Below are 72,089 nucleotides of genomic sequence, written 5' to 3' on the forward strand. Positions count from 1 at the left end.
TCAAATAATTCAAAAGTAGGTAGTACCAACATCAAAACGCACAAGGGATACATTGAAATCTATTTGACAAATACAGGATACCGAGCATATGTACATGTCACTTTTACAGTACACATATATCAATCAACGTGAACAATTGAAGGAGCCTTGGACGCGAAAATAGATACTCACATACATAGGCTATGTGCAGTAATAGTTACATGTATTGAAACAACATTTCTTCTCCGTCAATTGTATCCGGTTAAATATCCATTTCTGATTTTATGTATCAAAGGGGGGGGGATTTAAATTCATGAGTAAATTCAGTGTTAATACATTATTTTATTTTATTAGAAACAAATATTAAGTGATTATTTTTCTGCCATCGCCTGCTGAACAAGAATGATGATATCGTTTGTCAAACACCAGTAGCAGTAAGGCATGCAGTCCCTTTACCACCAGTGTCTAGTCACACCAGCCTCGAACATCTAGTATCAGATGTCTTCTGGACATGCCACATGTAGTAATGTGTCTCCTTGCTTTAGGACATGATCATAGCTGTTGGTTCTGTTTTTCTGGTTGTGCACCAGCCCTCTCACAGATGACTTCTGAGTAGAACTGGTGGGGCTGCATTGCCTTCTTATCAGGGACAGACACTTTACCAACACACGGATTCATCGCCGCAGACAATCGTCTGACCTTCCTGTTAGGCTCTAGTAGTTTTATGATTTGTCTGCATCCTACTTTATGAGCGTGATCCAAAGAGATATTCCCTGCATTGTCAACTAGCGACAAGTCTGCCTCCCTTCCTCGAAGATATTCGAACGTAGAAACTTTGCCATACAATACTGACGTCATGACAGGTGTCAAGCCAGCCTTGTCTTTAGCATTGATGTCAAACGAGTCTATGATGTATTTCACCATATGAAGCTGACCATGCTGAGTAGCAAGATGTAGAAGAGTGTGTCCATCCTTGTCCACCAGAGTTTGGTCAGCTCCACGGGACACTAAGAACCGGAACACAGCAATATGTCCTCCACACACTGCCCTCATTAGTGGTGTCTGGTCATTCCTGCCTCTGATGTTGATGTCAAAGCTCTTTTTCTTGAAGAAAGATTCCTTTATGTGTGTTGCTGTATCATGGTCTTTAGTGGCGACATCATTCTTTAACGGTAGATATTCCACTATGGAACTAATTCCACCCTGACATGCTAAATGGAACACAGAATCGCCATGGTTATCCTTCATGGAAACATCTGCTCCCTGGGACAAAAGCAGGTGAAACACGCTCCTTCTTCCATAAGCAACTGCATTCATAAGTGGTGTCCAGCCATCTTTTCCATGTACGTTAATGACGAACTTAGGCAGGAGGTTCTTTACGATGGAACGATTCCCACCCTGACATGCAAGGTGAAGTGCATTGTTCCCGTACTCATCAGTCAGGGTGAGATCCGCTTTTCTAGACACAAGTAAGTTGAACACATTCTCCTGTCCTGCCCTCGCTGCATGCATTGCTGGTGTCCGGTCGTTCCTTCCCCGAAGATCGACATCAAATATTGTCAACAGATATTCTACAATAGCTGTGTTCCCTCCCTGGCATGCCATATGTAGAACATTGTCTTTGTATTCATCAGTCGAAGTGAGATCAGCTTTCTGACTCACAAGCAAAAAAAACACATCCTTCCTACCAGACCTTGCTGCATTCATAACTGCTTTCCGGCCATGTCTTCCGGGAGCATTGATGTCAAACTGTGGCATGATATATTTCACAATAGATTGGTTTCCACCCTGACACGCAATGTGCAAGACCGTGTCATTATAATCATCAGTCAGTGTGGTATCAGCCTTCTTTGACAACAGTAGTTTAAACAGAGTTGGTTTTGCAAGCAGAGCTGCAATCATTATAGCTGTTATCCCGTGGTTTCCCAGACAATTGATGTCTGTCCCTGACAGTAGATGTTTCACAATGGAAATATTTCCACCCTCACATGCTAAATGGAATACATGATTGTTGTAGTCATCCCTCAGTGTGAGATCAGCCCCCTGTGACACAAGCAGTTGGAAAACACTCTCGACTCCACTGACAGCTGCACACATCACTGGCGTCCATCCGTTGTTTCCCCGACTGTTGATGTCAAACTGTGGCAGTAGTAACATCACAATGGAGACATTTCCCCCATGACATGCAAGATGAAGGATATTGTTGTTGGTGTCATCTGTTAGTTTCAGGTCAACATTAAGCGTATCCAGGAAGAGTCGAAATAGATCCGCCTTTCCATTTACAGCTGCAGTCATGACTGGCGTCCATCCATGTTTTCCCTGAATGTTAATGTCAAACTTAGGCATTATTTGCACTACAAGGGACATATCATCAACATGGCAAGCCACATGAATGAGGCTGTTGTTGTCATCATCTGTCAATGTGATATCAGCATTGTGTGAAACAAGAAGGTCGAGAGTTTCCTTTGTCTCAGACAATAATGCACACATCACTGGCGTCTGTCCATTGTTGCCACGTGTATTTACATCTGTGTTGGGGAGCAGACTTTCTACAATTGATGTATGTCCATACCGACATGCAAGATGAAGAGGTGTGTTGTTTTTGCTATCTCTTAATGTTAAATCTACTTTTGTTTGGATAAGATAGTCTAAAACATCCTTCTTGCCAGAGAGCACTGCACACATAACTGAGGTCCAGTCATGTCTTCCTCGAGCATTAAGATACAAATCAGACCGAAGTTTCTTGAGTACCATGCTTATGTGTTTTACAGTGGGCAAAGATCCATGCTGACAGGCCAAATGCAGTAAATTGTAGTTGTTGCTATCACATAACGTAATGTCAGCTTTTCTATTCACAAGGATGTCAAAACAACCCATCTGCCCTGAGACAACTGCATACATTAATGGTGTCCAACCATACAGGTCATGCCTATCAATATAACAGTAGGGAACAAGTCGTTCCAAGATATTCTTGTTCCCAGTGATACAGGCATATTGTAGAATGTTGTGCTTAGCATGATCAGACAGGGCAGCTGGTTCTTTGATCATTTCACATAGGCTGTCAGCTATTTCGTTTTCCTTTAACGTGAGATACATTATGTATTTACTGAATGCACCACTAACAATAGCATCAGCCATCCTCTTAGCAATTATTCCACTGTAGGCCCCTGAGGAAGGAATGCTGAGCTGGTGTTCATTAAGAGGAGTGCCCATGGCTTGCTGGTCCTGTACATGCTCAAAGAGGAACGTAATACTGCAATGTTTAAGAGTAAACTCTGGGTCAATACTGAATAAAACAGAAGCACAGACATCATAAATCACAGAATGTGAAAATGTTTTTGTGTTTCCTTCCGTACAGACTGTGCCACAGAAAGTTCTGCTAGCTTTCACAACATCCTTTCTTGCTGCCGTCTTCACAATACTTGAAACAGCCTTGAAGTGAGCCTCTAGGCCGGGGTCAGATGCAGCCTCCAGCTGGCTGATGTTCAGCTGTCCTTCGCACAGCAGCAGCAGGATAAGAGCAGCTGACTTGTCGTCCAATAGGCTGATAATCGTATGAAGTTCATGTTTAATATAAAAATGAGGGTCCTCGAAAAAACGTTCACTGGATGTTTGAAAACCAGTATATCTGGAGAAAAGTTTACATGCTAGAGGAAATCCGACAGTTGTTTCCATGAATGCAATAATTTTGTTCACATCAACATCTGTTCTACATTTGTACTGACGTTTGTGTTTCAACCATATTGCTTTCCTCTCCTCGTGTGTATAGCAAAGTGGTGTAGTCTTTGTCAGGATGATCTCTGAAACGGGTTTGAATAACCGCTGGTCTTCTAGCATTGACAGTGCATGCTCAAGGTTGTTAGTTTCAGAAGTAAATATACAATAGATGTTTGAATAAACCATAACTCTCTGGTCCGCTCTTGATTCCTGCCTCAGACTCTCATATCTTCTCTCAGACTTGGACTTACACTGTTCTAGGAGCACAAGCAGGTCATACAGAAAGTGTGTAAGACGAGGCACATCCGTGTATGATCTGAATGTCTTAAACATGTCGTCAAATATGACACACACATCTCTGTCTTTATCTAGAAAATCAGACAACTGCACTTTATCTACATCTTCAACCAGTACCAGCTCATACCCCTGCCTCCTGTATTCACCTCCCAGCATCAGGGCCATGGATGTTTTACCAGATCCTGGAGCACCGCTTATTGTCACATGGCCAACAATCTGCAATCTTTCTTTCACATCTTCAAAGGCCTCAGTTTTAACAAAGACCTTTTGAATATCCTGTATCTTCTGTTCGTGCGTTTCTGTAAAGGTAGATACACACGTTTAAATAATAAGAAACAAAGTGAGAAATTCAGCATTACCAGTTATACATATGCAATATACAGATATATACACATGCACACGTTCATTATTGTCTCACTAGATATTGTGACCGTGAGTTAGCCGAGTGTTGTAAACTCAATTCCGACATGGATACAATCTGTGAAGCCAATTTATGCTACCCCCTGCCGTGATACTGCTGGCGTATTGCTAAAAGTGGTGTAAATCATATTCACACTCACTCACCCCCTACATGTATGCACATTACTATTTGGTTACTATTATTATGAGCATGCAATATGAGCGTATGTTGTACAGTTACATCACCAGAGCACTGCCTCAGGTGTTACGTAATACATTCAATTTGTTTTCAATAACTCACGTTCAAAATTACTTGTTTGAAGGCACTTATATTTTTTCAAGGTTACTGATTCATCAAATTCCTCATGATGCAGTAGTGATACATAGACGTATCAATGCACGAAGAAATACTTGAATAATCAGTTTCGATAAAGGTGTTATGTTCTTACCAGACAGCAGGTTTACATCGTCCACAAAACTGCCGGAGACATCATCGTCTCTCTTTACTGCTGGTGAGATAATTGCAATAAGTGGATTATATACATGTTTTTTGGTTGTTGTTTTTTAACATTTGTACTGTATATACAAATTAGCATTATTCACTGCGATATACGATGATGTAGACGAATTTTGAAAACAGCAATTGCAGCATTTTAAGATATCCATCGTCGTTGTTCCATGTATTGGGTTACAGATTATGGAACATGATATCTATTCAATTACTTGTACCTAAGACTCTTGGTCAAAAGTACCAAGTCCGATAAAAAGTCACCTTTCAAAACGCTGGCAAACCTTGCTCCTCCTTGCTTTGCCACGAAGGGTTCTAAACATAACATAAACATGACTGTTGGATCAAACATCTGCAATCTACGCTTGAATGGCAATTTTTCGTTTGCATAATATGTTGTACATTGTTCCAAAAGGAAATCATTTTGACGACATTTGTAAGACAGACGGTATTGAAGCTTGCGTCAGAATGTTCAACAATCATGAAGACAAATTCTCAGTATTTACTTGTCAGTTCCTTATCAAGATTTTTGTTCTACCCAAAAGCTAATGAAGTCATACTTTTATTTTTTAAGGCAATAAATGCATATGATCAGGATTATTTTTGACTTTGAGTAATTATAAATCTCCTATATAAACACAAATAATAATACACTCTCGCTTTTAGTAGAATTATATAACTGTGTATGCTCACCATATTCACCAATCCTGTAAGTAGAGTATACAAAAAATCAAAACATTTATAAATCAACTGATCAGCATTAAGATATTTAGGAAGGAGACGATCATCATTGCATATTTGCACTTATAGTATATGTTGTTGCCATGTCTTTTGATGATTGACCGTACAAATGCGTATTTAGTGACGATGATGATGATGATGATGATGATGAAGATGATGATGATGATGATGATGATGATGATGATGATGAAGATGATGATGATGATGATGACGATAATGCTACTGCTGATGATGACGATAATGCTACTGCTGATGATGATGGAGATGATGATAAAGAAGAAGACACACTGCCTCACGTTCTATTTCTGTATGATCTGTTAGTTGCAGTGGTTGTTCTCCAGCATGGAATTATAGCTGTATTCCGCCAGGTTTCTCCCCTTTTTCCGTTTTCGTCTATAAAGAATGCTGAAGATACACCGACAACTAGTGTTGGTTACCAAAGGATATGTAAACTGTAAAATGCAACTCAAAACAGAAGCTCACCTCACACTGATTAATACTTACTACATACACTAGAATATGATAACATTTACGATACACTGTTAGTATCACCAAACTATTGTAATATTTTTGTCGAATGACCTGTATCGAGAGGATCAGAATGTTCATTTGGACGTCAACTTACTCAACACGTGATGTTTTAAAAAAAACAAAAAAACAGTACAGACTTTTGTGCATTAGTTACTAATCTGGAACTTAAACTTCTTTTGCCGGGCAAACACTTACAGTATTAACACTACCACAGCAAGGACAACCAGGGTGAGGAAAACAGGGACAAGTATCGCAGCCAGGTCCGGTGTTGTCTCTGGCCTGGATTCACTCGGTGCTATTGACGATGTGCCTGTGACCCAGGCTTAGGTGAGAAACATAAACAAACAGCAAAAAAACTTACAATATTATCATCATTCTTCACGTATCCCTTAGTTTGTGATTATGTAAAGATTATGTAAAGACATTTAGGCAAGGAGTAGGCATTCCCTTGGGCACCAACTGTGCTACCCTTCTTCCGGATCTGTTTGTTATGCATATGAATCAGAATTTCTTCTCAGAATGGCAAGGTTGAAACAATGTAATTTAACTTAAGCTTGTGTCAGCAAGTATATCTAATACCTGATATAATTCAAAACATCAAATACCCAATTCCCTTCCACCGATTAAGCCACTTGAACTAGTAATTGAGGCGAGCGATGAGACCACCCCATCGCTTTTATATTTAGATCTATGGATATCAAGTCAGACAATACTCATCATGAGATTGTATGACAAGAGGGATGAGTTCAACATTCCAATAGTCAACTTTGGTCTTTACATTTCACAACATTTGAGGAGCAATCGAGTATGTTCCTTCTGACAAGATTACAAAGACTCTCATACGACCCTTGCTCAGAAGTTGTTTGAGCAAGGTCACAGCATGCAGTGACTCAAACAAATTACATAAAGCTGAGAAAACGTTTTGTGGTAGCTATGTGGAGGACATTTCCAAATTTGTCGCAAGAGTGACATAAAGTCATCCACCTTATCTTTCCGTTTTTTTTGTTTCAAGTAAACAATTGATTTGCTGCATATGCATGTGTTTGTGATAGTTGCCAACCGTGGAGCTGGATATACCCACCTTTCGAAAACACCTGTATCATACCTACTTGACTGTGATTCATTAGTACATGCTCATAATATAGTCGGAATCGTACAATATACTCACTTTCTTGTGATAAAGGAAAGGGTTTTGTAGCGATTATTTATTGTACTCACGTGTTCTGTATTCCCTGGGAGGTGTCACCGCCGTCACTGTGCAGACATAAATGAAGTTTGCATTATACACAGAAACACCACTACCGCAGGTATATGTAGTTGCCATGTTGTTTCATTCCATTAAATTCTCATCGTTTGAGGAAGTAGGAGGAATTCATAACAGTTATGGTACATAATATATATGACTTTAATTTTTTTTTAGATATGAAACAATGCTACAGAGGCAATTTGATAAAACATTGCATAACTGTATTTCTCTGGGCACCATCATCTTATAATCGGTTGTTTCGATTGCATACCTTATTTGATCTGTTTCCTTTCTGGCAATGTCCTCAGAAGAAGTGTGATTAGATAATGGTTTCAAATTCGAGTTACTTTATGATTGTCCATATGACATTCTTAGGATACCATCCAACAAATCAGTTAGTGTGTGTATATTCTATTTGATGCATAAATGTATACCAACTGCCTGATTATGTAATAACCAAAAATAGGTATTTTCCAAAATTATAATATTTATGCTAGTTTGCAAGTTGTTTAACACGGCACTAAGCAGTATTCCAGATATATGACGACTGTTTGTAAATACTCCAGTATTTGACATCATGATGAGCATCGCTCTAGTCAAGGATAACGGTACATGCATCAATTAAGTCAACGAGTCTGACCACCCGACAATCCTGGGTTGCTGAAGATCTATTCTGACCAGATTATTCACGGTGAAGATTATGACTACAACATGGCCAATGCTGCATTAGGTGTGTTGTGTTTATATGTGGCATTAATATTCCAGTACAGCAACAGTATGTTGTTAATACATATCACCATGCACTATTACAGGTTTAAACATTCAATTTGTTGTCACACCTGGAGTAATGTTGCAATAGTCTCCTGTGTAGTTTCCACTACATCCAAACGTGCAGATGCCATTTTGGCGATTACAGATCTTTCTCAAGCAGTTCTTGCTACAAGCTTGATCACAGAGATCCTCAAACCACCCCGGCACACACCCCTCCGAGCACCTCCCTGTTTCCTTGTTGCAGTGGGCGAGCTTTTTTACTGGATGAGGGATGCAGTTCGAAGGGCAATCTTTGTCGCACTTGTCTCCATATTTCCCCCATCCACAGCTGTCTTCGCCGTATGCCTCAAATACTAAATGTTGAAATAGAAGAACATTTAAATGTTTCCATTCACTGAGGTGAAATCGTAAGCTACAGTTCATTAAGATAAGGTTGACTAAGCTTCAATTTAAGTTAATCAATATAATGGTAAAACAAAAGTATAGCTTGCCAATTATCATGTCCAGCAGTGTTTCGTTAGTATTGTCTGTACGCTAAATCTACATTTAGCTCTACTTTACCTCACAAGGATAAGTGAAAACCCATTGAATCAGTTTCTTCTGATACTGCCATGGTAAATGGTGCATCTACCCCTCTCTGGTGCTCTTGCCATTCATGTATATTAGGGAACGTAATCTCGTTGCAAGAGGGCATCGTCTGTTGACTCCCATATTCTACCCGTATATTGATCATGTTTCCATAAAAGGATTCCCTGATGTTATAGTTCGTTTCAATTCCCCAAACGAGCAACGGTGCCCTGTTATACATCTCAGTCATACGTGCGACGGAACTTTAAGATGACAGCTAGCTATGCAAGTACATATGCCTGAATGAGTTACAAAGACAATTCACAGGACTGGTATAATGCCTTATGAAACTTGAAAGAAATCGTGATTCATTGCAAAACCACACTCGTCTCCAGTTTCTCGAATTCCAAGGCTGTAAGGTACGGCACCAATGCAAGCGTCGCTGTCGATTGATCTGTTGCAAAACAGGAACGATAACTGGTCTTCTGGGTCGGAGTCAAGCTTCGCGAAAATGGGTCCTGACAGTCTGGTCCGATGTCCTCCTGAAACCAGGGATGCGTCCTGCAGTCTCCGTAGCTGTGGCATTGCGATGACGTAGGTGGACCAGTCGAATGTAGCGATCATGTGCAGGGCTTGTAACTCTTGGTTAGCCGGTTGACGGACGGTCTGCAGTGGAATTAGACAGTGTGTATCGGCCCGCAAGCAGCAAATGGTGCTGTGGTGGATGTTGAAGTGGCGTGCAACAGAAGACTGCTATTCCCCTCTTCGGATACGTCCTATGGCGTTGATCCGATCGGCACCACTGAGTCTCGGCATTTTCGAACTTGAAAAATGTTGACTATTGAATGACAAATTATTGGCTTATGTGCTTGTCTTTTCATGGTCACCAGCACGAGTTACGAATACGATAAGTTCCACGTGCATTTTGCGTTACAATTTTCCTCCATGACAATTTGGACTTAAAATAATGCTGTTTAAGACATTGCAAGTCGACAATGGCTGCGTTTTGACGCACAGTTTGTCGAATATCAGGCCATCAACGTTTTCCAATAACATATAGCCAATTTATATACTGGATTTACTGTGTAATCAGGTTCAATGAACCACATACGACATGTGCGTTTCTTCTTTTGAAGAGTGTATGTGTGTACGATGCAGCATAAACAGTTAATTTTAAGAGCCAAACAATAGTCATATATTCCTTCAATCACCACATTGGGGGCGGTCGGGTGGCCTAGTGGTTAACGCCGAAGACCCGGATTCGATTCCCGACATGGGTACAATATGTGAAGCCCATTTCTGGTGTCCCCCGCCGTGATATTGCTGGAATATTGCTAAAAGCGGCGTAAAACCATACTCACTCACTCAATCACCACATTGTATTGGCTAACTAATAGTGAATCTCAGATCCCACTATTGAGAAGCGTAGCTATTATACATAAAATGCTTGGATTTGTACCTTTTTTTACAAAAACATATTCCTTAAATCATGATGAGCGGTTTACACTTGATTGCATGTCATCATACATCGATTGCGTTCATCGTTGTTCATAATATCAATCACTGATTTTTCTTGTCCACGGTTGATCAGTTGTAGTGCGGTTGGTGTACAGAGAATATGGATGAGGCGGTAAAACAACAGACAACTCTAAGCCACACAAACTCCCAAACCCACCCATCACCGATATCATACTGTACACGCTTCTGTATTGATCTGAACACTGACTTCGGGTTGAGGGTTAGATAAACATGTACTGGTATGCCACGCCACATGCAAACTGACGGTGTAATGGGAGACAACTATGTATGTCCTACAAGATCGACAGATCTTGTAAGATTGACTGACACACACAAATGGGTGGTTTCATCAAGGAAAGAGAAACACGTATCTCAATAAGTGAATGTCGTCCCATTATAGAACGTCATTGTTATGTAACAGTAAAACCACGTGACTGTGGCGATAGGAGGAAGCCAAGTTTCTAAATACACACACTCTGACTCCTACGTAATGTGCATATAGATACTTTAAAATAACAAGGACCTGTGTTCTTGCCTCGAATCAAATCAGTCACGTGTCTGAGTGGTTCTGTCAAGTGAGTCAAGTAACCTGCACTAGTTCAATTGTATCGCTGATTGCCAGCTTCATGGTGACGCCAGTTGTACACGTTCACCTCGGTGAAACACACGGTTACAGGTATGGTGCCTACATTACAAGGATGATGACAGAAGTAAATATTCGTGCCCATCAAACGTAGATATACTGCACTATACCCTCCCAATTCTACACCTGCACCTTCACAACAAAACACCTGCCATCACTCATGCTTAGACATCCATCTCCCTGCACTTTCTCATCACTACAGCCAAGAACCCCGCCTCGAAACCGCACTTCTCTCTACAACTTCAAACAGACCCCCTCCCCCCGACCCAACCCCCCCCCCCAACCCCCCCCCCCCCCCCCCCCCCCCCCCCCCCCAAAAAAAAGCAACAGATAAAAGCAACAAAATAGAAAACAAACAAAAACCAAAAAGACAAAAACAGAAAAACACAAATTACACACATGCACTTATCCACACCACACACGCTGGAGCACGCGCACACACCACCCAAACACATACAATATTTTCATCAACACACACGCACCTTTCCATATCCACACCAACACATCCCATCTCCACACACACACACACCCTGACCTCAACACACATATTTCCTGCTTCTTGTAGGAGTAAGATTGCTGCATACGTTGTGAGTGTCACAGTTGCAACGAGTCACCTCAACATATGGGTACCTCGTTTCCCCGAGAATTACCGAGTGGGCAGCTCTTTGTATTTGCATTTTCACAGAGTGAAAGTAGGACCCGGAAGTGAATTAAATACTAGTAGTTTGTACGTGTTATTGTGTGTGTAAGACACCGCATCATAATTTAGCTCTGCATGTTTCTGTTGTGGTACCACATATCACTTCTCCACTAATCTACCTTTATGGAAGCAGTCATAGACTTAGGCTGTTGATATCTTGAGTGGATGAAGTCAAGTTAATATAATGTCAGTCGTCATGAATTGTATTTGTTGAATAACAGAGATGTCTTCATGTGAGGCTGAACATTTTGTCAATGAATAGTTTGTAAACAATGAATGTAAGGTAAAACAAACTTGACAAATATTTCCTTGTTCAGCCTATGTGGTGTGTTGGTGACTTCGTGCATGCCGTCTACCCGCAGTCAGTCACTGGCAACACACGGCGTGTACACAAGGAGGTCAAACAAACAGGTCGTTTTACCACAGCTGGGACGTGAATATGACTATGTATGTAATAATAATGACACAGTATACAAATGGGGGCGTTTTTTCATACGTATATGACGAAACTATAAAACACGCATTTAATGATTAAAAAAAATATTTTGGGGTGTCATATTTTTCACTATGTATGTGTTCTTCATACCTAACGAAAACGATAACTAATTTATCAAGACGAAACGATGCAAATATTGACTGGTTATTACCTGTGTATGTTTGCTTTAGTGGGCGACTTTGGTTTAACATAGCAGTATTTCAGTCACTGCACGCAAGGTAAGCCCAGCGCAAACGTTAACACAAACAGTTTTACGTAGTTGTCCTATATATATATGTATATACTATGCACATCAGAGCAGGAAAATAATAGGGAAACAGTATATGATATTCATCAAGGGGAAGGAATGTAAGTTGTTTCAGATAATGTGCGTATTCGTACTACTCGTATTGTTTCATATCGCATGAGGGCGGTCGGTTAGCCCAGTGGTTAAAGCACTCGCTAGACACGCCGAAGACCCGGGTTCGATTCCTGACATGGGTACAATGTGTGAAACCCATTTCTGGTGTCCCCCGCCGTGATATTGCTGGAATATTGTTAAAAGCGGCGCAAAAAACATACTCACTCACTCACTCACTCATATCACATGAAATGCAGTGAGTAATGCTTGTATTACATTATTTATTTGTGTTGATATTGTAATTATGCAGTGATATTAATTTATTTGTTTACTAGTTGAATCACAAGCTCTTGTTACTATAACAGTCGAAAGTAAGTTGAAAGTGATCGTCTAAATTTTGTCAGCTACGTTGGATCACGGCATTACAGACAGACAGACAGACAGACAGACATTACAAACAGTTCAACTGATGTCCTTGTAATACATACAAGCTGAGACACAAAAAGGCCTGGCGAAAAAGAAAAATAATGCAACCAAGTCCAGTTTCTTCATCACCCCCACACGACGCCGGTTGTTGGTAGAGGATCACCATCACTGCACGTACTCTACGTCACTATATCTGTCATTCGTGTGACAAAATGAATCAGATATATCTGTCTGTTTCCCTGGCTGGTACATGATGCAGATATTCATCTTCCCAAGGTTCTTCTTATCTGCAACATAATTGTTTGAAATAATTTCCCACTTTATTTCCACATATGAAAAAACGGTTATTTATCTGTAATAAAACAAACCTATATCTCACTCGACTGAATTAAACACTTACTACTAAAACTACTTTCAATCTCTCTACGTAACACGATGTTTTGACACTACCCCACCTGATATATCTACAACAGGCCAGAAATATGTGAAGATTCGAGACATCTTACACAGTCCATTCAACACAAGGTATCAAGGTTCATCGTCCATTTACATTCTGAAAAAGTCTTCAGAATTAGATCAACACATACCATGATTGGTTAACTTTCAAGAGAATAATGTCATACATTGTGACCGTTTCACTGCATAGTTTACAATAGTTCACAATGGTCGTACTGCTCCACGTGTAGACATCGAACCACTTTTGGTAAGTAGATGTAACATCACTTTGATATGTAAAGATATGTGAACTAGTCTCAACATATCTCAGAGCATTATTAACAAGAAACATCACACTGAAATACTTCCAGCAGTATCAGCGCGTGTGTTTATATGCGGAAGCGAAGTCCGGTTATTGTTTTAGATAAACATGCCATTTCGCAAGAAATACAAATACCCCATGTTTCATCTCTTACTCTGATTATTTAAAACATACAATCTCAACTCCCTTTTTAAACTAATACAGATTCCGATCAATCTCGTATTTATTAATTCATGGTGGTGTTATAATTATTCATTTATGCAATAATGTGCTAAACTGTAAACAATTAGAACAAGCATTGTGTGACTGTTATAGTCACTGTATTTCTCATCTTAACCCTATCGTCCTTCAAGATCGTTGGCGGTCATAAAATCTACTGTCATACTTCACTACCGGTTGTAATGTGTTTCCAATTCCTTCATTATTACCATCCAGCTACATGCACAACTTAAAAAAAAATATATTTTCCAATTTGGGAATTTTTGAAGTTACATGTATTTCCGATTATTCCTCACTCTTTCAACAATATAGATCACACACTAGTGTGGAGAAAATATTTTTTTCTGGTCTTCCACAGAACTTCAAGTTTCATAGTTATACTGGCATTATATAGGAAAATTGTGCAAGCATTCCTCACCGTGTGGTGTAATTCATGCATTTGAGTGACAAATGCGAGTGAACGTAACAACGCAAACTTAGACTATACTACTCATGTGCATTCAGATCACATATGTGCGTGCGATGCAATATAAACAGTTAATAATATCAGCCAAACAATAGTCACCTGACTCTTTCAATCAATCACCACATTGTATTGGTTAACTCTTCTTGAATCACAGATCCCACGCGTTTAGAAGCGTAGCTATTACACATATGTTGCTTGGCTTTGTACGTTTTCGATATAAACGTATTCCTTAAATCGTAATGAGTGGTTTAACACTTGATTGCGGTTATTGTTGCTCATGATATCAATCATTGATTTGCCCATTTCACGGTTGATTAGTTGTAGTGTGGGTCGTATACCCAGATTATGGGCGAGGCGGTAAAACAACCGACAACCCTAAGCCACACAAACTCCCAAACCCACCCATCACCGATATCCTGCACTCGCCTCTATATTTATCTGGACACTGACTTCAGGCTGAGGACTACACCCATGTGACTGGTATGCAACATGCTAACTGACTGTAATGGGAGACAACTATGTGTGTCCTACTTGACAGATCTTGTAAGATTGACTGACACACACCGATGGGTGGTATCACCAAGGGAATAGAAACATGTATGCAAATATGTTAATGTCGTCCCATTATAGAACGTCGTCGTTAGGATTGCCAGCTTCATGGTGATGCAAGTTGTACACGTTTACCTCGGTGAAACACACGGTTACAGGTATGGTGCCTACATTACAAGGATGATGACAAACGTAGATATTCGTACCCATCAATGTTCTTGGATGTCTACTGGGTCGCCTATACCAAGCTAATACCACCAATAACAACTGCCTGCTGTCAGTTCTGGAGTCAATCATGTCAAGATAAACACTTGTGTATAACACTGCACTGATGCCTGGTCACTCACTGTTCATGTATATAAATGGCAAGTAACATTTGAAGACAATTATCTACCTCTCAACATTTCCCCGGCTTAATGCATGCATCTTCCCGTCTCTACACCTGAACCTTCCCATGCTTACACCTGCGCTTTCCCATGTCTACACCTGCACCTTCCCATCTCTGCACCCACACCTTTCCATCTCTACACCTGCACCTTCACTATTCTACACATGCACCTTCCCATCTCTACAACTGCACTTTCCCTATTCTACACCTGCTCCTTCCCAGTCTATAACTGCACCTTCCCTATTCTACACCTGCACCTTCCCTTTTCTATAACTGCACTTTCCCTATTCTGCACATGCACCTACCCATCTCTACACCTGCACCTTCCCGACTCTACATCTGCATCTCCCCATGTCTACACTTGCACCTTCCCATCTCTACACCTGCACCTTCCCATCTCTATAACTGCACTTTCCCTATTCTACACCTGCTCCTTCCCAGTCTATAACTGCACCTTCCCTATTCTACACCTGCACCTTCCCTTTTCTATAACTGCACTTTCCCTATTCTGCACATGCACCCACCAATCTCTACACCTGCACCTTCCCGACTCTACATCTGCATCTCCCCATGTCTACACTTGCACCTTCCCATCTCTACACCTGCACCTTCCCATCTCTATAACTGCACTTTCCCTATTCTACACCTGCTCCTTCCCATATATATAACTGCACCTTCACTATTCTACACCTGCACCTTCCCATCTCTACAACTGCACCTTCCCATTTCTACACCTGCACCTCCCCATATATACACCTGCACCTTCCCATATCTACACCTGCACCTTCCCAAATATTCACCTGCACCTTTCTATTTATACACCTGCACCTTTTCTATTCTGCACCTGCACCTAACAATATCTACACCTGCACCTTCCCATGTCTACACCTGCACCTTCCCATCTATCCACCTGCACCTTAATGTTTCTACAACCTGCACCTTCCCTATTCTACACCTGCACCTTCCAATCTCTACAATTGCACCTTCCCTATTATGCACCTGCTCCTTCTTATTTCTACACCTGCACCTTTCTGTCTCTACATCTGCTCCTTCCCATATCTACACCTGCACCTACCTATCTCTACACCTGCACCTTCCCAACTCTACATCTGCACCTTCCCGTGTCTATAACTGCATCTTCCGTATTCTACAACTGCACCTTCCCTATTATGAACCTGCTCCTTCCCATTTCTACACCTGCACCCTCCCTTTTCTACATCTCCTCCTTCCCATCTCTACACCTGCACCTTCCCAACTCTACATCTGCTCCTTTCCTCTCTACAACTGCACCTTCCCTATTCTACACCTGCACCTTTCCTATTCTGCACCCGCACCTCCCCATATCTACACCTGCACTTTCCCATGTCTACACCTGCACCTTCCCATCTATCCGACTGCACCTCAATGTTTCTTCACATGCACCTTCCCTATTCTGCACCTGCTCCTTCCCATCTCTACACCTGCACCTTCCCAACTCTACATCTGCTCCTTTACTCTCTACAACTGCACCGTCCCTATTCTACACCTGCACCTTCCCATGTCTATAACTGCACCTTCCCTATTCTACACCTGCACCTTTCCGTCTCTACAACTGCACATTCCCTATCATGAACCTGCTCCTTCCCATTTCTATACCTGCACCTTCCCTATTCTACACCTGCACCTTCCCATCTCTACAACTGCACTTTCCCTATTCTACACCAACACCTCCCCATCTGCACACCCGTACATTCCCGTCAACACACACGAACCTTTCCATATCCACCCCAACACCTCCCCCATCTCCACACCCGTACATTCCCATCAACTAACACGCACCTTTCAATATCCACACCTGTACAATCCCGTCAACACACACGCACCTTTCCATATCCACACCACCACCTCCCCTTCTCCACACCCGTACATTCCCGTCAACACACACACACACCTTTCCATGTCCACACCAACACCTCCCCCATCTCCACACCCGTACATTCCCGTCAACACACACGAACCTTTCAATGTCCACACCTGTACAATCCCGTCAACACACACGCACCTTTCCATATCCACACCACCACCTCCCCTTCTCCACACCCGTACATTCCCGTCAACACACACGCACCTTTCCATATCCACACCTGTACAATCCCGTCAACACACACGCACCTTCCCATATCCACACCTGTACAACCCCGTCAACACACACGCACCTTTCCATATCCACACCACCACCTCCCCCCATCTCCACACCCGTACATTCCCGTCAACACACACGAACTTTTCCATATCCACACCCGTACATTCCCGTCAACACACACACACCTTTCCAAGTCCACACCCGTACATGTTCATCAACACACATGCACCTTTCTTCAATATCCACACCGTACATTCTCATCAACACATACGCACTTTTCCATATCCACACCATGGCCAACACCTTCCCAATATCCAGGCTCGCACCTCCTAACCTCAACACACATGCTTCCTGCTTCGTGTAGGATTGAAATTACTGTATATGTTAAACGTGTCTCACAATTGCGACAAGTCACCTCAACAAATGCTAATCTCGTTTCCCCGAGAATACAGAATGTGGGAGACCCAGGCAGGTGTTGGAGCTCTTAGTATTTGCATTTTCACAGAGTGAAAGTAGGACCATTGAAGTATGACCAACTGTAGTTTGTATTTGTCATGGTGTGTGTGAGACGTCTCAGCACAGCTGACCTGTACATGTTTCGGTTGTGTTGCGAGTACTAGAGTATCACCTGTATCAGAGCTGTTGTAGATTTGAACCTTGACAGCATTATTTAAGTCGAAAAGTGGATACAATCAGAAGTCGTCAGACTACAGTACAACGGAAGATAGTTTTCATGGCTAAGATAGAATCACAGTTAACAGAGACTTCGAACAGTGTTAACACAAGAGCAGGGTACCCTGGTGTGACTTTGTGTCAATCGAGTTAAGCCTAAACAAATTAAATGTTTCTGGGGCACATTTGTTTTAAAGTGAGGATGGCGGCAGGGCATTTTGCTGTGCTTTATTGAAAAATAAAAGTGATTAAGGGCGAACACCACGAATACTAACATGAATTGTATTTGATGAATAGTAGCTGAGAGTGATTCATATGACGCGGGGCATTTTGTCAATGAATAGTTTGTAAACAATGAATTTAAAGTGACACTCAGATACATGATAATGTAAAAGTTGTTCAGACGATTTCGTACATAGCGCGATACGTTTGTTAAAATAACTACGGGGGCGGTCGGGTAGCCTAGTGGTTAAAGCGTTCGCTCGTCACGCCGAAGACCCGGGTTCGAGTCCCGACATGGGTACAATGTGTGAAGCCCATTGCTGGTGTCCCCCGCCGTGATATTGCTGGAATATTGCTAGAAGCGGCGTAAAAGCATACTCATCCACTCACTCACTAAAATAACTACGATCAGTATCGTAGCCTAATAAATTGATATGTCATGTGGCGAGTGAACGATATCCCATCACACATTATAGTTAAACAATCAACGAATAATGCATTTCACAGACCTATGTTATTGGGTCAGATTCCCCGAGTCACTCATATATGAGGAGACAAAGCTATGTAGTCGAGCAACAAACAAGAAACAGACCACTATAACAATATCCGACCAAAAACAGTATTGTTGTAAATACGTGTATATTGTTTATTTATCCTAATCCGTACAAAGATACCTGTGTGACGACATATTGAATTTGTTTGTAATAGTATTACGTATCCACATCTCTCACGGTCACCAATGTCACCTGGACCTTTACACAGTGGACACATCAAACACAAATTAGCCACGTCATGTTGTTCAATGATACAGCAATAAGTGAGGTGAGACTGTTGTGGAAATGTGGAAACCTAGTGGTTAAAGCTCGTCTTGACTTAATCCCGGGATCGAATCCTAACACGGGAAGGATGTAAAGACTATATATGATGTCACATTGGTATTGATGAAAGCGACGGAACACGCTGTTCACTCCCGCACTAATTCTAGTTTCTACCAGCTTTAAATAAGAGAGAACAGTTTATGATAGCCGTTCTGTATTCAGATATTGACGCTTTCTGTTTCAGCTGGGTTTCTTTTCAGATGGACAAGTTTCATATTCCTTCATTTGAAGCCTGACAACTAATATATACCAATGAAGTCGTTTCACTTTTGCGTCTGTCTGATACTTGCATATCATTTGAATATATTTCCATGAAATCGAGACAAGACCTGTTCTTAAAACACATTCGAAAAGGGCATACCTTTCACAATCTCTTTTTAAACTGAGCGTATGTTTGTTTTAATATTGTTTACCTAATATGGCAATAATGTAATTATCCAGACCAGACAATCCAAACATCACTTGTCAATACTAATTTTCAGTAAGATGTTTACTAGATAACGTATAGTGTACTGTTAAGGTTTTCTCTTTAATCATGTCTGTGTGTTTGTTTGTGTGTTTAACACCACACTCAGCAATATTCCAGCTATATGACGGCGGTCTCTAAATAATTTAGTCTGGACCAGACAATCCAGTGACTGACATCATGAGCATCGACACACGCAATTGGTATACGATGGCATGTATTAACGAAGTCAGCGAGCCTGACCACCCCATCCCGTTAGTTGCCTCTTACGACAAGCACAATTGTCTTTTACGACAAGCATGGGTTGCTGAAGACCTATTCCAACCCGAATCTTCACGGGTTTCTTTAATCATGACATCATTCTCCTTCTAGTAGCATATACTAATGTTTAGAATGAAACTTCACAGTGAAGATCCGGGTTAGAATTGGTCAACATTATAATCTAGTTTCTATGCGCGACAGATCAGAAAATATTCATTTACACACTAGAACTATACATTAACAGCGACAAACCCTTTCCATAGCCACAATAAACCCCTGCTAAAAGCAGCGTCAAATGTACGAATCCGACTGTGTCTTGAGCATTGTCAACTCTTGTCAGCAAATAATATTTGGGAACAACATATGGTGAGCGATCATTCAAGCCAAATAAAGCCATAAAAAAATGTATTACTCACTCACTCACTCACTCACTCACTCACTCACTCACCATTTAAGAGGTGAATACTTGTAGGGGTAAACTATTTGTTAGGATCTGCTTGTTCTGAAAAACGTGTCAATAGGTATCGCCGTCCGGAAGGTAAGTGAAAATACAATTTAGAATAGGCACACAACATACATACACAAATATCGGTGTTATCACGAGGGAATATGCAAGGACTTTAGAATTATGTGCAGTCTTTATTCAGTGTCTTTATAAATGAAATAGTAGTATTATATTTTCTAGGTAAATCTTCTTTGAACAATGATGCTGATGACAACACACTGTTACTTCCACAGTGAGCCATACAAAGTTTATGTCCTACACAAACACAGTAACTCCACATGATTTGAGGGCAATGCAATGAAGGCTAACCCAGAGGCGTTTCAGACAATAAGCCTGGGGAAAAGGTCGTTCTGCTGTTAAAACCTTTACTTTTGGTAACACAGAAATAACTTGTGATGACAATAACCACACTGCTGAAATATGTGGAAAGGCGGAGAGATTATACTAAAAGCCCTGACATGTCTAGAGGAAACTAAACCAAGCCTGGCTTCCTTGATTACGAAAACAGCAGAAGAGGAAAGGCTATTTTGAATAAAAACATAACAGTTATTCAAAAGAAATCTTTCCTAGACTAAATGTTAGTCTAATATATTGTATCTTCAGTCACATGGTGTGAACAAAATTAATCAAAGCAAGTTTTTTTAGTACTTTGAAACATGTTGATTCTAAAATTACTGCTTCCTTATCACTCTGAGCGTATTACAAATATTGAAACAGCTACTTTAAAGTTTTGATGAATGACATCAGTTTCACTTGTTTAGTCACAAAAACATGGTATGTATATCCCCTGATCATGGAGTTGGGAAGAAGAAACTTGGTGACTCACAAATTAAATCATATGCTATCAGGTTCCTGTTACAAGATCAAAATATTGATCTGATGTTTGCAAGAGCAATTTTGACATTATTATAAGAGTGATAATACATTTAGTCACCAAGTGCGAAGAGAGTGGGTATTTATTTATTTATTTATGTTTTTATTTATGCATAAAAAAGAACTAGAAGATAGGTAGAATAGGTCTAATCAAAGAGACCCGTGAAGATTCAGGGGTAGAATAGGTCTTCGGCAACCCATGCTTGCCGTAAAAGGCGACTGTGCTTGTCCTAAGAGGCGACTAACGGAATTGGGTGGTCAGACTCGCTGACTTCCTTAAGGCATGCCATCGTATCCCAATTGCGTGGGTCGATGCTCATGATGTCATTCACTGGATGTCTGGTCCAGACTAGATTATTTACAGACCGCCGTCATGTAGCTGGAATATTGCTGAGTGTGGTGTTAAACACACAAACAAACACACAAACATGATTAAAGAGAAAACCTTAACAGTACACTATTTGTTATCTAGTAAACATCTTACTGAAAATTAGTATTGACAAGTGTTGTTTGGATTGTCTGGTCCAGACTCGCTTATTTACAAACCGCCGTCATGTAGCTAGAATATTGCTGAGCGCGGCGTTAAATAATAACAAAAAAACACACACAAAAAACGTATGCAATATCAAGTCGGAACATGTACATGTAGGATTCATGTAACAACAGATTTAGCTGATAACGTATTTAATCTTTCTGTTGTGATATAACCTAGCATGACACATATATATTCTCTTTACTTCCTGGTGGTATACAGTCGGGGTAAACCGTTGTTTGAAGTGTAACCAAAAAAACTTGAATAAAATATGTCATGAGTCGATTTGAAAATATCAACTTTATAAAGAGGCCCAATTTCAAATGTGTACGTTTTATCTAATTTGTTGAAGAGAGATGTGACGGACGATTAGACCAGACGAAGATGAATGGTCAAGACTCCATATTATGTATATCTTGGACCCATACGTAACATATATTATTTAAGTCACATCGTCTTGTGGGATATGAAAGCGAATGTGACCAGTCTTTGATGAGCGTGTGCCACATTTCGATGCCGGAGATCCCGCTGAATTCCTATCAAGTGAAAGTGAAAAATATAAAGTTCCTGTTTTGTTCTCATTCATGTCTGCGTACATTAGTATTTTGTAAGTGAACACTGTCTTACTTAAAGAGAAAGTGGAAGCATTAAGTATTTATTAATATTTATTGAAGCAATCGTATCTTACAAAGCACATCCGCTATTTGTTCCCGTACTTGTGTAAACAAATGGCTACATCACAACGAGCAAATGATTGATAAATGAAAAGGGCTTACTTGGAGAATATACAGAGCTATGTACAGTGCCGTGATAGTGTGTACTGTAGTGTAGCAATGGTGTTTACTTTAGTGTAGTGATGGTGTATACCAGTGTATTGATAGTGTATAGCTAGTGGAGTGTAGGGAGAGTGTATAGTACAGGGGTAGTGTATAATATAGTGTGGGGAGAGTGTACTCTGTGTGTAGGGGTTGTGTACACTATACGTAGAGAACATGTATACGGTGGTGCAGAGATATGGTATAAAATAGAATAGGAATAGTCAACACAACACAAAGTATGTAGAAATGGTGTATACGATAGTGCAGGGATAGTGTATAATATAGAATAGGGATAGTCAACACAACACATAGTATGTAGAAATACTGTCTACTATAGTGCAGGGATAGTGTATAATATAGAATAGGGATAGTCAACACAACACAAAGTATGTAGAAATGGTGTATACGATAGTGCAGTGCTAGTGTATAATATAGAATAGGGATAGTCAACACAACACAAAGTACGTAGAAATGGTGTATACGATAGTTCAGGGATAGTGTATAAAATATAATAGGGATAGTCAACACAACACAAAGTATATAGAAAGAGTGTATATTATATTGCAGGGGGAGTTTCTCTTTCAGTGTCATCATCCTTAATGTCAATTTCTGTAACAAAAGGGAGCATGCCTTCTATGCTGCCCAATAAAGTATCAGATCCTGGTAAACAAAATCTGTGGCTGGTAGATTCAGGATTTACAGCAGGCATGTCTACATCCACCATCCGCATTATTCCGTTCACGCAGAAGCTCTCATACTCCTCCGTCAGTGATCTGCCTTGGGTCTTCAGCTGGGCCCAGGTGTCCTGGATCCTGGGGTATATTTGCATTATGCCCAGACCTGTTTTGCCCATCATTAACTGAGTCATAGAGACCCTCTTCTTCAATGACATCGTAGGAGTGGTAAGCTACATTCTGCACTGACACGCTGGTGTCCTGGGCAGGTGTAATGTAGTGCTGGAACCTGCATACAAGGCGTATATGTACATTGTAGGACTTATCAAGGGTGATATAATACTTCATGGGAGAGGGATGAAGGGTTTCAGCTCAGTATCGTGAGTGAGGGATGAAGGTTTGACTTTCTAACAAGACTGTTAGATGAAGTTTTGGCATTTATAACTGATGTCAGTGACGACGTGTTTACCCTCTTTAAAAAGTGATTGTTGGAGGGTTTAATGTATCCAGCCTCACCTTACATTCTGCATCTGTGTTGACACAAGTACTTCAAACAATTGCCAAAACAATACACCACATTTTCATGTCAATATTTAACAGTGCATAATGCGAAGGGGAATCTTACCTCAAATTCCAATAAGTTGCAACCAATAAGAAAATTTATTTTAGAAACTGGATTTGTATGAGGCAGACAAAAGTAATGATTTATGAATAAAGAACACTGTGGGTTTTTTTAGGAACCCGCCCAATTGATATTTTGTGTTGTGGTGGGTTGAGGGGTGGTGGTGGCTGGGATTGTATCTAAAATGTCCATGAAAAAAATCTAAATATACGTTACTTGGAATTAGTTAAAGTACAGCTGAATGCAAAATCACAAATCAAACTCGTGTGGCTCGAATGATAACTTGCAGAACTGACTTGAAGTCGTGGAATAATTAGACTCAAACTAAACAAGCCAATTACTGTGATGTAACTTGGTCGTCTTAAATGCTCTTCCTATCTCCGACACCTCGACGTTAAAACAAACTTCTAACCTCGTATTTGTTCAAGTCTGCTGCGGATGATAAGAGCAATGGCGATAAAGGCAGCGGCCAGGATTGAACATCCACTAATGATCGAAATAGAATTCGAGCTGATTTCTGAAACGACCAGACAGGAACAATTACTGAGCTATATGTTCTCCTCAGATTTATTTTACAAGATTACTGAAAAATGAGACTGATGATATAAGACAATGCAAGTCCATTAATGTGGCATGATTATGGCGTCGCTGAAGGTCAGCAAATATTAGATATATCACTCTAAATGGTGTATGTTATGTCGTTTACCTTTTGATGTCGAAGCAACGATGATAACATATTCCACCCCTTCAGCATATAAAACACTGAAAACATATTCCCCGAAGTCGCCATCGGTGATATTGTTAATAATAAATGTATACTCAAATAGGTTTTGAGTCAAATATGTGTCTGTCAACTTGTACTTTTCGTTTCATGTGATGTTTTTGGAGTTGACATATCCTTCAAACCTCGACATTGTAACTAAACGCACTGGGTAGGCACACAGAGTGAAGGAAATTTTCCCAAAAGGATGTTTTCCGTTATGTTGATTTTTAATTTCCAAAGACGATGTCGCATGGTGTCTTGCTTTGGCTGTAAAATATATAATGAAAGCAAATCAATTGGTTCTCACCCACTATGCCATTCTTATTTTTTTACCATATTCCTAAGAAATTTAATTATTTAAAATAATATTTTTAAAACCACTTCCAAACAGGTGGTGAGATCGTTGCTTGTTTATGACATATTTTCTTCATTCGTTAGTTCCATTAGATTTAGACTACACAGATACTAAGCGTAATATATCAATGAGATTGCAGGCTTGTCAAAAATTACATTGTGGTATAAATGTTAAGGCTTATCATTCTGAAAGGTATTTCATCCTACCCCAAAACCAGTTCCCAGACTAATGCGGTTACCTTGAACAACAACCATCTGTTGTTTATGTCCCGATAAACCGATGTTGTTGGCAACTCTACAGAAATACTCCCTGTATTGGGAACAGTTGCTGAAACGTATAACACGTTCGTAAACAGATTTACTCTTTTTAATCATGTCCACAGCGGGTGCGTTGTGTCCTTCATGGATGATCGATACGTTTGGTAACAAGTATCCCTGAACCTTACACCGGAACGTGACATTTTCTTTGTCACCAACAGTGATGCGTCTTCTCCCATTCACTGTTATATCCATAACCTCAGATTTAACTGGAATAGAAAGAAAATAATGAAGATTATATTTTAGTACAAACTGGCATTATTTGTTGTGTTCTTATCCCTTGGAGAATCAGGTTTAAAGTTTCATCTGTGTGCTCATGTACCCCGAAACCACACGCGTGGCGTACATGACCATACAGAGGGTACATCAAACCGTCTTCCTCGAGGTATAAGTGTACAACAGATACATTTTAATACCATCTTTATCACTTAACACAATTAATTTAGCTTTTATTTCTTCATTAGAATGGATGCACAGCGTTTTCTTGTCACCATTTTGCCAGATGAACCCAAGAAGGCAATTATATTAGGCTCTGTCCAGCACTTAGATCGAAAGTCAACGTCTGTATACATTGCTCTACGCTGTGTTACTGTTTGGATCTTAAATCGCATAAATTAGTGAGTGAGTGATGGTTTTGTGCCGCTTTTAGCAATATCCGAGCACTGATTAGAGAGATCGGCAAAACGTATGTTGTCATGATGACAGGTACGTATTTTTCTCTCGATAGGCAAAACGTATGTTGTCATGATGACAGGTACGTATTTTCTCTCGATATTTTACACAGATATGGTGGGGTACATGGCAATGTTTCAAAACGTCATTGATCAATATAAACTCAAGTATTTCACACACAAATGGTACGATATATGAGGAAGTGAAGTATAATTCAAAGCTTTACATTTGAAAAAAGCTGTTTAATATTATGCTTTGTACAATAAAGGTATAGTAACTTTGATAAATAACTTATTATATGTTCCTACTTCTACTTATGTATTTTGATATGGGCTTATTTGTACTTTGTATTCGAGGCAGATTCCCGGTTCGCCCGATTATGTTTCTTGGTTTGTCAGCAGCCTGAGCACATCAGAGACCTGCCTCACTTCAGGCTTTTCTCCCGTAGTGAGTTGACCACCATTATATAACTGGAATACTTTTCAAGTGGCATTAAGCCCAACTAACTCACTCTCTATTCATCACTGCCTTGCGCAAACACAGCCGATTGCTGGTCCTGCAGTGGACATGGTCGTGTGATTTCATTGTGATGACCTAAGATTATGACGGACTACTTTCCTGACTGTTATTCTTTGATAAGTTACTCGGGATGCACCTACGTCGGGAAGGACACTTTATTGTTTTAGAGTTTTACTAAATGTTCATTGATCTTATTTCGTTTGCATTATCACCATCGCCTTGATAATCCACAGATATGGCGGAAATTGTATTGGTAAGGGTCACACCAGGTATGAGTAGAAAGCAGTAAGTCTGATGACGTCACTCATGACCACTGTGTTACATCTAATGCGCCACTGTGATCTTTATTAAAAAATAAATATCAATCAATTCGATACTAGGTGAGGAAGAAATATTGAAGATTACTGTCGTCAGGTATGTTTTGAAAGAATGCGCTGTAAGACAAATGACATATGACAACCTATCTGCGTGTGTTTGTGGAGGGGGAGGTGGGGGTATCAGAGGTCTAGAGATGGGGGATTGATAAGTTTTGGGGGTATAGAAGGTACACGATATAGGGCAGTGTTGGTAGTGAAAAAACAGAGGCGCTTGAAGATGAAAATGTGAGCGAGTGAGTAAACATTTAAATTCACATCAGCAGTTTTTCGGACATATTGTGTGTTTTTGCATCCATATCATATCACATTTTATCAGAAAAGTACACTAAAATAACCACCAGTAAAATACGTCTACATGAAACTAGTTTTGCAGCAAATAAAAGTTTAAGCAAGAAACAACCAAATAAGGCATTCGGGGTACCAGCAACCATATATATAAGTGACCATATAATCACTTTAGTAATTCTTAGAAAGTCTACTACATTAGAAAAACACACCACTATATTCATAGTCGTAAACATGCGCAAACATAAACAACTTCGAAAGTAGTGGACTTCGAGGGTTGGTAGTGGCAAGAAATAGGGGTAGGGATTAGTGGTACGGTTGTTATAAAGCTACTTTACTTCGAGTATAATCAAGTTCAGATCAGCTAGGATTGTAGCCTCAAGGGTAGTTATGATTTTACGAGACATTATATAATACCCACCCAATTTGTTATAACACGTTCCTGTCCACCTGTTGCAGGTCGTGCATCCTCTAGAACAGTTCTTACAATCAGTCCCGTAGTAGGAGTCTACACATCCAGACACACAGGAGGGGCCCAGCTGACAATGTCCTCCATCACAACCATCTGGACATGCTGTACAGTAAATTCCTGCAGTGTCACATGGTATGTTACAGCCCAAGCCTTGATATCCTGGCACACAGGCCTCAGTGCAGTTACCGATGCCACGTTGTTCTAGTATACACTTCTTATTATTACAGTTATGACTGCAAACTGAGCTGCACATCTGACCAAAATACCCAGTGTCACACTCAGTGAGGCAATGTCCTGTGGTGTTGTCACAGTCCGAGAAGTGCTGAGTCTCTGGGCATGGCACAGCTGAAAGGTAAATGGATACTGAGTCTAGTGGTTGGTACAATTAGAAATTAGAAATGTGTTACAAGACGATACCTGACCAGCCACTTGTATTGCAAGTTTGATTTACTGTCTGAGTCTCCGTGCATGGGCCGGCTGAAAGTTGTTACAGGCATAAATTAATTGTTTTGTGAATAAGGTTTATTTATACCGAGTCTGGTGGTTAGAAGGAATAGAAGGTTCCACACTGTGCAAAACGAGTTAGAAGGTGATATCTGACCATCTATAATAGCCTGTTGGTTTAGCTCGAGGGTGATACACTTTGGTGAGTGTGGTTAAATTGATACTGAATATGATTGTTAATATGCATATATGACGTATAACTACGAAAAAGAGTTACAGGACGATTCCTTAACAATCATTACAAGTTTTGTCCTTATCTCGAGGGGAATACAGTCTGATGTACTACCTGTGTGGCCGTCTATCCCGAGCCAAAGGATGGGTATCATTTACCACATTTTGAAAACAAATGAGATCTGAAACGTTTCTGACAACATTGCCAGCATAGATGTAGGCAACATATAATAATTATGTCATACTCTGTGATGCCGAACATATAGAGACAATATAACGTTTTGCTTATGGAAATCATTTTGAGATATATAGTAGCCTGTTGATACCTTACATGGTGATGATCATGGCTGTAGCTGTGATAAAGGTCACGTCAGAAACTTAAGTGTTTTATAATTTCTAGATTATATTGTTCTTCACATGCACATACACTTTGTTTTATCAATCATACGAAATTCCCAAGCATTAAAATCCGTGTCATCATCATTGCAGTGAATAAACGCTACTCATATATACTATCTATTATGAATCGTACCTCATGAAAGGTCGTAAGAGGCGACTCAGTAGATCCGGGTGTTTGTCGAGCGTTAAACAACACGCACACACACATACACACAGATAGACATACAATCACAGACATCCGCACACGCATACACGCACATACATACACATACATACACACACACACACACACACACACACACACACACACACACACACACACACACACACACACACACACACACACACACACACACACACACACACACACACACACACACACACACACACACACACACACACACACACACACACACACCCTAGTCGTTTTCTAGGCCACAAGGGGTAATAGGCAGCACAGTTATCAACAAATATGTGAATGGATCACCAAAAAAAATATGTTTAAAAGAGGCTACTAAATAGATCCCAGTTAGAATTGGTCTTCCGCAAACTTTGCTCGTCGTAAGAGGAGACGAATGGGATCGGGTGGTCAGGCTTGCGGTCTTGATTAATGCTTGTCATCGTATGTTCCGGTTTTATTAACTTGTTGGTCCGCATTCAATTCATTGCACACCATCGTCATATAGCTGCAATGTTGCTGCGTGCAGCGTTAAACAACAAACAAAAATAACATTTTATCGTGAAGGTAATTCGACGCTATGCTTAATGCGGTTGATTTTATTTAATGAGATAACTTTTGAGGAGTTCGGCATTCTACGAAAAATGATAAACGTAATTAATGTCAACCTATTTCTGAGAAACTGTACAGTTATATATTTTGTTTAATTTGTAATTGGTTAGTTAACGAAAAAGGGGCTAAAGTGAGCTTTCATCCATCTCTCAAACTGCTCATCATTCCTTCAAAGAACAATATGTAAGGTGTTTGTATTTGAGATGTTGACAGTGGATGGAATCACTGCAATTGAATTCGTTCAACAAAAAGAATGTGAGCCTTCAACAATGGTAAAATGGAATATTGTATATTAACGGTGAACAATTGCAGACACTCTCTTGACGCCCTCGTCGTAAACTGTGTTCAAAGGCCAATTTTTCAAAAAACAGCTATATCGATAATGCAATATTTAATGTAGACAAGACCCTCTCATTATTGTTCCGCCGAGGAAAATAACGTCTTCATACACGTTATTCATTCATTGGATTATTCATTCGAGAAGGTTCACGGTTGGGAGTAGAAGTAATATTTCCTGTCTGTCCTTTTTTAATATTTTATAGTTCCTGATTCAGTGTAAGTATACAAGGCCTATTTAAAAGCAGCATGTCAGTAGTCGGAAACTGCTTGAACGCACACGCTATAGCTGGATGGTCGTTGATTATTCAGTCGCCGAGGTAGAAGCGACTTTATCGTCTTCTTGTGAAGTAAATATATGTCAGAGTCTGACATACATCGACAAATACTATTTTTTAAAGTTCGAGCCTTCGGTGCAGTTATCATTTTCTGTGTTTGCTATATCTACACACAGACTTGCATTTCTTGGATACACTGTCCTGATGCGCTGTTACCGGCTGAAGAATATTGGTCATTATGACATTGCGATACTGACATATTAATACATTAAACATTTCCATATATGATTGTTATTGGAAACTTTATTAACGCAAAACATAAGTTACTCAAATTGTCATCAGCGAGATATGGTAGAACATGTTATTTGTTTTTGACTCACACGTAGAAGGAAGTGAGAAAATATCTCTATTCAGTCTATATCATTAGCAGACAACTCTTGGATAATACCATGCATGTGTATTATATATAATTTAGACATGCATCACTTCAGGCTTCCATTCCACATCAAGCTCACATGCTGTGAAATAGCTGCAATCTTCTTTCGGATATTAGATATTCGTTATGGGGATCTGTAACTGAAGTTTATTGCACTCTCACCTAATAATCTATTGGAAGTCTTATTGATGTCTGATGTCATTGTAAAATCCCCGTCTGTCTGTGTTTCTTTGATGTTCAGACGGAGTAAATCTATTGTTTAAGAACAATCTCTGTTTACTGATACAAATATGTACATACTATGATATATTTACCATATTTTAAACGTGTAATTGGATTTTAACAGCCAAACAATAGTCACCTGACTCATCAATTCATCAATCACCACATTGTGTTGGATAACTCTTCTTGAATCACAAATCTCACTTTTGAGAAGATAACTATTACACATAAATTGCTTGTCATTTTCCCGTTTTCTATATAAACATATTCCTTAAATCGTAATGAGCGGTTAACACTTAATTGAATGTCATCATACATCGATTGCGTGCATCGTTGCTCATAATATCAATCACTGATTTGTCTGGTTCATTGTTGATTAGTTGTAGTGTGTGTCGTATACTTAGAATATGGGTGAGGTGTTAAAACAACAGACAACCCTAAGCCACACAAACTTCCAAGCCCTGCACTCGCTTCTATATTGATCTGGACTCTGATTTCAAGCTGAGGACTACATCCATGTGACTGATATGCAACACACTAACTGACTGTGTGATGGGAAACAACTATGTATCTCCTACCTGACAGATCTTGTAAAATTGACTGACAGACACCAATGGGTGGTTTCATGAAGGCAGGAGAAACACACGAAGATATACTACACTACACCTTCACAAGTCTACGCCTGCGCCTTCTCAACACAATACACGCCATCACTCATCCTTAGACATCAACCTCCCTCGCACGTCCTTATCACTTCAGCCAAAAGCCACCCCTCTAAACCGCACTTCTCTACACCCTACAAAAAAAACCACAAAAAAACGCACAAACAAACAGACAAAACCAACAAAAACGAAAACAACCAAACAAACAACAAAAAACACAAACACAAACAAACAAAAAACAAGAACCAAACAGAAGGAAAACAAATATTACACACATGCACTTATAGACACGCTGGAGCGCGCATGCGCGCACGCACACACACACACACACACACAATATTTTCATCAACACACACGCACCTTTCTATATCCACACCAACACCTCCCATCTCCAAAGCCACACACCCTGACCTCAACACACTTATTTCATGGTTCGTGTGGGAGTAGGATTGCTGTATACGCTATGTGAGTCACCTCAACATATGCTTACCTCGTTTCCCCGATAATTACCGAGTGGGCAGCCCAGTCAGTTTTGGGGGCTCTCTTCATTTGCATGTTCACAGAGTGAAAGTAGGACCCGGAAGCAAACTCAATATTTTGTATGTGTTATGTTGTGTGTAAGACACTGCATCATGATTGAGCTCTACATGTTTCTGTTGTGGTACTACATATCACTTCTCCCATCTACCTTTATGAAAGCAGTCTTAGATTTAGGCTCATTATATCCTCAAAACAGTATCTAAGTCGTGAAATGGTTGAAATCAAGTTAACATAATCGTAATTGTCACGAATTGTAGTTAATGGATAAGAGAGAATTCTTCATTTTAGGCGGAAAATTTTGTCAGTGAATAGTTTGTAAACAATGAATTAAAGGTAACACACACTTCACAAATATTTCCTGTTCAGCTTATGACTTTGTGGATGCCATCATCATTTATTTCTCAAAACGATCCACCCACGGTGGTACAGGAGAAAACAGTTTCTTAACATGGTAATAATTCATATTCAACAAGATGTCGGTTACACTGTACAAATATTTGGAGATTAACATTTTGCTTGAACATTTGTACGAACATTTAAACAGAAACACTTACATAAGCAAACACACATACAAATAGTTACACTCAAAGGTACTTATCTATTATACATATAAACTTTGCAAGGTTCTTGAATTCTTTTACATTGCTGGTACTTAAAATGTTTTTGTATTTTATTATATTCGGAAATTGCGTACATTTATTCGAGATAAGTTTGATCTAGATTCATGGAACGCTTCATATTTAAACAGGTAGTTGAATTCATCGGCTATAGCTGGCGACATACACAGTTTACATGTCCTAGATTTTCTATCTGTACCAAGCCAACGGCCATCATCGACAGGTAGATTATGGTTACAGGTTCTACTTTATATTTGTTTAGATAGGAAAAGAAAGTTTTCAAATGACGGGATATCGTTTTAATAGTTAAAACAACCCCCTTTTGAACTTCTCTCCACGTCAGATCTCCAATTTTGATAAAACCGATCCTTTAAATGTTTTATTTTTTTATCTGCGCAGTTAGCCACAGGCTGGAAATGCTTTGTGGGTCATAAAATACATAGGACAGACTACACTTTTTAAGTATTTGCCTCACATTTCTAATCCACGCATTTTGTTCATTATTAGATAAAAAAAATGAAAATAAGCAAACTTATAAATAATTTGCGATAGTTTCGGTGCAGGTCCGGGTTTACAAAATGTATGCCAAAAGTTAACTACCCGTTTAGCTGCATGAATCGATAATGGTATTCTACCTAGTTCTCCATAGACCATGAAATTTAGAGAAGCATTTCTAAGACCACATGCTAGTTTGAGTAATTTTACATGGATCCTTTCAATTATGTTCATATTTTCGTATGCCCAAGTTTCACTGCCATATATTAAATTTGGCAGTATCATAACATCAAAAGCCTTAAGTAGACAATCCAGAGAAATGTTATAATTTCTCGATTTTTTTAGACGACAGTACATGGCTTTAGATGCACTCTCCGCTACACATTTCATCGCTGGCTTGAAATTTCGGTTTCTGCTAAACTACACCTAAGTACGTATAATTGTCTGTGATATAAATTTTCGTCTTCTCCAAATAAAAAGATAACCTACTGTTTTTGGACGGCCCGCTTCCAAAGATCAAAACTTTAGTTTCTTCAGGTTTACGCCTAATTTCCAGATAATGCAATAACGTTTAAAATAGTTTAATGTATTCTGGAGTTCAGTTGCGGAATCAGCAAAGAGGACAGTGACATCAGCATACAGAAGGGTAAGGAAACAGGGACATAAATGTACATGTAAGTCGTTCACATCACCAAGTTTCACACTCGTGCATCCGTCTTTCATAAGAAATGTTTCAAGATCATTGATAAATAGACAAGATAGAAGAGGTGACAAACTTTCTCCTTGCCGCACGCCCGAATAACATGGGAAATAATCTGATACAACACCATTTACAGACACACATGATTTTATATGTGCATACATATTTTGGACTAGGTTGGCGTTAGGGTCAGATTTGGTACCTTTCCCCTTGTAGATAGTACGTATAGAGCCAGAGAGCCATGCCTCAGGTAATATTCTTGAAGATGATATCAAATTAAAATAATCGACGAATATATTTCCAAAAGGTTTAAACGAGACAATAGTATAGTCATTCTCAATTTTGTCAGCCCCTGAGGCTTTGTTACGTTTAAGACTCTTAATAGACTGTGATATTTCATTAAAGGTTATGCCATTATTCATAACATTTAATATTCTTAAAATGTTCAACTAATTCAGTGATATCGGGCGTTTCCAAATTTTGGTTTCTATTACTCTTATTGAGGATTTTCCAGAATTCTTTTGGTGAATATTTAGTTTTTTTCTCTTATCACTGTACTAAATTCAGCTTTGTACCTATTAATATGTTTATTAAGGCACCTCTTATATTCTTTTGAACAATGTCGATATCAAAGTTTATCATTTTCTGACTTATGATTCAAGTATCAGCGTTTTGATTTATAAAATGTTTTGCGTTTATTCCGACATTCTGACCCAAACGAGGGTTTGTTATTTTTACTTTTTCTCGGGTTGGGGCGGGCTGATCGCCTTTCCCAAGACGTAGCACATGCTGCATCAGTGAGCAGACGCGCGATCTCTTCAGTAAATTCATTGATAGCACGTGCTGGGTCGTCATGTCCCTTTGCTGATTTCATTGAATGGGTCAGTTTTGGGACAGTTTTTGTGTCGATATTATTTACAAATGTATTTGCTTTATCTTTTTCATAATGTTTTAGTTGTGCATAGTGCTCTTTGAGGGGGATGTTTGAAATTATGTTTTGCTTACTTACCGTACTGCCTATGGTTGTATTATTACTATTTAAAGTGAGTGAAAACATAATTGGGCAATGGATATCTGAGTACAGATGGGAAAATTCAGAAATATATGAAATTCACTAAAACATGGAAGGCACATACATGAAGAAATTACATAATCAACTAAACTGGAATCTTTACAAGTTACTTTACCAAGTCCTTTGTCTTTATCTAGCCTGCCATTATATATAAATATACTGTATTCTTACATAATTCTACTAACTTAAATCCTGAGCTATTGACTCTTCCTTGATCTTGATAACTTCTTGTACCTGGTAAAGATAAGGAGTGCAGTACATTTTCAGGTTCATATATATCATTCATTTCTCTAATGTCTATTCAGTAATCGTTCAGTGTTCTAGTCCTTGCATTGAAATTGTCCATAAGTAAAATATAATTCACTCTCTGCTTGCAAGTGCAAAATAGATTTTCTACAAGTAAATACATGTCATCTTTGGCATATTTGGAACCTTCTGGGGGTAGATACAGTATTCCTAGATACAAGTCATGGTCAAAATTAAATAATGACTTGGATATACAGAACCATTTAATATATTCACAATTATAATCAACAAGAGAGATATAGTCTGAGTATATATTTCTTACTGCTAAACCAATGCCACCAGACTTCCTGAATCTGTTTTTGTTTTTCTTGCAGACCAATTATAGCTGGGACTTGAATATGACTATGTATGTAATAATAATGACACAGTAAACATCGTTTTCAAACGTTTAAGTCGTAACTATAAAACACGCATTCAATGATGAAAATAAAACTGTTCAGCAAAATAATGTAATTTTTGGATGTTATATGTTTCACTATGCATGTGTTATTCACACCTTTCGCTTGTAAATATTATTGGTAAAATTTTCACTTCAGGCAAAACAATGCTTCAAAAATTACTTCTTTTTACAGTTATCTGCCCTTGGCGATTTGGCCTACGGCATTGTGATTTTGGCGAAATCTAGTACTCAACGATCTTCATACACATGCAAAATTTGAACAAAAAAGAGCTAGTGGTTATTTTGCTAGCTCTGGAACAAAAATCGACGAAATAATAAATAATAAATATACTCGTAGCTGCAAAGCAGCAATGGCGGGCTCCAAGTTACACTGTGCACCAAAGCCCATGTTCGAATCCTTAAATGGTTTCCTTGTACCCAATCCTACACATGTAGGCACAACTGGCAGGGAATCACCGCGTGTGCCAAGTCTGTTCTAAAACTATTTCCGTCATCAACATGTTCGAATCCTCAAAGGGTTTGTTTGTACCAACTCTGTCAAAAGACAAGATAGACACAATTTTTTTATGGATAACAACTTCTTTAATACTGTAAAAGGCGACGTTTCGGTATAAGGATCTATCTATACCGAAACTTGACAACGGTATAAGGATCTATACCGAAACGTCGCCTTTTACAGTATTAAAGAAGTTGTTATCCATAAAAAAAATGTGTCTATCTTGTCATCCGTCAACTTCTAAGTAATGCCTATCAAACAATTTATCTGTCAAAAGAGAATCACAGTTTGCAGGACATCGCCACTACAAAATCGGCGTGTTCCAGGGGTGTCCCAAATATTTATCAAGTATCACCACCAAGCGAACTTACTTTAAACAGCCAACCAAGAACAGAAAATAAGATGCATATGGCACACTAAATTCATGTAAACTTGCAATAGTTTCTGTCAACAAACTAACAAGATATGATCTTTAAAGTAAAAAAAAAGAAGATCAAAATCAAAATCCAATACAAAAGCAACTAAAACAGATTTCCAAAAACAGCTATTAGAGTTTGCTGTGTTGTGTGTGGAGACAATTCACAGAAAGTTTAGAAGCATTTCATGCAGTGGACTCGGAGTTGTTTGCGTTTGAAGACAGGAACCCAAAAGACACTGTGAAAACCTTGAATCCAATATGGCTGCCAAAAGCAAGTGACCAATGACCAAAGTCAAAGAACAAAAAAATAGGTACATATGGCACACTAATTTCATGTAAACTATCAATAGCTTCTGTGGAGAACTTTACAAGATATGATCTTTAAAGTAAAATTTCGGTAAAAAATCAAAATCCAATATTGCCGCAACTAAAAAGGATATCCAAAAACGGCTCAGAGTTGTGTGTGGAGACAACACTCAGAAAATTTGGAAGCATTTCATGCAGTGGACTCGGAGTTGTTTGCGTTTGAAGACAAAACACACTGTGAAGGCATTTAATCCAATATGGCTGCCAAACCACATAACCAATGACCAAAGTTTAAGAATATGAAATATCAACCACCTAAAGCAGCAGACACATGCAAAGTTTGAAAGTAATCGCACATGCGGTTGCAGAACTTTAGTTATCTGCCCATGGTCGTTGGGCCTAGGGCCTTAGGCTTTTTTCGTATCAGAACTGTTTCCATACACATACAAAATGGGAACCGAATCCAGCCAGTGGTTACTTTGCTAGCTCTGGTACAAAAATCGTCGGAATAATTATAAATCGCCGATAACAATGGGCGTCATACAAGGTTGCATGTGAAGTCCTGTCCTGGCACAGTTTGGTCACTGTCAAGGAGGTTGTATCATGCAAATGAAGAACATTATCATATCCTTAGTTAGAATCTGAAGTTATCAATTATCAATGAGTATTTTATGTAATGTACACCTGGTACCCCTTACATGTATGTAGTGCACGCTCTTTGGTAAATTATAATATGCAGGTACAGATATGACTGTGGCTAACATGTTCGGAAATAAATGATGATGAAGTCGTTTGAATAAGATATCCATTTATTGTATAATTCTAATTCAAAATTGTCCACATTAAGCGCTTGTAGTACTGCATAAGCACCCTAAAGGATTGTATAGTGTTACGATTGGAACCTTGTTTTGTTGAGTTGAGTCCCTAAAGAGTGATAGAATAGAATCACATGTCACAAAGTATTCGTAAACTATATCATTTTTATCATCTAAATGCTGAACAAATTCAGGTCTCAAGTGTAAGTAACAGTGTCAGCTGAAGAATCCACACTCGTGAAACATTGAAACATATTTGAAGAATGTAAGATGCATACTGTATGTACATGCCACTGGCTGTATGCTCTGACATTTTCACATTAGATATTTATCAGCAAGTCTAAGTGAACTAATAATACTTGTTTTCACGCCACTTCAAACAATATTCTACAACAGAAACAGTACAGTCATACATGTTCGCTATGTGCAATGCTATTTTCATATAAATATATTTATAAAACATTGTTTTACAAAACACATCGAACACATCGATCTGACATTTTCTCCCAAGTCCATTGTGTCAGAGGTCAAACATTGCTGATGTTTTTTTGTCAAAAGGTGAATATTCGAATTCGCCAGGAGTATATAATACATAACTAAGATTCTTGTTTATGTTTCATTTTAAGTTTTTAGAAAAGCCCCCTTTTGTCACTTTATTTCTCAAAGTGTATAACAATGTCTTTGTTGCTGCCACACTGAGCTGGTCTGGGGATTACATCTGAGACAGCATTTTCATGTCTTTCCATACTGACCTCGGACATTGATGGAGCAGATATTCCACACAGTATGAGTATTGAGCCACCAGTCCTCGTTCATTTGTGTGATTTCCTCTTCTTCTCAGAGTGAGACCACTTGCCTACACGTGTATCCTTCAGTCCAGACAATCGTTTGTCCTTTTTGGCTGGTTCTAATTGTTCTATGATTTGTCTGCATCCTGCTTGTTGAGCGAGTGTCAATGCGCAATTCCCTTTGGCATCAGCTAGTGACAAGTCTGCACGCTTTCTTCTTAGATATTCAAAAACAGCAACTTGTTTATGCACTACTGATGTCATGATAGGTGTCAATCCAGCCTTGTCTTTAGTGTTGATGTCAACAGAGTCTATGATGTCTTTCATCATATGAAGCTGACCATGCTGAGTAGCAAGATGTAGAAGAGTGTGTCCATCCTTGTCCACCAGAGTTTGATCAGCTCTACGGGACACCAAGAACCGGAACACAGCAATATGTCCTCCACACACTGCCCTCATTAGCGGTGTCTGGTCATTCCTTCCTCTGACGTTGATGTCAACGTCTTTTACATTTTCATTTTCAGACGAAGTCGATGATTGTATATCTCCTTGTGGTGTTTTAATGTCAGGAGCAACTTTCTTTCCACTTTCTGTTCTTTCTGCTTGATTTACATTCAGAATACCTTCTACAATATCTGTGTTCCCTCCCTGACATGCCAAATGTAAGACGCTATCTTTGTCGTCATCAGTCAAAGTGAGGTCAGCTTTCTGACCTACCAGCAAGTCAAACACACCATTCCTTCCAGCCAATGCTGCATTCATGACTGGTGTACGTCCCTGTCTTCCCCGAGCATTGATGTCAAACTTTGGCATCAAATAATCCAGAATGGAATGGTTCCCACCCTGACATGCAAGGTGAAATGCAGTGTCATTATTGTCATCAGTCACTGTGGTATTGGCCCCCTTTGACACAAGTAGTTTGAACAGATTTGGCTTTGCATGCAAAGCTGTAATCATTATTGCTGTTCTACCGTTGTGTCCAGGGCAGTTGATATCTGTTCTTGGCAATAGAAATGTCACAATCGATTGGTTCCCACCCTGACATGCAAGGTGAAATGCAGTGTCTTTATGATCATCAGTCACTGTGATATTGGCCTCATATGACAAAAGTAGTTTGAAAAGATTTGGCTTTGCATGCAAAGCTGTAATCAGTATTGGTGTTCTCCCTTGGTGCCCCCGACAGTTGACATCATTTATTCGCAACAGATACTTCACAATGGACATATTTCCACCCACACATGCTAAATTTAATACAGAGTTGTTGTAGTCATCCCTCAGTGTTATATCAGCCCCATGTGACACAAGCAGGCGGAACACACTCTCTTTGCCATGGGTAGCTGCAAACATCACTGGCGTCCGTCTGTTGTTTCCCCGACTGTTGATGTCAAACATTGGAAGTAGTAGTTTCACAATGGAGACATTTCCTCCATGACATGCAAGATGGAGCAGATTGTTGTTGTTGTCATCTGTTAATTCGAGGTTAGCCCCCATTTTCAACAAAAGTTGAAACACATCCATATTTCGATTCACAGCTGCCACCATCACTGGTGTCCAGCCGTGTTTTCCGCGGATATTGATGTCAAACTGTGCTACTATTGGCACTAACAGAGATACATCATCTACGCGAGAAGCCACATGAAGGAGGCTGTTGTTGTCATCATCAGTCAGTGTGATGTCAGCATTGTTTGACAAGAGAAGGTCAAAAGTTTTCTTGCTCTCAGACAATACTGCACACATTACTGGAGTCTGTCCCTTGTTGCCTTGAATATTTATGTCTGTGTGGGGGAGCAGACTTTCTACAGTGGACATATTTCCAGACCAACATGCAAGATGAAATGCAGTGTTGTTGTTGCCATCTCTCAACGTTAAATCAAATTTCTTTCTTTTTTTGATAAGATAGTCTAAAACATCCTTCTTGCCAGACAGCACTGCACACACAACTGGTGTCCATCCATTTTTGGCTCTACCATTGAGATACCGATTGCGATACAAATCAGGATGGTGTTTCTTGAGCTCCTTTTTCACACGTTTTACAGTGGGCACACCTGCATATTGACATGCCAAGTGCAGTAAATTGTTTTTGCTGTCAGCACATAAAGTGACATCCCATTTATTTCTCATAAGGATGTCAAAACATTCCATCTGTTCAGAGACAACTGTATACATCACTGGGGTCCAGCCATTCAAACCACGCTTATTGATGTCACACTGAGGAAGAAGTTGCTCCAGGATATTCCTGTTCCCAGTGATACAGGCGAAATGGAAAATGTTGTGCTTGGCATCATCAGACAGGGTGGTTGGATTTTCGACCATTTGGGATAATCTGTCAGCTATTTCTTTTATTTTCCATATGGGATGCATTAAGTATTGGCTGAGAGTATCACTGACAAGAGAACCAGCCATTCTGACAACAATAGTTTCACTGTAGGCCCCTGAGAAAGGAATGATGAGCTGGTGTTCATTGACAGGTATACCGTCGGCCTGCAGATCATGTACATGCTCAAGGAGGAACTTTATACTGCAATGTTTAAGAACAAACTCTGGTTCAATATTGAATAAGACCAAAGCACAGACATCAAAAATGATCGAATGGGAAAATGTTGTTATGTTTCCTTTTGTAAACAATGTCCCACAAAAGCTCCTGGCAGCCTCAGCTATACCCTGTCTGGTTGATGTCTTCACAAGAGTTGCAACTGCCTGGAGGTGAGACTCTAGGTCTGGATTGTCAGATTCAGTATTCAGGTGACTACATGGGCTGGAATCTTCCTTCAGCAATTGGCTGTCTGAGCTTGCACATTCAGTCTCCAGTTGACTATCTTGCCTGGAATACTCAGCCTCTAGTTGACTTATGTTCAGCTGACTTTCACACAGTAAGGTCAGGACGAGGGCAGCTGATTTGTCATCCAGTGAGCTAATATTCGTTTGAAGTTGATGTTTTAGGTATAATACAGGTTTCTCAAAAAAGCTTTCATTGTTCCTTTGGAAGCCAACACAACTGGAGAAAAGTTTGCATACCAGAGGAAAACCTACAACTGTGCTGTCACATGCAATAATTTTGTTCGCATCAACGTTTGCGCTACAATCATATAGACGTTTGTAATTCAGCCATATTGTTTTCTTCTCTTCGTTTGAACAATGTAGTTTGACAATTGATGACCTTTTGAAAATCCCTTGGCCTTCTAGCTTTGACATTGCACTCTCAAGATTGTTGGTGTCGGCAGTGAAAATAACAAAGATGTTTGGTTGATTGAGCATTATCTGTTCCTCTCTTGTTTCTTGCTGTAGACGCTGGCATCGTCTCTCATACCTGGCCGCACTCCGATCCAGGTACACATTCAAATCATACAAAAAGTGCTCCAGTTTCGGCAGATCCATATATGATCTGATTGTCTTAAATATGTCATCAAATATGACACACACATCTGTGCCTCTATGTAGAAAATCAGACAGCTGCACTTTATCTACATCCTCAACCAGTACCAGCTCATACCCCTGCTTCCTGTACTCAGCTCCCAGCATAAGGGCTATGGATGTTTTACCTTCTCCTGGAACACCGCTTATTGTCACATGGCCATGCCTCTCCAACTTTACTTTCACATCTTTAAAGCTCTCAGTTTCCAGAAACACACATTGTATGTCAGTTATCTTCTGTTCTAGTGTATCTGTAAAGGTAGATAAGTATGTTTTAACAACTTGAAACAAAGTAAAAATTACATCATCACCAGTTCGATATACATATGGTACACCTATGGAGAAAGAGAGACACCACTGCCTCATTCATTATTTTAATGAATTGTTTTCTGTTTTCTAATATACATATTCAAGAAATATAAGCAACAGAACATTCTGTGATCTCTGTTAAAAGGAGAGACGATTGTACGATCGAATACCGGGTGTCCGCAAAAAGGTGAGGGTCTCCTCCCCCACTAGTGGCACCAGTCACAAACCAACATTCCTATATAAACAGAAACTATAAATTACAAGCAAATAATCAAGTTCACTGATTCACTGGACCACTTATGGTACAGTCACACTCGAAGGGCATATCTGAAAAAGCCATACTTGGAAACACTATAAATTCTGAATAATAATTTTGATAAAGGTACAACGTTCTTACCAGACAGCAGGTTTACATCGTCCACAAAACAACATGGATCATCATCGCCAAGCTTCGGTGCTGGGAAGATGATTAAAAACAAGGGTTTTAATTACTATGTTTCCATTGTACTAAATAAGCAAATTATCTGTCCATAGTTCAATGCACGATACAATGATCAAGGCGAATGTGGAAAACATAGACTTTATGGCATTACTGTTATGTGTGCAAACAATAACATTGCGTGACTTAATGAATGATTGAAAAACAAAGATAATACTCATAACATATGAAAAAGTAATCATGATATATGTTCAATGTATTTGGTAAACATACATGTATTACGTTATACAATCAAGGATCATTTAGGGATTATTTAACAGTTGTGTGTGCATTTATCAAGTGATAACAGACCCGAATTGTACAAAATCGCATAGATTGTTGAACAATTATGAAACAATATCCCCATACTTAAAAAGGTCTGTAGTTAAGAGTTGTTTTGGCACATAAACGACGTGAGGATACATGCTGTTCACTGTCAGACTACGATCATCCAAACATACGTGTTACCTCCTATACATAGATGCAATATTTCACTGAGATGTCAGGAATTAAAATCAGATGAAGATTGCATTAATCATTAATCATTCCAATATTGCTTCAAAGTAATTTACTGTTTAGAAATAGACATTGTTGAGGTGAGCTTGACATACTAACCATCAACCTTCAATAAACTTGTGTTTGATAATGGCATTATGGTCTTACCAGGTTGTGGGTTTGCCTCATCCGATGGCACAGTACCGCTCGAGGAATCACCGTCTCTCTCGGGTGCTGGAGACAGAATAAACATCAATATACAACATTAATAGCCTGACACAAATGAAACGCATTGGATTAAATATGCAACTTGCATGATGGTAATTCACTGCACGATACACTAATATAGGCGAATGTGGAAAATGTAGACTTTGCAGAATTATTGCAAAATGTTCTGTTCACTTCCATAATACGTTCTTCTAAACATATGTGTTACTTTTCAGGGGTGCAATATTTAATATATTGATAAATCAGGAGTTAATCAATTAAACACCTTAGTAAAAGTCAACGAGCTTTATTTCAATAATGCTTAAAAATAGTCTTCGAAAAGTTCTAAAATATTCTAGAACGATTTGAAAATGTGATCTGCAGTGCATACTGTTTTCCATAGAATATAGTTTTAGAAAAACAACAACATTGCTGATGAGAGCTTGATATGCTGACTTTCAACCGTCAAAGCATGGCCAAGCTTATAAGTTCGTGATTCATGTGACCAATGATAAATAACAATTTGGTAACGTGATTGCAACAGGGATGAGAGTGTTCTAGTGAATATGACCACAGTTACGTAACAAGTCGTAGTATGTGCAATATCCTGTAACTTCAGGGAGCGGTCAGGTAGCCTAGTGGTTAAAGCGTTCGCTCGTCACGCCATAGACCCGGGTTCGGTTCCCGACATTGGTACAATGTGTGAAGCCCATTTCTGGTATCCCCTGCAGTGATATTGCTGGAATATTGCTAAAAGCGGCGTAAAATCATACTCACTCACTCACTGTAACTTCAGCCATGCGTTGACGAAGCCCGTCGCAGGTTGACCGGGACGTGAGTTTTCAAATATGTTTACACAGTCATCCTATGTCTAAACAGTATGCATTCTACAATATTGTTAAATAAGTCATTCGTATTGTATTGGTGCTTGTTTTGAAAGGTGTTCATTATAACATCACTGGTGAATGTATTTATGGATTTAAACTAACAGAATGTAAGTCTGTGATAACGGCAAACCGAATCAAAGGCAGTGGGCTCAGTTCTCTGCATCTAATGTGTTCAGCACAAACAAACAAAAATAACCTATTTTCCTAACCTCCATATGCCATAACCCATTCGTCTTAGAATAATTTGTTGGTATTGCTGCAAATATATATATGAGCCCGCTCCCTCAAGTTGTTTTTTTAAGATCATATTGCAGTTGTGGTATACACAGGTCTATATCCGTTCATGCATTATATACCACGAAACAAATTCTCATCACGTATATCAACTTTGATAGAGGCAGTGTGTTCTTACCAGGTTGCGTCTTTGCAGGATCCAATGGCAAAGTACCGCTCGAGGGATCACCCTCTCTGTTGAATGCTGGGAAGAGAATACAAATCAAAGAACAACATTAATAGGCTGCCACAACTGACACGCGTTGTATTAAATATGCGAATTATCTGCTGATAATTCATTGCACGATACAATGCTGTAGGCGAATTTGAAAATATAGTATGGACTTTTCAGTATGACTGCTATTTTTGCCGAAAAGGCATTTATATCACTGCAATGTTTAAAATGCTGAACACAATTCTTACTTACTGCGCTTCAGTTGGATATTGTCAAAAAGTAGTTTGTTTGTGTACCAATCTTAATTACTGATACATAATACACTTAGCCAACAGTATCAAATCTGATATATAAAAAGATCCAGAACACATACAACATTATTTATTTTATACTCACGCTCCAGATCTTTTCCACCTGCATGTGCTATGAGAGGCTCTGAAGCTAAATACATGTATATATGTATTGAACATAATAAACCTACGCTGAATTGTCAATTATTTTTTTTAAATGCTATTACCTAATTTCTGAAAATGATTACACTGATATCAATACATGCTGGTTTACCTAGACAATTATCGTTGCAAATACACCCGTTGCTGATGGACATACTTAAGTTATTTGCATACATCTGGCATCTTGTTACCATAGTTATTTATTCTTGCTATATCGAGTGGGTGGCAATTTTAACTCATGTAATGCGCTTACCCAAGTCTAACTATACCTTAGATTGCTTGTCCGTGCGTTAAAATCGGCAATCAAAATATTATTTATTGATTTACTGAACATGACAAGCATTATTCTTTCCTGTTCAGAAACTATTTCATCCGATGCGTATTTAGATTCTTCCGATGGAAGGTACACAACACCAATCTGTACGTCGTGGTTTGTATTAAAAAGTGATTTGGATAGGTTGAACCACGTGACATATTCATTAACATATTCAAGCACTGTCACATAACTACATAACTCGTTGCATTTACAGCTAGACCCATTCCCCCAAAGCGCCTTATTGCTTTTTGGCGGAGCTAAATGCACACTTTATAACCGTTAACCTGAATATCATGGTATTCGTCCGTTTTAGTCTTTTGGATACCAGTTTTCCAAATCAACAAAGTCAGGATGCTCTAGTCGTTTGCGAAGACCCGGACATTCAGACTAAGTAAATGTAAATTCTTATTTCGAATAAAATCCCCTTGTGTCTTATCAGGGGTGTTAGGTTCACAGTTATCTGATACGAAGGCTGGTGGACATGTTCAAAGCCTAACAACAAAACCAACACTTGTGGATTTTTTTTACATTTCTTTTTACATTTTTCAACATAATCTCCCTGCTTTTAATACACTTCTCACACCGATAAAAACTGTGGCACCAAACGAGCAGATATGTTATTCTGTGTCTTCCTCGAGTTCAGCAATGGTCATACGTCTATATGACAGTGTATGCTTTCCTATATTCTTGATTGAATCTTCATTGATGGAAGTTGAGGGATGTCAACAGTTATGGCCAACGTCGAGACTTGTTCCCCTAGGCTTGGACCTCTAGCTGCCAAACGTTTTACAGTGGAATAGCTATGGCACTTATCCCGACACTTTTTGTGACAAGCTGTCATGAATTTCTTAGAGAGTACCTTTCTCTCAAGTAAAAAACTTGATGACTGCTCGGCACTCGTTCTGTTACATTTCTGTGTCCGTTTAGACCCCGTTCAACTGGATGTCACCAATACACAAACGGCCTCAACATTCAAAACCCTTGCAATGAACTATTCACACAAAGTAGTACATTGAATAGTTCACTTTGTTATGGCCCATTGTTGAAAGGTAGTTAGGCTTAGAACGTTTTGACCAGCCCTCGTGTATCATCCGAAAAATGCTTCAACATCGTATTGACATTACTAGAGATCATCGGCTCACTGTTAGCTCTCGCCTTGACGAGATACATGTACTATTTACGTTAACAGATGTACTGATTAATTAGGATCAAATAGGCTTTCGAATTATCTTAATCTCAGTTCTTGCTGTCATTTACACAAATTAGGGGGAATGCTTAATATTTACGTTTACATGTCTGAGTTGACGAATCCAAGAAGCACATTCCATTATAATATTTTTTCTCAATCAAACAGATTATGTTTATGTATGATCAGAGTGACTTTCAACTTGTTAATCCCGTATATACAAACAAATAATAATATATTGCTACTCTTAGTAGAATGAATTAACAAATAAATATACTCACTGTCTTCACCATTTCTGTAAACGAAATATAGAAATCGAAATCACAAATTTGTATGTTTCAGTTGATAATTATTAATATAAATAGGGCATTTATCAGCTCATATTTCCGCTAATGTTGTCTCTTGAAAATCAATTAAATGTACCCATTGAACAAAGATGATAAAGACACGCTGCATCGTATTATATTACTGTATTACCTGCAATCTGCACCAGCTGTATCAGTTGTTCTCCAGCATGGAAGTAATGGAAGTATCCTGATGATCCGTCTGCTCTCTCTCCTTTTCGGTTTTCGTTGGAATAATCATGAAAATACATAGACAACTTTGTTGGTCATTGTTGAAATATATATATATATATATATATATATATATATATATATATATATATATATATATATCAAGTTGCTGCTCGAAACGTCAGACACATTTCTTAATGTAAGTCTAATATTGTGACCTTTATGTTGAGTTACAACTGTTGACCCACATTGTTATTACCTAATAGCTGCATTAGTTGTTCTCACATCATCGGGGTTTCGGGAGTTCTGTTTTGCGTCAGTAAATAAACATAAAAAACAGTCACATCTATGATTGAAGAATATGTATTTAACTTGTTGTCAGATATGTACTTACATTATGATCACCACCACCACCACAACGAGGACAACAACCAGGATGGGGACAAGTATCGCAGTCAGGTTCGTGGTTTCCCCTGTCCTGGATACAAACCGTGTTGTCAGCGATGTTGTCGGTGATGTATCTGTGATAAGATACAGTCACTCATACATATGTCAGAGGAAAAAACTAAATTAAGTCATAACATCATGTAACTAGATCATTTATCCAATAGATGAGCCTACGACATAAAACCATGTACGTCATGCCACAATGGCATAATAATGAATATTATCTTGGTAATGACTAATTCCATAACGAATGATGTTGTCTTGCTTCACATCGGGACACACTTTCGGTATGCCTAATGATTGGGACAAATAGTTTATAAAAAAATGACATATTGTTATTTGTTTCGCTTCTCATTGCATTGGAATAAATGTATGCCTACGCACAATGTTGGGGTCTGTTTGTTTCTAAATAGGGTTAAAGATGGAAATGATTAAATATAATTCACCACTCGTGTTAATGAATACGGTGCACGTGCATGTCAACGTCGCTCAGTTAATCGATATTTGCCCAGTCATTGATTCACTGAGACTGTTCACCCTTCCCATAATAAAAATAAAACTGTCGCCATGACTCTTCTGAACATGAAATCATCGACATTAACCTACTCCATTTGTGTTATGTACTCACATGCGCTGTATCCCCTGGGAGGAGGTGTCGCCTTCATGCCTGTGCAGAAACAGATGAATTCAGTGTTATTCATACACACATTTATTCCACTACTACACATATAACTGGACATATTGTCGTTTGATGCAAATTTGAAAAACGAATAGGAATTCCAAACAATTATGATTCATAATCTTTTACATCACATTCGTCACACATTAGCTTGTGTTTACTATACTTTGGACATTTGTAATCGCAAATTAGTGATTTTGCGTGTAATTGCCTGATTGTGATATACGTAATGCCAGGTACACATGATACCGATCCAAAGGTCAATTATTTTTGTTCGGTAACAGCCATTGTTAATAAAAGTTTTGCTAGCGATTTCCGTCGTTTGGAATCATAAGAATGCTAATACTTCATTCGGTGTTTACTTATGTGGTAAGAATCAATACAACTGTTGTTAATGCAGCTCAGGATCGATGTTACTAGATTTGAATGAACTTTTTCTTCAAACCTGCAGTGATGTTGCAAAATTTTCCATGGTAGTTTTCACTACAACCATCCGTGCAGAAGCCATTTTGTTGAATACAGGAGCTTCCTTTACAGTTCTTGCTGCAAGCTTTATCACACAGGTCATCGAACCACCCCAGAACACACCCCTCAGAACACTTCCCTGTCTCCTTGTCGCAGTGCCTGAGGTTTCGTACTGGGTTGGTGAAACAGTTCAGAGGGCAATCCTTGCTGCATTGTTCTCCATATTTTCCCCAATCACAGCTATCTTGTCCGTGTGCTTTAAATACTGAAACGTTGAAAGAAAAGTAAACATTAACATGTTTACTGAAAAACACACCCTTCATCTTTGATGTTTTCACTGACCTATAGCTAATGAAGGCATTGTTGACTTCATTCGAATCTTAATCAGGAAATAAAACAAATTTCGTCAAATCAGAATGTCACACGTGCTTGTGTAACAATCTGTATTATATTTTCCACTGCAATGAATGTCAGAAATGTTGTTTGTGTAGTGTATTAACTCTTTTCGTTTTCTTTGAAATTGTTATTATGTAAATAAAAGCAATATGTCCAGCAGTGTAACAGTCGAAACAGCATGTGTGTTTTCAATACTCACTGAATATCAGCATAATGGAGTAGAATATCTCCATGACTCGTCGATGCAGGGTTGAAATGCCTGCAAATATAAGCAATTATACATTATGCTTCGTTTCTGTTATTCTGATGCTGCACTGTCCAATGACTGTTTTTCTCCATACATTTTTCCAGTTTCACCCGCCCTGCCCCTTCACTTCAATATACCTGTAAATCCCAACCTCAACCTCACACTCGTCAACTCAATCTCGTACCTCTGCACCTCAACTCTGCACTCGTCAACTCAAACCCTGCAACAAACCCCCCTAAGCTCAACCTCGTACTTCCCGACCTCATAACCACAGAGGGCTCGGGTGGGCCAGTCGTCTGAGGCGCCGCGATTAGCTGCGTAGAGTTGCGTCCCTTGGGCACGTAAGAACCCTATGATCGTGGGTTCGAATCCCGGTTCACCCCGATTATGTTTCTAGGTATGTCTGCACCATACCCGTGCTCGTGGGTTTCACCGAAGTTGTAAACGTCTGAGACCTGCATCACTTCGGGCTTATCCCACATTTGGCTTACACGCAGCGAAATGACTGGAATACTGTTACAAAACGGTGTTAAACCCAACTCACTCACTCACTCACTATCACACATCTACTCCTCAAATCTGAGCCTCCGTGCCTTAACCCCACACATCTTTGACTCAACCCTGGATTTAACCACAACCTCGCCACCTTAACCCCTGACTCCCCACCTCAACAACATGCCTAACCACTTCAACCCCACACCTCAGCACCTACTCCCTTCAAACCCAAACCTCCCTATACAAACTCGTCAACGCTCGGTATTTTCCAACCCGCACCTTGCAACCTCAACCCCGTCTCTCCCAAATTAAAAAAATGTGCCCCTCACAATGCCGCTTACTGTCAGACATATAGGTATCCATATTCGGAGCTACTCACATACATGATCGATATGAATAAGCATATGCCAAGGAGTTAATGTTGTTTCATATTGTTAACAACCTTCACCCCTCTGGGCTGTTCTACTCATATCTAAGGAATGCCGGAGCAACACTACAACCGGGTACGAGGCGTCGGCTTAAAGTGTATTTATAGCTGCATAACATGCAATGTCAAGTGACTCTAAACCGGTGACAGATTGTGATATTTGAAATCACTTGCTCTAGATAACGGAGACATCAATACATGCATTGACGTGCACTGACTGTGTATTATGCTTACAGGGTGTTCACTGAAAAGGGCACAGCACAAACAGAAAAGGGCATATTCAAGGATTTGTACATACTTGTTAGTGTGCACATCAATTCAAAGCCTAGTTCTGTGTTTGATATAATTACTATATCCAAGTACTGTTTCGGCATGGTACGTTTGAAAAAATAGCCTGTGTGAGATGGAATTTAGCGTTTAATAATTTCAGTAACCTGATTATATGTATAGACGTGGCTGATAGTTGTAGCAACTCCAAATAAATCAGTGGCTGATGGCGAGAGCAGCTCCATACTCCATTCGGGTGCGATGACACGCAGTCAAACGGGTGACACTTTGTGAATTTACAAACTGCATTTTAGCCGTTTTTAGACAAGCTTGGTGCGGTTGTATTCATATTGAATAATGTAGTTCAAAACATTGATGAAATGTGCCTACCAAACACTTTTTAACTGTTACCTAGAATGCGGGAAAAATAACTGATCCCAAATACTAGTATACGGATTATAAATCTGACAATCCGGGCACTCTTGGCATTAACAGTAACAAGTTGGCCTCTTTGTCAGTACATTTTCTTATCGGACATCAGCATTTGTTCCTTGTGATCACGATTAATCTCATATATTACATGTCAATATTTTGAGGTATATATACACCATTCAGGTATAAAAAAGTCACATAGGGTGACCTGCCCCAAACGAACAATATCAGTTAACATGAAGAACGCACACTATATTTGTACAAGGATTATGTATATATTAATCAGTTTGTTAGATCAAGTACATTTGTTAGATCAAGTTGTTGAAGTAACGTTTGTCTGTTAAAGAGTACTAATTACATCTTGTACTTACCTCAACGATGCTAATAATACGGCCTATGCTGTCACCATGATGTTTCGATCCCTTCCTTCACACTTCATAGCTGTGTGACGTGGGCGGGAGCTATATCACTATGTGCCTCGCGTAGTGTTGGCGCTCAACTTGTATACAAGTCGAGCGGGAAATATCTGCTTTGTGTTTTCTTTAGATTTCTTAACTTGTGGACTGGTCTCGCGTTATCTATTCAGCTTTGCTATTAGTCGCAATAGTGTAAGGCTATTCAGACGTTTGTGGAGGTTTTTTTTCCCTTCCTGTCGAAAGAAAGCGTGCTATATCAGCTGAAAGTGATGACCAACACGAACATGTATATGCCAACAATGTTTACGTGAAGATTACGGGGTAGAATTGGTCTTCAGCAACCCAAACTTGACGTAAAAGGCGACTATGCTTGTTGTAAAAGGCGACTAACGGGATCGGGTGGTCAGTGTCGCTGACTTGGTTGATACATGTCATCAATCCCAATTGCGAGGATCGATGCTCATGATGTCAATCACTGGATTGTCTGGCCCAGACTCGATTATTTTACAGATCGTCGTCATATAGCTGGAATATTGCTGAGTGCGGCGTTAAACAACAAGCAAACAAACAAATTCGTCGTGAACTTTAAGTCAGTGTAATACGACGCACCATCACGGTGCATACTCTATGGGACACTTCATACTATAACACTTCGTAACAAACGCATCTGTTGCAACTGAACTACAAGGGTTGTTATTGTAGTGCATGTTAGACAATGTCCGCTTTGCGGAACTATTTTCCTTGGGCAATTGTTAGTAACATAGCTGCCATGGCATACACTGTGTGACACTTAAGGAATACAACGGTGTTAATAGTCTATATATATAGATATAAAACAATCCATGATTTGACTATATGTATTTTAATTTACTAATTTCTAAAATATCATGATGCTATAACATTCAACATAAATTCGTAAACAAGAGGGTAGTATCCTGTTCCGTACAATGAGACGTGGATCATGAAACACAACTGTTTACTTATAAACCAAGAAAAAATCGAAATGAAAAAAAAACACACACAAAAGGTATTGTACAGTAGGGTGATGAGAGCGAACGTGTCTCATATCATTCACCAACCGAAATCACTGCATGTTGTTTAGCATGCAACTTGTAAGTTGTAGCTAACACATGACAGCACATTATTGCTAAAGAGTGCACATTTATACCATCTCATTTATATCTGACACAACGTCACTTTCGTTCTGTTATTACGTTTACCGGAAGATGGAATGTGTAATCAGATCAATTTGTCACAAATAAGACAACATAACTAGGCATAGAAATATCGAAATTAGGACTATCAGCAAATCAGTTCAAATAAGTTCTGTCAAAGGTGAAAGTCTCGAAATTTCTTTGATCTCTTCAAATTCAGGTACGCTTGATACTATTGGAACAACACATGCAAACGTCATTAAACAATATTCTTCTACGACTGTCCGAGAGCACACACAAATCAAGATGGGTGAATTGCAAATAGCACAACCATTTTCAGTTTCTTAATAGCTCTTCTATGTGATGTTATAGTTGTTGCTAGAGGAACACCACCACTGTGCCCATGTCGTTGTCATTGACTTCACTGTACATTGCATTCGAGTGTCGAAATGCATCAGGTGCAACTCTCTCCTCCGCCGGCACATTTGGCAGATAGATATCTTCATCTTGCTGATGTCTTTCTTCTCTGCAACATACATTTCGAAAATAGTGTATTTATAAATCTTTCAGTTGTCCTTGAAAGCTTTACTTTATTATGTATTGGTATCTAGTTATGATGTATTGTATGTATATGTGAACCTAAATTTAGCACCTCACTCTTGTGTAATAGCACGTTACACCAAAGTACTTTCAGTCAGCCTCAATGACAGGATGCTTTTCAGAAAGAAAATATAATTTTTAATTCTGTTTTGAAATGCCTTGATAATCTGATATCATAATTTAAATTTAACATTTTCTCCCGCGGAGGCGACGACTATGAACATATCAACTTGAGTGAGATCAACAGATTCCTACTGTACTCGTATTTGTGATATGATGTCATGATAGATGTCCAGTCATATAATTATCTACAAAGAAAATAAAATTCATATTCTTCACTTATTGTGTTCATAAAAGACAGTAATTTTGTAACAGGGTCATTAGTTTTATTGATAACATGGTCTGGAAAAAGAAATCAGCTGCTTAGTGTTAACCTGTTAACATCAATATGAATTATTATTAATTAAAAGCTTTGTTTAGCAAACGTATTTATACACCAAAGCACTTACCACCATAAATTATCATTGCCAAGAACATATATTACATACTGACCTTTTTTCATTTAAATACTTGAAAGATTTATAAATTGTCACGAAGATGCAGGCAATTAAAAACAGCGCTGAGACCACTAATCCAATGCGGATATACATATCATTTGTACCTGAAAACAACAAAAACAGTAGACTTTTGTAAGGATATTGTCGCGATGCTTCATAAAAGTTATTAGTCAAAGGTAGAGGTACATGAAGGCTGTTTTTCGGTCATATTGAGTCTTTTGCATCTATATTATATCACATCGTTTCAAAGGACATTAAAATAACCACTAGTCAAAGACTTGTACATAAAACTAGTTTTGCAAGAACTAAAAGTGTTTGCAAGAAACAACACATTCTCGATACCAGCAACCAAAGTTATTTGGGACCATGGAGGTTGACCACAGTAGAATCCAAACGGTCACTTTAGCAATGGTTTTAAAGTCTACTGTATATATTTTATGAAACCACAAATTATAATCATAGTAGTAAACATGCGCAAACATAAACAACCTCGCAAGTAGTGAACTTGCATTGGTTTGTAGTGGCAAGAAATAGGGGTAGGGATAGGTGAAATGGTTGGTGTAAACACAAATGGTAGTGGTTGGTGTAAATCTAATTGTAGCAATTGTCAGTGACAGTAGATGACTGAATTGCTAGTACAATGTTGGTGGTAAGGGGGCAATTTGAAGTTATCCATGTGACAGTTTCTAGATGACTGGTTGTGTCTGTATATCAGCGACAACAGGATATTGGAAAACCTCCGAATCTCGAATCAAGAACGGGGCCAAACACACAGGCCATGGGCTCGGTATGACCCACAACCCCCCCATCCCACCTTTAGAAACCTTTAGTCCGGTATATGTTCAAGGTACGTGTGCCTGATTCCACTATTATCTTCCAACACATGTTCAAGTACATCTCTTGAAGTACTTCTTAACATGTGATGTTACCAGGTGAAAATCTTTTGCACAGTTTGGAACAAATTTACTCTTATAATAACAGAGTAGGATACCCAATATTGCATTCTCGGCTTAGCTACATCAGAACAACGCTTGGATGTCTCAGGATTTGTCTTGTCATCTTGTGTGTTATTTGCCGACCTCGATGTGTTATATACCATAGGAAACCATATAAAAAACACCATAATTTGATGTAGGCTGAGGGGGGATGGTGGTACCTCGAGCACAAACACACAGAAGCGGGATCGGGAGCTTGAAGGATGTCCTCTCTAATATAGATGCCACATCGTGAATATATGTCGAGATGATAGTATTTATAAAAACATAGTAAGGTTATAACTCTCAGGCACAATGTAGAAATAATTAAATAAGTGGAGTAAGATTGAACAGTCTTTATTGGCTATCGCTTTCAACTCATACCAGGTATGAGTCTCATCAGGACATTCCGGTGTTATCCCCTGGCCCTACATATCCCCGGATTTGAACACGATAGAGCTACTGTGGGATGAATTGGTGTTGGCGGACGGTAAAGGTAGGGCTTGGAGTAGTGGTAGGTGCTCAAGGATAGGTTCAGGTATAAGCTATACTGGTAGGGATGAGTCAATATTAGCGATAAGAGAGTGTAGGTGTAAGAGATGGGGGCAGGTGTGAGGTGTAGGGTTTTGGTGTTAATATATATGTAGGGGTAGTGGTTGCGTTGAGGGGGGGGGGGGGGGGGGGGGGACTGGGATAACAGTGGGTCTAAGAAATAGAGAGAGTGGTGGGTATCACAGACTCTAAGAGATTGGAGTAAGTCTGAGGTTTTTTAGATGGGAGAGTGGTAGGTCGAGGAGACGTATGAGGTCTGGGAGATGGGATGTGGATAGTTCCAGATGTGGGTGTTGCTTGTTGTAGGAGCAGAATCGAGACGTCATGGATTGCTATAGGTAGATGCTTTATATCTGTTTGGAATTTTTCATTAACAAAGCGATATCCTGTGAAAAGAATTCCCGTAGTAGGAGTCTTCACACCCAGACACACAAAAAGGTACCCAGCTGAAACACCTGCATCTAATTCTTCAGCATAGTAATAATATTAAAGCTATTAGCAAAAAAAATAACCTACCCGATTCCTCATCACATGTTCCTGTCATCCTGTTGCATGTCTTACATCCACTTGAACAGTTCTTACAATCTGTCCCGTAGTAGGAGTCCTCACATCCAGACACACAGGAGGAGCCCAGCTGACAATATCTTCCATAACAACCACCTGGACATGCTGTACAGTTACCTCCTGGACTGTCACATGGTATGTTGCAACCCCTGCCTTGAAACCCTGGCACACAGCCCTCAGTGCAGTTACCGATGCCATGTGGTACTAGTATGCAGCTCTTATTCATACAGTTATCACTGCAAACTGAGCTGCACATCCGACCAAAATACCCAGTGTCACACTCAGTGAGGCAATGTCCTGTGGTGTTGTCGCAGTCCAAACAGTGCTGATTCTCTGGGCATGGAACTGCTGAAAGGTAAATGGATACTGAGTCTAGTGGCTGGTACAAATAGAGGATGACCAACGAATGGAAATGAGTTACAAGACCATACCTGACCAGCCACTTGTATTGCAAGTTTCATTTTCGGTCATCGTCTTCCATAGCAAACGAATTTACCGCACCCCAATATTGTCATTTATCACATTTTCAAAAAAAACGAATTAGACTCAAAACGTTTGTTCCTTCCCACATTTCCAGCTTATTTCTCGACTAGAATTTATATTTTTTGTTTAGCCTCTGTGCATCACGTACATACAAAAATCAATGTTAATTACGCAATGCAATTTCACTGTAAGGAGCTCCAAATAAGTACTGAGATGAGCAGCATGTGTGTCAGCATGGCGGTTGACATATTGTTTCCAGTTGTTTCAAGCTGTGGCAGAGAATGTTGAAACTTATCAAAACGTCTTTGAGAAATACAATAAAAGTATGAATACACAATGTCATTTAGAAAGCGGTCAAATGTAACAAATGTCAATTTCGGATAACACTTTCTTAGTAAAGAACAGATTGTAGTACTTTTTGGGGGTTGAGTCCCTTCCTGGATTCGAACACACAATGCCAGAATGAGGCACCTAGTCTACAGCACACAAAGTCAGCGAACTAACAAAAATGAAAGTCTGACAACTGTTAGTCTAGTTCAAGTACTTTGTGTACCCCTCTGATAAGTGTAAATTGGCACGGCTCCCATTGGCATTTGACCATTTTCTAAATGGTATTGTGTGTTCATAGCTTTCAGCCGAAAGCTATTAACACAAAATATCATTAAGAAAATGGTCAAATGTTGTCGTGGAAGATATCAATGTAGGGTAGTGGCAGATCGAAGACATGGGGTAGTGGTAGATCGAAGACATGGGGTAGTGGTAGATCGAAGACATGGGGCAGTGGTAGATCGAAGACATGGGGCAGTGGTAGATCGAAGACATGGGGTAGTGGTAGATCGAAGACATGGGGCAGTGGTAGATCGAAGACATGGGGTAGTGGTAGATCGAAGACATGGGGTAGTGGTAGATCGAAGACATGGGGTAGTGGTAGATCGAAGACATGGGGTAGTGGTTGATCGGGGACATGGGATAGTGGTAGATCAAAGACATGGGGTAGTGGTAGATCTAAGACATGGGGTAGTGGTAGATCGAAGACATGGGGTAGTGGTAGATCGAAGACATGGGGTAGTGGTTGAACGGGGACATGGGATAGTGGTAGATCGAAGACATGGGGTAGTGGTAGATCGAAGACATGGGATAGTGGTAGATCAAAGACATGGGGTAGTGGTAGATCGAAGACATGGGGCAGTGGTAGATCGAAGACATGGGGTAGTGGTAGATCGAAGACATGGGGCAGTGGTAGATCGAAGACATGGGGTAGTGGTAGATCGAAGACATGGGGCAGTGCTAGATCGAAGACATGGGGTAGTGGTAGATCGGAGACATGGGGTAGTGGTAGATCAAAGACATGGGGTAGTGGTAGATCAAAGACATGGGGCAGTGGTAGATCGAAGACATGGGGTAGTGGTAGATCGAAGACATGGGGTAGTGGCAGATCTAAGGCATGGGGTAGTGGTAGATCAAAGACATGGGGCAGTGGTAGATCGAAGACATGGGGTAGTGGTAGATCGAAGACATGGGGTAGTGGTAGATCAAAGACATGGGGTAGTGGTAGATCTAAGACATGGGGTAGTGGTAGATCGAAGACATGGGTTAGTGGCAGATCTAAGACATGGGGTAGTGGCAGATCAAAGACATGGGGTAGTGGCAGATCTAAGACATGGGGTAGTGGCAGATCTAAGACATGGGGTAGTGGTAGATCAAAGGCATGGGGTAGTGGCAGATCGAAGACATGGGGTAGTGGTAGATCGAAGACATGGGGTAGTGGTAGATCGAAGACATGGGGTAGTGGCAGATCTAAGACATGGGGTAGTGGCAGATCAAAGACATGGGGTAGTGGCAGATCTAAGACATGGGGTAGTGGCAGATCTAAGACATGGGGTAGTGGTAGATCAAAGACATGGGGAAGTGGTAGATCGAAGACATGGGGTAGTGGTAGATCGAAGACATGGGGTAGTGGTAGATCGAAGACATGGGGTAGTGGCAGATCTAAGACATGGGGTAGTGGTAGATCAAAGACATGGGGAAGTGGTAGATCGAAGACATGGGGTAGTGGTAGATCGAAGACATGGGGTAGTGGTAGATCGAAGACATGGGGTAGTGGCAGATCTAAGACATGGGGTAGTGGTAGATCTAAGACATGGGGTAGTGGTAGATCGAAGACATGGGGTAGTGGTAGATCGAAGACATGGGGTAGTGGCAGATCTAAGACATGGGGTAGTGGTAGATCTGACACATGGGGTAGTGGTAGATCTAAAACATGGGGTAGTGGTAGATCTAAGACATGGGGTAGTGGTAGATCGAAGACATGGGGCGGTGGTTGATCGGGGACATGGGGCAGTGGCAGATCTGACACATGGGGTATTGGCAGATCAAAGACATGGGGCAGTGGTAGATCTCAGAAATGGGCTAGTGGTAGATCGAAGACATGGGGTAGTGGAAGATCGAAGACATGGGGTAGTGGCAAATCTGACACATGGGGTAGTGGCAGATCGAAGACATGGGGTAGTGGTAGATCTGACATGAGATAGTGTTGGCTGTAAGAGATGGGGGCAGAAGTGAGATATAGGGTTGTGGTGGGTGTTAGACATAGCAGTAGTGAAAGATGTAAGAAATGGGGTGGGGGATGTTTATTATACATGTAGGGGTAGTGGTTGCGCTAAGGGACTGGGGGAACAGTAGGTCTAACAAATAGAGGGAGTGGTAGGTCTCACATACAGCGGAAGTAGAAGTTCTAAGAGATAGGAGAGAGTCGTGGGTATTTGAAGATGGGAGAGTGGTGGGTCGAGGAGATCTAAGAGCTCTGGGGAATGGGATGTGGATAGTTGCAGATATGGGTGTTGCTTTTTTAGAAGTACAACCTAGACGTCGTGGACTGCTTTTGGTAGACACTTTGTAACTTTATACAAAGTTAGTTTACTTAGAGTATAATATTTAAGTTCCGATCAACACATGTACACCTGAGAATGTAGCCTTTTGGGTAGTTATCATATTACAATGGTGCATTCAGAATTCCTTCATCACATTTTCCTGTCACCCTGTTGCATGGCGTACATCCACTTGAACATTCACCTTGTTATATGTCAACAACCTGCGAGATTCACAGTCGGTCCCGTTGTGGGAGTCAGTTGGTTTCAGTGGGAATACCGACACATTAAGCAACTTTACCAAGAGTATGAACAGCAATGCTATTAAAACTTGTTCTAAAACTATGCCTACCAGATTTCTCATCACAGCCGGTCCCGTAGTGGGAGTCTACACATCCAGACACACAGGAGGAGCCCAGTTGACAATATCCTCCATCACATCCACCTGGACATGCTGTACAGTTACCTCCTGGATTGTCACATGGTATGTTGCAGTTGATGCCTTGGTATCCTGGCACACAACCCCCAGTGCAGTTACCGATGCCATTGTGTACTAGTATGCAGCTCTTATTCATACATTTATCACTGCAAACTGAGCTGCACGTCCGACCAAAATACCCAGTGTCACATTCAGTGAGGCAGTGTCCTGTGGTGCTGTCACAGTCCGAGCAGTGCTGATTCTCTGGGCATGGAACTGCTGAAAGGTAAATGGATACTGAGTCTAGTGGCTGGTACAAATAGAGGATGACCAACGAATGGAAATGAGTTACAAGACCATACCTGACCAGCCACTTGCATTGCACGTTTGATTTACTATCGTCATGTTCCTGAGCAAATGAATTTACCTCACCCTAATTTTGTCATTTAGCCCATTTAAAAAAAAAAGTAATTAGATTCGAAACGTTTGCTTCTCACCTCATTTTCAGCTTAGTTCGATACAAGACTTTCTATTTTTTGTTTAGTCTATATGCATCAAATACATAAAAAAAGTCAATGTTGATTATGCGATGCCTTTTTGCTGACAGCAGCTCCAAATGCAAAAAACAACAACACTGAGGTGAGCAGCAAATAAACAATAAAAGTAGTTTACAGGTGACACGTGAAGATCTGTTAGAATTGTTCTTCAAGAACTCATGCTTGTCTTAAAGGCAAATATGTTTGTCGTAGTAGGCGACTAACAGTACCAGTTGGTCAGGCTCGCTGACTTGGTTGATGCATGTCATCGTAACCTGGATTGTCTGATACAGAATCGGCTATTTACATATCGCCGCCATATAGCAGTACTAATGCTACGTGTGGCGTTAAGCAACAAACAACGTGTGAGGTAGGATACATACTGATGTCTATGATGTCAATACTAGCTTGAAAGATAAACAGTAATGTTAATACCTTAAGAGCTATATGATGATAATTATGGTTATATATAGCCCATTCACACATAAATCACCAAGGACAAATTTTATTATTAAACAACACACACACACACACACACACACACACACACACACACACACACACACACACACACACACACACACACACACACACACATGCAGACACATACCCTCCATCCTCACCCCCACACACACAGCACACGCAAACACACACGAATAAAATGAACACACCAGAACAACAGTTTAAACAATACAATCGTTTACCTTCAATAACAATAATTAAGGAGGCTATGCACATCATCAAGATCGAGGCGGCCATTCTGCTGACTGAAATCAATGTGAAAGAACAAGTTTGTTATGAAATGCATTACTTATTAAAACTCAAACTAAAACACTAATAAACAAACAATAAATAAACAATGCAGATCCTAGAAGCTGAGCAAAACAGAGAAATCCGGAGCATTTTTTAATCCTCATGTTTATATAAGCAAACTGCACAACACCAGCAAATACTTGGGTTATATACGTACTGATATACGGTAGATAATGCAGAACAACTGAACCAAGACATCTGTATCTATACATGGGTCTGAGGGGTCGGGCGATCCAAATGTTGTTACACGCTTATCATCCTTATGACATTAACACAGTGATTCACGTTTCCTTTCGATATTATGTTGTGCCACTTACCAGGAAGATGGAAATCAACACTGTCAGAAAATAAGGAAATATTACCATGCACAGATGTTTAAAAATTCAAATTATATCTTACAATCGTCTCATCCTACAGTAAACACTTCTCATCTGCATCCTCCTATGTTACATGCATGCCATCCTATAGCACAGCATGCCATCATATAGTACAAACATATCGAATAAAAAAAAAATACGTCCTATATATACCTGCAGTAATGTTCCATTGTACAGTCGACACTTCCCATTCTACATATCTGGTTTTATAAAACGATCATAGTATTATATTCAGAAACAATATGTCATCATCTCATGCAAGCGGCTGACTAAGGACTAAATAAATCTTATGATAATTGTCAACAATCATTACAAACGTCATATCGTGAAGTAACATTGCATGATGTTTTAATGAGGATATGTTATGCTATAAAGACGCCTAGACGAAGCCTTATCCCATAAAAACGACACATCTTGGAGTACAAACGTTTAATTTCATAACGCACACATATCACCATGTCAGCTAAAGAAACAAACGTATCACTTATATGGAAACGTCTCAAGGATGTAATTTTATACATGAACGAAGCATACTTCCTGTTATTGTAATTGCATTGCAATCACTTCCGTAACTGTATTAACGTCACGGATTGTTTCTAAGAAAATATATTGGTCGGGTTTAACTAAAACTAAAACTAAAACCCTTGGTGGCGTCTGACATTGAAAATGATGGAGGATTACTTCAAGCTATACACTCTATCAACTTTTCAGCAGCCAACACAAGAGGAAACAGCAACAGGAACAGATCGTAACGCATCGTGTGTTGAGGTAACATTGATTCATTTGGTCGCCTCTTACGAGCCCATGGGACATTTGTGTTTATACCTGACGGCAGGAGTTCAACCTACACCGGCATATAAACAAATGGTAAATCAATAATACACGTACAAAACACGTTACCTGCAGGATGCCGGCCCAGCTGTTGTTGACTTCTAGTACGTGGGCTGCACATACTATACTGAATATCTACTTCACTTAGTTAACTTGTTCCTTCTTAGGAGGAAGATGGGAATATATGACTGGACATTACTGTGAAACTACACAAGATAATAAGGTCGTTTAGATCAAAATTAACTTAAACTGTATATATTTATATGCAGGCAAAAACACATTTCCCAGATTCACTTTCACAATAAACTTATTTGAATACAACATCCTTAATTTGACTACTAGCCTTCAGCTGTGTAGAAATGCGTTTATCAGCTGATGAACGTGAAAAAAACCAAGTTCAATCCTGATATTGACAGATGCATACATCATAACAAAATGATCCATTACACATGAAAATGGCGGCTACCGAAATGCCATATCGCGTGAAATACACGTCGCACCCAGTAAAGTTAGCCTTGGAATTGGAAAGAAATCCAGACCCGGCTCATGCTGAAGATGGATACGTGTTAACGTTCTGTGAACTTTTGGTGTGTGTTTGAGTCATACTACGGCTGCTGATGACGGGGATTACAACTTGAGGATTTACTGAGGCCCGATGGTGTGGAGCTCGGTGATTTCTTTTGGTAAGTCGAGCATTCTCTGTTACAGCTGAACATAGACGCTTTATTTCGGTGACCCGTCATATACATGATCTGTCTGACTTCAACTCTTGCATCATTCATAGCCTAAATCATGTCGCTCTTAGTTCTCCCTAAATATTTTTTTTTTATGTATTTTTAGACATTAAGGAATTCCCATAAAGTAGTTATGTATGTCTCCACGTGACAACCTAGGTGGCATACTGACTTTCATCGGGAAATGAGCGACACTCAGCTTGGTCGTGTTCACCTAGGCGAGGTCACCCGCTACTGTCAATGTTGGCAAAAAAGTTACTGTGCTGGTAACTGGTCGCCTATGTGTAAGGTCACGAAATGTGTCTGTTTACATGACTGCACACCCGATTAGCTGGTAATACACATAATAACGGTAAAAAGTTACCGTGCTGGTAACCGGTCGCCCATGTGTGATGTCATGTGAACAAGACAACCATATTCGGTTGGTGTATTTAAGGAATTGATACAAAACGGGGACATTAACATTTCCTGGGTTAAGACCAATAAGTGGCACAGCCATTAGCAATATCCGACCACGACCTTCCAGCGAAACGCCCACGTTTGTTTCCACGTCACCGTCAGGAACACTTAGCTTGGTGTTAACAGCACTAACTAAATTCACGATTAGGAGATACACATCCTGTGTTTTCAATTGAAAGTTTGGTTTCCTGACAAACACCTATTGCAACCATGACACCATTAAACACTTCTTTGTGTCAGCTTATATAATGAAAGAAGCGGCACATGGGGTCAGGGGATTGTCTATCGGAATCGGAATCAAGGAAACAACCACTGGCTCAAACACTTTTGTTGGTTTCCTTAGTTGGTTCCCTTATTGTTAATACTATACTCACACATTAAACTTGGATTGAAAGTGTGTAGCATTGTAACTTCTTAAGTCAACGTAAGTCAAAATTGTGCAAGCCTCGCAAAGTTTAATTATACATCGCACGTCACTATTGTGACGACACACCGCTTATTGTGACAGGGCAAATTTGGCGTCACAATCGTATGGAGGAAAGCGGAAAATGCCATGCGCACTCGGGTCCCTTAAATTGGAAATACACATGTACTTAGTCGACTTTTCTCGTGTTTCCTGACCAATATGTATTCCCATACATAATCTGTATAGTGTGGCAACCGAAATCCTGCATGGTACGTATTGTTTTTAAATTTCTACCGACAATGATTGAGGAAGATGTAATTTTCTATAGTTATTAGCGCCCAAGGTGATGCGGCCGTCAAATCGTCTGTTATAAAAAAATCGACACGGACATATTTAGGTTCTTTCAGAATTAAGTTCTACATTTTTACTTTGCACATCTATCCAGGGGCATCACACTTATAAAATGTAGCATTTGTAATATACTGATTTTCTGAATACGAGGAAAGGCTTTTTTCCGAAACCATAACAACTATAGCACTCTCTGTCTCATAGTGTAGAGATGTGATTATTGACAGTTTAGTGTCGAGGAAAAATGCCCTTGATTTCAGTTTAAGCTATTAAAATACCACAAGTGCACGCTAAAAACGTTTCCTGGATGAATGTGAAAATGTAAAACAAATGTCCTTCTTATCAGCCTAATAACTTGAGGCATTGCGTACGTGTTCACCAGGTGTGCTTAAAGAGGATATGTTTATAAAACTCGGAAGTTCCCAGTAGGAATAAATTTGATTAGAGCGTTGGATTGGCATGGCCAAAACCGAGCCTTGAGTCCTTGCGCGTGCGCTGTGTGTAATTATATGATGTGACCGCATTAGTTCCAGTTTCCTTCGGCTTTAAAAAACAGGGGCAGTTTTTAAACATCGTGTTTTGCGTCAAATATGCTGTCTTTTGGTGTGAGATTATTTGTTTTCAGAACAAAAGTTTCATATTCCCTTATTTGGTGAATGTTAGAATAAATATTATTCAATTCAGCCGTTTCACTTTTGCATCCGTCTTATACTTTCATATAATTTACATAAACTCACTATGTAAATGCTGTTTGAAAGTATGTCTTCCCTATAAACTCATTTTCAATGATATGCTGCCTCGTTGTCTGCACTGATGCTCTCGCCGTACCAAATAGAACAACTGAACGCCGGAAATTTAATGCGTTGTCCTGTAGGTGTGCCAGAAAACCATGATCGGGTGTTCGAATCCTGTTTCAGCCTTATGTTGTTTTCATGTTTGTCTTCCCCATACAAATATTTCCTTAAAGTGGTAAATGTCCCAAGTCAACATCGCTTTGAGCTCCCATATATCACACTGACATGCCTGGATGTACCTAAATTACTGCTCAAAAATGGCGTTAAACCCAACTGACTAACAGACTGCCTCATCCCTTCACTCAAAAGTTGTTCGAAAGTACCAAGTATCCTGTATCAAGCGTAACTCATTTAAGCTTCCATTCAGTCATCATATTTAACTCGGTCCTATTAATATTTATATTGATTGTTCAATGGATCACCGGTAAAATTAACAACTTATTAGCAATTACACACAGTCAATAAATCAATAATATAATACTTGAGAGTGAAGTTATGAATAAAACATTTTATACATTTCTGAAAACAAAAAACAAACAACATTATTAACCTGTTTCGTCTTTAAATGTCCTTATGATAAACCCAAGTTGTGAGAATGGATTACAAACGGCTAGAAGTAGTTGTAGCTCGTAGTGATAGCAGTAAGTGTCGGTCAAATGTGTAACAGTAGTTGTAGGTCCAAGGCATGGGAGTTGGAAAAGGTCTAATAAGCAGGGTTAGGGGTATGTGTGAGACTTTCAGTTAGTTGTACGTTTAATAGGGTAGTGGGAAATCTATGTTTGAGAGGGTGTAGGTGAATGTCAAGGGGTATGAATGATTGTGCTTTTTAAGGGGGTATGTGTAAGTTACATGTAAGAGGCAGGACAGGGTATTGGTAGTAGTAGGTGTCAGGGGTAGGTATAGGTCCGAGCAGTTGCAGGGAGTGGTTACATGTCTAAGGGCTAAGGATATAATCTAGGGGTAGTGGTATGTGTAGGTACGTTCTTAGGGAAGTTGTAAGTCAAGGGATAGTAATAGGTGTTTGTCAAAAGGTTGGCGATATGTGAATGTGAAAGTGTAGGAGAAGCTAGTCTTAAATGGAAGACTAGTTTAGAAGTTCTAAAGGGTAGGGGTGTAGGTCCAAGGGGTAGGATATAGAGGAGGACTAGTTGTAGGTTGAAGATATAGGATAATGTATATTTAAGGTCCTGGTGCAGTTTTGGATCTAAGAGATAAGAGTAAGTGAAGAAATCGTAGTATGTAAAAGAATAGTTAGCTGTGTGTGAGGGATAGACATAGTTGTACTTTAAATAGTTGGGGTTGTTGTGGGTACAAGAATTGGGAATAGTTTTATTTCTTATATATGGGGAAGTTGAATGTGTCAAGGGGAATGATTACTGGTATATCTAGGTGATATGAATAGTTGTAGGTCAAAAGGATAGGCTTCGTTGTTGGTCGAAGGGGTAGGAGTGCAGTAGGCCTAAGGGTAGGAATGGTTGTAAATCTAAGGGTAGGAGTTGTAGATCTAAGGGGTAGGAGTGATTGTAGGTCTACCGGTAGGAGTGGTTGTATGTTTAAGGGGTTTGGAGTGGCTGTAGGTTTAAGAAGTAAGGATAGTTGTAGGTCTAAGGGTAGGGGGGACTGTAGGTCGAACGGTAGGAGTGGTCGGTATACGTTATAGGGTTGGCTGTAGGTCTCAGGGATAGGGGTAGTTGTTGGTCTAAGGGGTAGGAGTTAGTGTGGGTCTAAGTAGTAAGGGTAGTAGTAGGTCTAAGATGTCGGGGTAGTTGCAGGTCTAAGGGGTAGGGGTAGTTGTAGGTCTAAGAGGTAGGAGTAAGTGTAAGTTTAAGTAGTAAGGGTAGTTGTAGGTCTAAGGGCTCGGAGTAGTTGTAGGTCTAAGGGGTCGAAGAATGTTGTAGGTCTAAGGGGAAGGGGTGATTGTAGGTTTGAGATATATAGGCCTGAGTGAAAAACGTAGGTGTATCTCTATTACGTTTGACTGTTGTAGGACTAAAGAGTAGAAGTAGATGTATGGGCAAGAGTTATTTTTCTAAGGAGTAGTAACTGTTGTAGGCCTAAAGGATGTGCGTATTTGTAGGTGTAAGGGTTATCAATTGCTGATGGTAGGCGTGTTACTAAGGGCTAGAAGTAGTTGTAGTTGTAAAAGGTCGGGGTTGTTGTATGTGTAAAAGGTGGAAGTAGTTTAGGTCTAACGCTTAGGAGTAGTAGTAGTAGTAGTATTTGTAGGTCAAAATGAAGGAGTAGCTGTAGGTCAAAGGGGGTAACATGACGTTATGTCAAAGATGTGCGTGAAAGGCATATGAGCAGACGTTGTTATACGTGACAGCAGTAGGGGTGTGTCTTAATGATATGAGGAGCGGCAGATCTAGGAGATAGGAGCCAGTTTACATATAGTTGGTAGGATATGTATGTATGCATGCATGTAGGTCTTAAGTGTAGGACTTAGGTAGGTGTTAGGAATATAAAGGGCCAGATTAGTTGCAGGTCTTAGGGGTCGGAGTAGTTGCAGGTCTAAAGGGTCGGATAAATTGCAGGTATAAAGGGTCGGAGTAGTTGTAGGTCTAAAGGGTCGGAGTAGTTGCAGGTCTAAAGGGTCCTAGAAGCTGCAGTTCTAAAGGGTCGGAGTAGTTATAGGTCTAAAGGGTCCTAGAAGCTGCAGTTCTAAAGGGTCGGAGTAGTTGTAGGTCTAAAGGGTCCTAGAAGCTGCAGTTCTAAAGGGTCGGAGTAGTTGTAGGTCTAAAGGGTCAGAGTAGTTGCAGGTCTAAAGGGTCGGAGTAGTTGCAGGTCTAAAGGGTCCTAGAAGCTGCAGTTCTAAAGGGTCGGAGTAGTTGTAGGTCTAAAGGGTCGGAGTAGTTGCAGGTCTAAAGGGTTGGAGTAGTTGCAGGTCTAAGGGGTCGGAGTAGTTGCAGGTAAATGAAATAGTTTTCTTCACAAATGTCTCTTTTAAAGATTCTAATCCCATTAGCAAAATAACAACATAAAAACTGATGTATATGACATTAAGTCTGAAAAGTGCATTCGGTGTCTATTGATTGTGATATTTCAACAATTTGAGACTATATACCACTCCATCACTAGAAATTAAAGCACTGACAAGGCAAATGTTCGATGATATATTTTGATTTGGTTCCCCACTGAAACATTAGGGCTGGAAGTTAAGGGTTATCTCAAACTTTCAGAAAGAAAGAGATTACTGACATAAAAGGGGTACACATTTTGATAATGAGCCATGTATAGGTCTATAGATTGGGAGAAGTTGCAGATTTGAGCCTGAGATATACAAGCAGTTATCGGTATCAGGGTATGTATTCGTCTTAGAAATATGAGTAACTGTAGGTTTAAAAGATGGAATAGTTCTGGTCTAAGGGCTAGAATTAGTTGTGTCAAAAGATGTAGCAGAAAAGTATGTCAAAGGTGAATAGGTGAATAGGTGCGGGGATAGGTCAAAGTGGTAGGGGTAAGAGTAGATCTACAAGACAGTTTGTGTTATCTGGTGGTCAAAGGTATTGGGGTAGATGTAGGTCTCAGAGTCTCAAAGAAAAAAAACCTGCTCGAACATATTACAAGCATGCATGTTGTCACTTTGTGACAGGTGCATCTATTTTTAAAATGTCCTCCACATATAGACAGTTAAATTTGTGGACACCTTACTCTGTCTGTGAACGTTGTAACCCTGATGAAACAACGTTTGGGGCAGAGTTGCATGGCACTATTTGAAATAGCCGTAGAAAGATAATGATCAGCCTGGGAAGCAGAGGAATTGTTTCACTGGTTTCTAGCTCAGGACGGTAAATTAGTAGAAAGAAATTGGCTTTTGGTCATTATTTAGTGACACCAGATTATCTTGATGCTCAAATCCCTTTCTTTTAATTTCACCATCAATTCTGCTCCAGATGCATATACAAACATACACTGTATTTGCCAAAACAGGGAAGGTCAACTGATACCATAGTGATACCTATGTCTTGACTAAGTGTCATGTCCCTAACTTATGGGTTTTGTCTATGAGACAATTCATCATTTGTTTTCACCAAACATCAGATGACATATTTCTTTTCATGTTTTTCAACTGTTCCTACGCCTTTGAATGTAGAGATTAAACTATATCTTTGGTCATCACATGTGTTGACAAATGCCCCATGGATCAATGAATGCAGTTTTTCCTTATGTTTGTTGTCTTGGCCATTTGTCATGCCATGCCTTTCAAATGTGCAACGTGAACGTGCCATCGGCATGTTGGAGACGGGAACGTCCGTAGCTGAAGTCGCAAGGACGACGGGTTGTAGTCGAGGGACTGTTTATGATTTACAGACGCGTCTACAGCAAACGGGTACCACCACTGATCGCCCTCGGCCAGATCGACCACGTGTAACGTCACATGCAGAGGATCTTCAGATTGTCTTACGTCACCTCCGTAACCGATTTTTGACGGCTATATCAACCAGAAATGAACTGTTTAGGGGTAGACTGAGTGCACAAACTGTTCAAAACTGTCTGAGAACCGCTCACCTTCAAGCACGACGGCGATACTGCGGGCCCATTCTGACTCAATTACACAGACGTCAACGTCAATTGTAGGTACAGCGACACTTACGATGGACTCAGAGGAATTGGAATCAAGTCGTCTTCAGTGATGAATCTCGATTTAATCTTCGACTTGCTGATGGTAGGTCGAGGCTGTGGAGGCGCCGTCACGCTCAGTGTTGTGTACAGGAAGTTGACAGATTTCGAGGCGGAAGTGTCATTGTGAGGGGTGCTTTCTGTGGCAATGCACGTTCCAGGCTTCTTGTCATCCGTGGCAACCTCAACGCTGCTGCTTACCGCGACCAGGTACTGGCACCAGAATTGCTGCCTTTTATGACAGCACATGGACCCGGTTTGATCTTCCAACACAACAATGCCAGACCCCACACAGCAGTTTTGACAAGGAATGTCCCGACCTCAACCCTATCGAACACGTCTGGGATGCTCTTGGCAGACTGCGCACTCTCCACAACCAACCATAGAATTTGCAAGATATTGGCACCATTTTGCAGCAACAACGGCGTTGTCTTCCTAATCATGTGTTCACAAGCATCACAAGGTCCATGTGGAGGCGTTGTGTGGCAGTTGTCAACGCACATGGTGGCCATACACGCTACTGAACTTGTGTGCCATCAGATTCTCGTGCTTGGGACTGATGATTTAAACTGTTGATGTTATTACCGAATACTGTAGGTGCTTGGAACAAATTATGGTTACCAACGTTAAATAAAATCCTTCCTTGTACATTGATGATTAAAAGTTACCTTCTCTCATACATTTGTCCGTTGTTTATCATATATGGGATTACTTTTTAAAATGTGAAATTTTTAATTTGACTCAGTATATATGAATATGTGAACATAAATAAATTGTACAACACAATATAAGTCATCTTTTTGTTTCAGGAAAAAGGAAACATTTTTAAAACGAAAAGCTTAACAAACAAAAACCTATGAAACAATATGAACTGTCTTCTATGTACATGGTTAGCCACATCTCGTTTACAACAAAGCAGTCAAAAGAAAATAGGAGCAAATCGCAGTGGAGAATAATGCACGAAAGCTACATATTTACCTTTCCCTTGTAGAACCATTTTTAAAACATTGGGAGGAATGCAATTCTGTTTATATATTTTTAAAATATTCGTCAAGCAATTTTAGACATACTATGCCACTTGAACAAATAGATTTAGCCCAACCTTTTTTATTACCTTACCTGGGCAATCGCCACTGTGAGTTTCTGCCAGAGGGAGAAAGTCGGCTGCTTCAGACATACTATTGTTGGAATGCACGCGGATAATATTTCATTGAAACGTTTTAGAATATACCTAAGTTGACGACTATCGTCATTTTAATCAAATATATACAGTACATGTCGTGTTACAAGATTGCCAAATGAGGAGACAGTCGTGGAAATTTGAGTAAATGAAACGACCGGGTATACTTAATTACTCGTTTACGAAATGCAAGTTCTTTGCAGCTGTTTTGAACAAATTGGCAACATCACCATCACTATGTATAGTTAAGCCCCTAATGTAAAGTTATTTATTGTAAATTTACTGTTCTTCTCTCGACTAACAGCTTAAAATATATATCATTTATAATGTATAATTAATCTTCAAAACAAAACATTACGCTGAATACTTTCTCTGATATGCAGTGATTCAGAATAACAATAAACAATAAAGACATTACATCAATTGCATATGTGTCCACTAACCAGCGAAGCCCAAACATATTCCACACAATCAAGGCAAATATCAGTATTTTAGAACAGAACAAAACAAGGAAAACAAGTTTGAACTCTGTGAACATTGTGAACAACAAAACGTCATTTTATAAATCTCGAGAACATATTAACGAAGCCCCTTTATGATTCAAGTTCTCAATACGAGTGGACCTAGGTTACAAGGTGGAGTGACTGTGGGGCCTGTCAACATATGATTGAGGGCAGTTCAGTAACATTAAGAAACAGCCGTATTTTGATCTAAATTGTTCCGCCAGAAGGGTCATATATCTAATTACCTGCCTGGCGTACAAAGAACACTGTATTGGACTAACTGGATATTTGCGAGCTCGAATTCGAGTGCACAAGGAACAAATGCAATACCTAAACGTACGTTGCATACCTTTAAGTCCACATCTCGTTACAAATAGAAAAGAAAATCAAATTTGCACTTGTTACCCTTTTCAAATATGTCTTCAAACGAACAAATAAAACTATAAAACGACAGTATTTTACGTCACAGTTGCATGATGTCAGCATGGAAGTCACATGACATCATAATTGGTGTAACTTCATACTTCCTTGCATATAAATGAACCTAAACTCTTGCAGGTCTTTCAAGCATATCGATGTGGTTCCTGGTTTAGCTGTGTCTGCATGTTCCAGGTCAGGCGATATGTTCGAATGATCAGCCTAACTCCACTCCACATAGCGGGGACAACTGCCATAGGCTTGTTGTCCTTCACCAGTGTGCTCAATATTTGCTTCATCAATGACATCAGATTGTGGATCAAAAATGACTTCCGGTGACGCATGTCCGCCTTGGGTAAACGTGACGGACTGCTGAAACCTGCAAGTTGATCGTTTGGTTAGAACACACATGGCATCTTGAATTTAATCACATTGTGCTTTCCTAGCAAATTGCTATATGGATGATATGATGAATTACCATAATGATAAATACATATTTATGTTTCAACACTG

General features: G+C 39.7%; 2 protein-coding genes and 1 pseudogene across 2 annotated transcripts; all 3 read right to left on the reverse strand.

The window, feature by feature from the left end:
* Window positions 1-363: 363 nt before the first annotated feature.
* Window positions 364-8,612, reverse strand: LOC139461279 (serine/threonine-protein phosphatase 6 regulatory ankyrin repeat subunit A-like; annotated as a pseudogene).
* A 486-nt stretch (window positions 8,613-9,098) lies between these two features.
* On the reverse strand, window positions 9,099-60,711 carry LOC139461280 (cell death abnormality protein 1-like). Its single transcript, XM_071242911.1, has 8 exons — window positions 60,705-60,711; window positions 59,493-59,837; window positions 55,743-56,138; window positions 27,613-28,008; window positions 25,383-25,547; window positions 24,316-24,420; window positions 23,308-23,447; window positions 9,099-9,422 (listed from the first exon to the last, which is right to left on the reverse strand). Exons 1-8 carry the CDS (start codon window positions 60,709-60,711, stop codon window positions 9,099-9,101), a joined length of 1,878 nt encoding a protein of 625 aa, XP_071099012.1.
* Window positions 38,367-45,100, reverse strand: LOC139460865 (serine/threonine-protein phosphatase 6 regulatory ankyrin repeat subunit A-like). The gene is made up of 5 exons (XM_071242343.1): window positions 45,046-45,100; window positions 44,614-44,679; window positions 43,276-43,341; window positions 42,532-42,591; window positions 38,367-42,076 (listed from the first exon to the last, which is right to left on the reverse strand). The coding sequence occupies exons 1-5, from the start codon at window positions 45,098-45,100 to the stop codon at window positions 38,439-38,441; spliced, it is 3,885 nt and encodes a 1,294-aa protein (XP_071098444.1). The 3' UTR covers window positions 38,367-38,438.
* Window positions 60,712-72,089: the final 11,378 nt, after the last annotated feature.

The sequence above is a fragment of the Haliotis cracherodii genome, unplaced genomic scaffold (genome assembly GCF_022045235.1).
Source record: "Haliotis cracherodii isolate W230 unplaced genomic scaffold, xgHalCrac1.p SCAF_14, whole genome shotgun sequence".
NCBI classification, from domain to species: domain Eukaryota; kingdom Metazoa; phylum Mollusca; class Gastropoda; order Lepetellida; family Haliotidae; genus Haliotis; species Haliotis cracherodii.

Excerpts from the sequence above, each read along its gene's own strand:
- LOC139460865 (XM_071242343.1), bottom strand. The coding sequence starts at position 45,100 with ATGTATTTAGCTTCAGAGCCTCTCATAGCACATGCAGGTGGAAAAGAT. Across the intron at positions 42,592-43,275 it reads TGAGGCAAACCCACAACCTG|CACCGAAGCTTGGCGATGAT; the intron begins GTAAGACCATAA and ends TCATCTTCCCAG. Across the intron at positions 42,077-42,531 it reads CGATGTAAACCTGCTGTCTG|ATACACTAGAACAGAAGATA; the intron begins GTAAGAACGTTG and ends CTACCTTTACAG.
- LOC139461280 (XM_071242911.1), bottom strand. Across the intron at positions 24,421-25,382 it reads TGTGGACATGATTAAAAAGA|AAATCAGCTCGAATTCTATT; the intron begins GTAAATCTGTTT and ends TGGTCGTTTCAG. Across the intron at positions 23,448-24,315 it reads CAGACTTGAACAAATACGAG|GTCTGGGCATAATGCAAATA; the intron begins GTTAGAAGTTTG and ends TGGGCAAAACAG.